Genomic DNA, 72089 nt, shown 5'->3' with positions numbered 1-72089 from the left:
CATCATGAACACAAATGAATTGGGTGTTTGAGACCTGTTAATGCCCCATATATGTACACCATGAGCTGAGACCAAACACCAAGGAATGTACCTTAAGAACATAAAACAAGGTCAATGTCTATATAGTGGAAGTTAAGAGCTTCAAGGAACCGTGGATCACTGCGCTGATCCGTTATTTCTCTCCGGTGGTCAGTTTTAATTCTACAGCCTGTAGTTGGGGTTCCTTTGGGACAGAGCTCCTGAAGTCCCAGGGGTTTTGGATATGGAAAGTAGGGTTAGGAACCCCAGTTACCATGGTGCAGGATATGGTAATTGCCAGATGGTAATACACAATGCATAACAACCAGAGGCACATACAGGCAAACTAAAGTAAGGAAGAAAGAAACAATATCAACAGAAAATGTCAATAACATTAAAGTTCATGATCATCTACACAAATACATTCTGTGTTTGAGGCCTGTTAATGCCCTATATATGTGCACCATGAGCTGAGACCAAAAATAAATGAAAGTACCTTAAGAACATAAAACAAGGTAAGTGTCTGTATATAGGAAGTTAGGAGCTTCAAGGGACCATGGATCACTGTGCTGATCTGTTATTTCTCTCCGGTGGTCAGTTTTAATTCCTGCAGCCTGTAGTTGTGGTGCCTTTGGGACAGTGCTCCTGAAGTCCCAGGGGTTTAGGATATGGAAAGTATGGTAACCAGGGTTCCTAAACCTACTTTTAATGTTTATATGTAGCACCTTTTGAACATTTAAATTCTCTCTGTCACTGAACAAAACCATGTGGTCTAGATACGTTAGTGAAAAAAAAACAACAAGCGGCCCAGATATGTGATGTCATCAGTGATGTCATCAATGGCATTTGTGATGTTATCTTTGATGTCATGGTTGTTAGTCTTAGCAGTGCACGGTGGTGATACAATTATGGTGGCTTAATTTAGCATAACTGGTGAATTTATGGGGTTTTTTTGGTTTTACTTGTAACCATAAAGTCACTTTAACCCCTTAAGTGCCAAGGACGAGCTATCTCATCCTTTTTGGCACTTCACTTAGTGTGACCCCTGCAAAGCAGGGCTTGCACAAAAGTGAAATCCAACCCCTGGGCTATGTGAGGAGGAGGTTCCTCCACACAGCCCGGGGGTTGGATTTCCTTCAGTTTCTCATTTTTGTGTTGTATTTATAGTTTTATTTAGTTTAAAATTGAAACTTTTAAAACATTTAGGTATAATGCAAAGATATATATCATCCCAAGAATACAATCATACATCATATTGTCTCATGGGAGCTTGAAAGAAAGAAATGCACATTCATAGGAACAATGTGTAAATTATTTTTTTAGAACCCATCTAAAAACTTGGTCCTAGTAAAAAGATAGTCCGCATAAAAACAAAAAAACTAGACATGATTACATAGAAGATCACACAGTATATATGTTATTGTGCAAATAGCAAAATATTTTACAAACAACAGAACATAATAAAATAAAGGCAAGTTATCTTTGCTGCGATTGTTAAAAATAGTCCACATACGCGTATATGTTTTAAAACAAAGACCGAAATACAGCATTAATACAAACAGAAGAATGTGCATTCTACCTTTTACATATGTACTGGGATGTTGATGAAAAGAAGCATGACACTTTAGAAAACACACAGGTCTATTATTAGCGGGTGAAATGAGAATTCTTAAAGCGCATCTAATATTTTATCATACTTTAACATTTCCATAATTTGTTTCCAGGAAAAGACTCTAATGTACCTTAAATAAAGGTATGCATAAGGCGTGCTGATGTGAAACTGAAAGTAAATTTCGTTGTGGCAGCATTTTCGGCTGCCACAGTGAAATGAAAAGGTGAGTCTTCACCTTTATCTCCCTTGATCTGTGGCATTATTTTTCCGTTCAGATCGAGGGAGGTGTTGTTGGAAAGGGGAGACTCTGGCCTTTCCAACAATACCTTTTTTAAAGCATTGTGCGGCGCGGATCGGGTACAGATTGCTGGATCCGCACCAAGCAATGTCACTAGACCACCAAGGATCTGTTTGTGAAGTTAGGGGGTTAGGGGGCTGCTTACTATATACGTAACCCTCTCCCCAGCCCAAAAAGGATGAGGCAGCATGTCCCCCTCCTGGGGGCGGATGGGCATAGTAATGTACCCATCTCCCGCAAGGGAAGGGGCAACATATACAAATAAAATACAAAATGGGGAATGAGGGGCACCATCAACCACCAGAGATCAGAGATATAGGTAATGCAAATGGGGGTGGCTCTCTCCCCCCTACCCCAAGTGGATGGTGAGGCACCTCATGTAGCCCTCCCTGGGGGCAGATTTATACTCCTAAGAAGGGATACATGAGATGCCCCCCATCCATTTATGGTGAGAGTAATGTGCCCATATGCCTCAAGGGAAGGGGCAAAAGATTAAAATAAAATTTTAAAAAAGATGGGGATTTTGCTGGGGGTTGCAGGCCCTCTCTCATGGACTCAAAATGGAAGGGGGCTCTCAAGTAGCACTCCCTTCAGGGAGGCTTTGGCACACTGCCAGTGTTCCATGGTGGGGAAAAGCTGTAACGCAGCCCAGCCAGCTCTCCAGGATGTTCGGGGGTGATGTCCCTGCCCTGGGAAGCTGTCTCCCATGTGGTTTGACTGTCCCCAAGCCCAGCAATGGCTCCAGGGAGCCCTGTCAGGGTTCCTGACATTTCCTGGAGGGAGGAGCTGTAATGTAGGCCAGCCAGAGCACAGCGACAGCTCCAGTGAGCCCCGACATGGTCCCCTTCCCTCCCCCAAGGTAAATTCTGTAACACAGCCCAGCCAGCGCTCCACGAAGATCGGGGGTGATGTCCCTGGGCTTGGGCGGCTGGTTCCCATGTGGTTTGACTGTCCCCAAGCCCAGCAGAGGGTCCAGGGAGCCCCAGCAGGGTCTGCAACCTTCCCGAGTGAGAATCTGTAACGCAGGCCAGTCAGAGCTCCAGGATAGTCATGGGTAATGTGCCTGGCCTTGGGCGGTTGTCCCTCATGTGTGCTGACCATCCACAAGCCCAGCAGTGGCTCCAGGGAGTATCAGCAGGGCCCCTGTGCTTTCCAAGTGGGAGAAGCTGTAAAGCAATCAAGCCAGAGCTCCAAGGTGGTAGAGGATCATATTCCTGGCTCCCATATGGGTTGCACGTTCCCAAGCCCAGCGTTCGTTCCAGGGAGATCTGGGACGTTCCCCATCCTTTCCCAGAGGGAGAAGCTGTAATGCAGGCCAGCCCGAGCTCCAGGAATGACGGGGGCACTATCCCTGGGCTTGGGCGGCTGTCTCCCATTTGTGTTGACTATCCCCAAGTGCAGCAGCAGTCCCATTGAGCCCTAGCAGGGTCCCTCTGCCTTCCCTGAGGTAAATTATGTAACGCATCCCATTCAGACCTCCATGATGGTCAGCAGTGATGTCCCTGGCCTTGGGCACCTGTCTCCCATGTGGGTCTACCATCCCCAAGCCCAGCAGTGGTTTCAGGTAGCCCTGGCGGTGTCCACAACCTTTCCCGGAGGAGAGAAGCTGTAACGCAGCTCATCTAGAGATCCAGGCTGGGCTTGGGGATGGTCAACCTACATGAGGGACAACCCCCCAAGGTCAGGGACATCACCCCAAACCATCCTGGAGCTCTGGCTAGGCAGAATTACAGAATTCCCCTGGAGTAATGTATGGGAACCCTACCGGGGCTCCCTGGGTCTGCCGTTGGACTTGTGGATGGTCGCCACTTTTTCTTTTCAGCCCAGGTAGATGCACCCACACATGTGAGATACATTTTCATCAGGACACCTGTGGGAACACAGGAAGGTAGCCGTGTGTTGTTGCCGTCATGTTTCAGTGGGTTGCCAGAAGGAAATGTCTGAAAGTTGAGGTTTTTTCATCCAATTTTGGACTTTTCCAGGGTTTTTGGGTAATAAATTCAGGGGCGATTCACACAAGTCAGAGCTCTGTGGATTACCACAGATGTCTTCTTTTCGGAAATGCATGGGGTTCCCTGTTTTCCTTGGTGGCTTTGACACCCTAGGCCCAATATCTGTAGGTTCTCCAGAAGAGCAAAATCCCACATAATCTTCTCTGCTGAAAGACTTGGGGTTACCAGGGGTTTAGCCTTTTCCCTTTGCACCCAGGTATGTGCATCCACACATATGAGGTACCATTTTCATCAGGATACCTCTGGGAATGCGGGAAAGTAGGACAAGTGTTGTTGACAGCATGTTTCGGTGGGTTGGCAGAGGGAAATGTGTGAACATTATGGGTTTTTTTGACAAATTTTGCACTTTGCCGAGGATTGTGGGTAATACATTCTGGTGTGATTTCAACATACTAGGCCCAAATCTGTAGGCCGGCGTGTTTCGGTGGGTTGGCTGTTGGAAATGTCTGAAAATTGTGTTGGTTTCACCAAATTTCGGACTTTGCTGGGTATTGTGGGCAGTAAATTCTGGGGCGATTTGCACAAGTCAGACCTCTGTGGATTCCCACAGATGTCTTCATTTTGGAAATGCATGGGGTTCCCTGTTTTCCTTGGTGGCTGTGAAACCCCAGGCCCAAATCTGAAGGTTGTCCACAACAGCAAAATCTGCTGTGCCGAAAGACTTGGGGTTACCTGCGGTTTAACTGTTTCCCTTTGCTCTCAGGTAGGTGCACCCACATATGTGAGGCACCGTTTCCCTCGGGACACATGTGGAAACACAGGAAGGTAGGACATGTGTTGTTGGCATGTTTCGGTGGGTTGGCGGTTGGAAATGTCTGAAAATGGTGTTATTTTTGCCAAATTTCAGACTTTGCCAGGCATTGTGGCTAATGAATTCTGGCGTGTTTCGTGCAAGTCAGACCTCTGTGGATTCCCACTGATTTCTTCTTTTTGGAAATGCATGGGGTTCCCTGTTTTCCTTGGTGGCTGCAAAACTCCAGGCCCAAATTTGAAGGTTGTCCACAACAGCAAAATCTGCTGTGCTGAATGCCTTGGGGTTACCAGCGGTTTAGCCATTTCCCTTTGCTCTCAGGTAGGTGCACCCACACATGTGAGGCACCATTTTCCTCAGGACGCATGTTGCAACCCGGGAAGGTTGGGACATGTGTTGTTGTTGGCGTGTTTCGGTGGGTTGGCGGTTGGAAATGTCTGAAAATGGTGTTGATTTCACCAAATTTCACACTATGCCAGGCATTGTGGGTAATACATTCTGGAGTGTTTCGCGCAATCAGACCTCTGTGGATTCCCATTGATGTCTTCTTTTCGGAAATGCATGGGGTTCCCTGTTTTCCTTGGTGCCTGCAACACCCCAGGCCCAAATCTGTAGGTTGTCCACAAGAGCAAAATCCCTCAAAATCTGCTGTGCCGAAAGATATTTGGTTACCAGTGGTTTAGCCTTTTTCTTTTGCGCCCAGGTAGGTTCACCCACACGTGTGTGGTACCGTTGTCATTGGGACACCTGTGGCAATGCGGAAGGTAGGAAATGTGTTGTGTTCACTTGGTGTTTTCATAACCTTTTCATACATTTGCTGCTGCACTTTGTCACACAACCCTTTCATTTCCCATATGTGACCTACATTTAGTCGCTGCTTTAGGCACTATACGCTTTTGTAACATGCACAATTCACCTAACCTTCAAAAAGTTTGCCTGTGCTCTTTAAAAAAATGTATAATTGCCCTTCCTCACAACATTTGTTTTCCTTATTTACACATGCTAAGTATGTCTGTTTAGGCTGTAAGCATTAAATCCTGTGTATCATGGCTCCGTTTTTGGCTTGTGGTATTGCTTATCATGTGAAACATTACGGAAAATGTGTGATTTCCTAACTGAAAGAGTCAGGGCAATGTAGCGGGGAATTGATTTTCTCAAAATGCACAGAAGCCATTGCCTCACAGGGCCAAACATGTCCACCACATATCTTTTTTCTATAATGTTTCCAATTTTTCCCCAAACTATGGAATTTTTCCTAAAGAGTTGTTGCCTGACCAGCGCAAATCACCACTTCATTAACTTGGAATTTTGGTCTACTTTTCAGAAATGTATGCCTTTCTAACTTCCCATTCAGCTTTCCTAAAGTCCTCGTCCATTCTGTCCACGCTTGGCCTTTTAGAAAAAAGGCCAAAATAGCCTACCTCTCACAAAACGGCGTGGAACCTTATCAAAATAGGTTTTTTTGGTTTCCACTCACCCTGTTCTTGAAAGCCTGGACAATGTCAAATTCACCACAGCAAACCATTTGTTACTAGCTCTGACAAGGAAAAAATCACATTCTTCTTTGTACATCAGTGTATTGGCATTTTCTGAAAAAACACCAAATGTTCTCCCTTTTTGGTTATTTTCTCTCACCCCCATAAAGCAAACTAGGATTATGACTGCCTACATGTGGGAGGAAAAGGGGCAAAATGTGTCTGAGATATCTCATGTAACAAAAAAGTTACAAGCAATTGAATGGCAACATACCAAAATCACCAAAAAAGGCCTTGGGACTGGGGAGGGGGGAAACACTTGGCAGTTAAGGAGTTAAGAAAGTTGTTTTTCTGAATTCCATAAGTTTTTAACAGTGGGTCCTTAATTATTTGCTAATGGTCATATTCTACTCACCCCCAGTGTAGCAGATCTAGAGTCCACGGCAAAACAAAAGTACAAAGACAGCAGGTAGTATCAACAGAACCCAGAATCACAGGTGGCAACAATTCTGTACCCTTCAACCAACATAAACATATACATATAAATAAAACAATAGTACTTTTATTTTCTACACGCAAATATACCTTTTTGTACAATTCAACATTTCAAAAACAATTTTTTTAATTTAGCACACAATATTATGGAATGCACCAAGCACAAATCATAACTGCACACCTCAAATTATCAGTTCAGTACAACTCTTTATTCAGACTGAAATACTCCAGAAGCTCACTGCAAAACAACCTCTCACCAAATAGTAAGTAGAGTGTATTTATTTCTCTGTTATTACCATTCATTATATAAACATTTCTCATAGGCATATATCACTAAAAATATCACAGCACCTTTTGCAGCCAGCTTAGTCTGCGGACAGTACAAATGTCGGCGGACAACTGGGAAATTCCAGGCATGGAATGGGGAAATGAAAATCAATTAACTTGTTTTTCGTTAAAAAAATGTGGCTTTTTTATTGTCTTTCTGGCTTTTATATTTTTTGGGGATTATTTGGTTTTATATACTGAACTAACACATGTTGTACTGAACTTAATTCTTTTTTCTAACTTTCACAAAAAGTGGCCCTAATGTTGGTATCTGTTTTTCTTTTTCGTTTACTTCAACTATTAAAAAATACTTCAATGCATATTTTATACATTCACAGAAAATGTTTTCAATGCATTTTGAACATTTCCAAGATAAATCAGTTTGCCAGTCAAATGAAATTGCCAGTTAAATGAAATCCATCTCTATGAAAAATTTTGACGATTTCAAATTTGATATGTTCATTGTGAAAAGATGCCAACATTCTGCAAAAAAGCACATACAGCTTTGTTTAAATTGCAAAAACAAAGTTACACAGTCATTCTGCAGGAAGACAAAGTATTTAATTGCACAAATAATCAAAACGATGTGTAGCCGATATGTGTTTCGACCCAACGGTCTTCTTCCAGGCTACAAATGGTAATACAAGAATATCAAACAAACATTTAAAAGCCAATAGTTTGATTTCAGGAACAAAACAATAGTTGATAAGGTGTAGGGCGATTCAAGAGCAACATCCATGCATGAAAATTATAAATCCACATTGATTAATGTGAATTCTATTAGTACAATGTAATAATGCACAAGGACAAGTAATTCACCATGGGGCATGCAAACAAATTACAAACATAATTGTACATATGTAATTAGAAAATATTACAGCGTGACACACACAATATCATCCCGTTTGTTGAGGGATTCAAACAAATTGAAATATATAGAACAAATAGAGAAAACTACACATCTTGGTGTTAAAAAGAAATGCCAAGCATAGTTCAATATTACCACAAATCATGTGCTTGCTGGTTTCAATTCTAGCCAGATTCTGTTATGTGCGTGGATCGTCCGACCATACCAACAACCAAAAGCTATCCAGTTTTTTGTTGGTACACCATTAACTAGTACAATCAAAGATTGTTCTATTGGCCGTCCTACCCCTCAATTTTTTTATTTTATTAAGATCTAATTGCAAATATACTACTTTGCAACAAATTACTTTCAGTAACTCAGATGGAGGCAATTTGCCAGTTTTGGGTTGATGTCATATTATAACTTGAAATGGGTGTGCTGTTTGAATTATGATTCTCAAATGCAAGTTAGGCTGTTGTGGTTTTGCAAGTGGGAAGATTTCTATGTCATTAGTGATAGCCAGTGATGGCATTTGGATATTATCAAGTTTTGTATTGCAGTAGGTGCAGAACTTTGCAGAATCAGTTAGTTTATATTTATTTTCTGGAATTAGATATAAGGCTAATTGGAACAGTTGGGATTTCCCATTTTCTTGTATTTTGTAGCCCATGCTAACTGTTTTTGTACTCTTTTCATGAAAAAGTCCTGCGACAACAGGCACATTCATTGTCTGGTAGTTCAGCAGATATCTTCTGAAACATTGCTATTTCTTTCTATTATGCGTTTCTAAGAAGGTTGTTGTTGGTGTTGGTGAGGTGTTAGCTAAAGTTTTATAACATAATATAATTTTCTAAGTCTAATTCACTTCCAAAATATTTAGTTTGTAATTGATATATTTCTCAAAGGAGTTCTTCAGCTGTTCCATTTAGGAAATATTATAACATTTGGTGTTCTAGAGCAGCAGGACTTTTTGCAAAGTACAATCTACGGACAAGGTTTTGCAAAGCAGAATGGTGTGTTGCTAACATTACAAGCAGTTTCAGAAAGGCAGGCTAATGAATGTCCTTGTAGTCTAGTGTGGATGTGCACTGAGCAGGAGCCTGTGGTTTGTAAAGTTTTAATTCTACTTTTGTCTTCTAGTTTGACATAGTGATTGAGGAATTGTCATAAACATTTGAACAACTGTTGGCAAATATTACAAATTGAGCTGCATATCCATTTGTAGACTGGAAGAATTGCTTGGACAAAAGGAACATTTGGTTGAATGTTTGTTGGGGAAGTTTTATCTATAAGGGTTTCTTCTGCCATAATGATGTCTGCTACCACTTCATAACCTCACCCATTATTGTCTATGGCAATTGGATTTGCTTGTGTTTGTATATATGCATCTTCATAGAAGTATGGTTCTGTGCTTCTGGTGTGAAACCATTCACCTGCACAGATGTATGAAAGGGTATCTATATTGACATTATGCCTGTTTACAGGTAGATTTTGTAGTTGTTTGATTAGTTTAGTTCATAGTTTCATTCTGCTTAAAATCAATATGAAGAATTGTGTCTTTAGTTTAAATGCACGGTTAATCAGAACAGTTTTCTGTGGTAGTTTTTCAGCATAGAACATGACTACTCAGATTTCTTTCTTAGATTGCTAAGAACGCTTCGCTGGAATTTGTTTTGTAAAATTGACTTTTTAGACTGTAGTACTGTGGATACATTAACATTGCTAGATATATCGCGTGAGGTTAATCTTCAGGTGCAATTTCCTTTCTACTTATTTTTTTTAGTTTTATTTATGAAAGAGGGAGCTCACTTCTTTTAGTGCTGACTGTTTTGGTTTGGTTGAGCTGGGTTATTAGCTCTTCTGTTTGAGTGTTTTCTATACATTGTTTAAGTGGTGGCTGAGTATATGGCTTGTCTTTATTTTTATCTGCTATATATTCATTTTTTTATACAGAGTTGTTTTTTAGTAGGCATTCTGTTGTGTCATTTGGAAAAAAGAATGTGTGTGTCTTAAAGTTGTTGAATGTTTATGCATGTGTTATTGTATAAAGATGATGGGTGCGTAGGTGTAATTGTAGAGGGTTGAAAAAATACTGTTGTAGTGGGATAACAGGTGCATTTTTGAAGGTTATAAGAGTGACATGTTGTATAGGTGTGGTCGGTTTGGGTAAACATGACATTGAAATCGGGAAGTGTTGTGCGGAATAAGTGTGTGTATGTGATGGGGAATGTGTGATAAAGTATTTATAGTACTATGTGTTGCAGAGTAGTGGTGTTAATGAATACGTGAGTACTGGTAATAATGAAAATGAGAGAATATTGTGCTGTGATGAGGAATCCAGCGTTTGCTGAATTGGTGTGATTTACTGTACAGGTATGAGGATTGCGTGCATTGGCATTTGTAAAGGTGTGAGGAAGAGTGTTTGGTATATGTGGTAATGTACTTTCAGTAGCATACGTTGATATGTATTGTGGTAGCATCAGTTATTAGAAAATTAAGTGAATATAGGTTTGTTATGTGTGGGGTAATGAAGTATGCTAACTAAATTGTCAGTATAAGTATCTTATAGTAGTGGTTGGAAAAGACTAGTCCTTTATATGTAAGGAAAGGTATTGACTTTAGGATTGCCATTTTAGTAGGAATTTATTGAAAGACAAATAATGCATACACAGATGAGGACGTCCACCATCTCCCTGTAATTTTTAATTAAGGAACATAGATGTTCAAAATATTCTGGCAACTGTTTTAAGTGGCACTGGTTGTAATGAGGTGTAATATTGTGCCACTATTTCAAATGTGTTATTACTGGGTTTATTACTGGGTTTAAAACAATGGAACGTTATATGTAAGGAAAGCTGATATGTTTTAGTAATGGCTACTGTTAATTGTATTTCATTAAGAAACAAACACTGTATAGGTACAGCAGCAGCACAAACATGTGTATATGTCTCTAAAGGAAAGGAAATGCAGTTACAAAACACTGGCATTGTTCTATTAAGGGGTACTTGATGTGAGCAGGTGGTGAATGGTGGCACTATAAGGTATCTAATAGCAATGGTTGGAAAAAATACATTTATATGTAAGGGAAGCTGCTGTTCTTTTAAAAATGTATCTTTTTAGCTGCATTTTATTGAAGATTAACAAATGCATAGGTGCATTAGGAGCTCCATCATTTGTAACCTTGTTTTAAAAGTAAGGAAATGCATTTGCAAAAGATTTCTGCAATAGGGTTAACTGTCACTTAGTGTGAGCAGATGCAATATTTTGGAATCATTGTTCTTGATAAAGTATGTTCTGTACTAGGGAATTGTGAGGTGATTCAATAGAATTGCCTCAAACAGAGGATCACGAAAGATCTCTGAAAAATAACACAGTGTACAGGCTAGCCCTGCCTCAAATTACCCCACATACACATGTCTACGCTAAGGAGATATCTGGCCAACCCAACACCAAGAAATCTAGATCAATGGCAGAAAACAACATCCTTAACTACAAAGAGGAAACGACCTTAGAAATTCTCAGTTGGCCCTCCCTTTTTAATCCAACTGGGACAAATTCATTTGGAAGGAGTCTTGGGGGATGATCTGGTAAATTTAAAGAAGACGTGCTTTAGAACAGAGGTACACAGACACTTCCTCAGAGAATATCTAAAAGCAAACATAATCCCAGAGGATTGGTTGTCAGAAATGAATCAGTGTTGTTCTTGGATGGCCTAGACTATCGAACACATTTCAGCCAAATTGCTAAACAATGCAGCCAGGACCTGATGGTTCTAACCATCACCACATCCCTTAAGAACAGTGACACAATTCAAAAGGAGCTGGATACAGAAGAGAACACTTTTTGTGATAACACAGCATTTATTAATGCAAGAGAAACGTTGTGAGATATAAATGCTTAAATAGATACATTTAAAACCACTACATTAAACAAACAATTGAAGGAATTGGCAAGGGACATTAAATAATTAAAGCTAGAAACAGTGACCCCCTACCTTGCAGATGACTGTTTAGAGAACAGGACCACTGAGTGAGCACAACCACAGTATTATGCACCAACATCTTGCAAACCGTGGGTCACATGTTCAGGACCCTCCATTTCAGACTCTCCAGGTGAGTACCCATGGGAATATAGTGACTATAGTCACACCTCAAACAGAGGATCACACAGACCTTTTTTATACAGAAGGGACTCCAGAGGGTGACAATGAGGTCCCCAACAAACTAAATCATACTGGAACAAGGAACCCAGAATGTTCCACACACAGACATCGGGCGAGATGGTAGATCCCTGTCTAGAACTAAAGGTGTTTGTCAGGTTCTGAGCTGTCAGAGGATGAAATCTTGGTACTAGTAAAAGGGATATAATTTGTCCCAAGAAAACCAACAAATTGGTATGTTACTAAATCCGAAATTACACATTTCTTTACAACAATCTGATTGAGGGTATTCTTTAAGAACCATGAAGACCCAAAGCATATGGAAGACACAGGCTTACGCCTAAAGTCTACATTTAACCAAATGGAAAATCAAATGCCGAAGGTGGTGGTAACATTTGAAAGGTGTGTCCTAAAGGAAATTCAGTATTTTTAATGTTTTATTTGTGTATCGTACAGTTAAACAAGTAACTTTTGACACATAGCAAGTACAAAAAGCACTCAAGAAACTGAGCTACAATCAGGAGCTCACAATGAAAGTTGAAGACAACGGGGGAGAACTTGTGGTCGAGTCCACAGACCAGTACCAACAATGGTAATGGAACTCCTTAGACATAGTAACACCTACCAACCCCTAAATAGGGTTCCCACACTGAATATCAAGCAGGCAATATTGGAAAGCACAGAGCTTGGCCAAATTAGAAAGTGGATCACACAACATGAATTTGATTTTCTAAACAGCCCGGAGGGCTGCACACTACTGTTTAAATTGATTCCAAAAATACACAAGGACCCTGAAATCCACCAGGTCACCCCATAGTTTTGGGATATGGGTCAATATTGGAACATGTCAGCAAGTTCATAAACTACTTTCTAAAATCTATAAGTACCCTGGCACAATCCTACTTGCAGGACACAATGGCTACAATCAGCTACTTCGAGGATGAACCCTTCGAGCCCCTTCAGGAACTACTTTTGACCATGGACATTACTCTGCTATTTACCAGCATTCCGCAGGAACAAGCTGTAGAATGTATCCTTAGCCAGTTGGCACTATATGGTTTACAACAAATGGTGCCAGCAGAATTCATTGTGGTCCTTCTCTACATAGCGCTGACAAAAAACCTCTTCAAATTTTACAATATGTTTGTCCAGCAGATCAACTGGACAGCAACAGGAGCAACATTTGCCCTGAGTCTCACCATAATTTACATGGCATGTTTCAAAAAAATACATATTTACTCAGTCAATAATCTGTATGTACAAAATATTTGCAAATGGAAGAGATTCATAGACAATGTGATCTTTATTTGGAGAGGCAACAGAGACTGAACTAGAAGAGTTCTGGAAATTGATTAATCAACACAATAGCAATATTACGTTCACACAAAGCTTGAGGGAGCAAGAGATCCATTTTTGGGAGCTCAGCATTGGGGTGAGAGTGGCAGACTGAAATGTACATTATTCAAAAAAGCCCACCGATAGAAACACTTTATTGCAATACAGGAGTTACCACTCAGTACCCCTGAAACAAAACCTTCCCTTCGGGCAGTTTCTTAGAGTTTTCCAAACCTGCACCTCCCTCAATGATTATCAACTACATGCAGGCAATCTTACAGATAGATTAAAAGCAGGGGGCTACCCTAAAAAATGACTTGTTCAGTGATGGTAAACAGCGAGATGCACTCCTCGGGAATCTACCCTGATGCCCAAATAAAGACCAGTGGAACAGGAACAGCAAGAAACCACATAATGCCAAAGTACCCCCAAAGTACCCCCCAATAAAGAGCTCACATTAAAAATGTCTGGCATTGATTAACTGGTACTTCTGGGGAAACCGCCACCAAGGATGGCCTTGAAGTGGTCAAAAAACCTAAAGGAATACCTTGTGCATCCACAGTTCCAGAAGAAAGCTGCAAAAACAACACTGTTTAACCATAGACAAATCACTAGCCACCATCACTGTGGTCATGCACAGCATGCAGGTTCACCAGAAATATTACTTTGTTCAAAGTAGGAGGAAGACTGTGGGAACTTAAACATTTCACCAACTGCAAAACAACAAATGTCATCTACTGTTTACAATGCCCATGTGGCAAGAAATACATTGGTCAGAACTCCAGACCCATACATAAAAGAATAGGAGAGAAACACTCTAGATAAAGATTCAGAACTCACACGGCTCCCCAAGTGGCACAATTCATAGCCCAACAACACACACCAGATGATCTGGACTGGTGGGTTATTGATACAGTTAAGAACAACTCTTCCAACAGCACCAGGTGGCTCCTACATAGAGTCCCAGTGGATTCAAAGACTGGTGTCCCATATCACAGGCCTGAAGGAGGAATTATTGTTCCCATAGCTGAGGCAAATGCACACAAACATCACCGTACCCATAGCTGTGGATATGCCACAAAGACAAACATCCCCACCTGTGCCTTCTAGCACCATTAATTAGCATTGCGTCCGGCATCAACTGACATTGAAAGATTCAGTCAGCCCATCTGACAGGACATTAAGAACAGGGCAACTGGGTTGAACCATTGAGTATAAAAGTAAACACATAGAGCTAAATGTTTTCTTGAACCATTGCACAGTACACATGCATTTCTAAATATAGAGATGTGATTTTGCACTGTGCCACACACATTGCTTGACTTATCAGAATGGCATATAGGTACATACAATACACAACCTCCAACATGGAGACACACGGATAGACCGCAAAAAACAGCATATTGAAGATGCAAACCAAAGCGCTGAGTTTGCGCTGGTTACTTAGCAACAATATGCTGCGCTCCACAGCAAAAAGCCCATGCGCAGATCCGAACAGCAAGCCTAGCAACAAGTCACTATGGACACAGTGGCTGCCTGGTGAATTGGACAGCAACTAGCTACAGCAGGACATGTTTGGATCGAGAATAAGAATCCACTTTCGGTAACTAGCGAGATTTATGCGGGCACAACAAGCACAATCTAGAGTGGCCAGCATGATTTGACCTAATGATGAACTAATGAGTCAAAATAATCATTTACAGTGGCCCAGATAACAGATACACAATAGAAAAGAAATGGGGAAACACACGAGTAATTACCAGTAATGTAGAAAACCAACACGAACCAGCATCATACAGGTCAGTCAGCAGGGGAAGCACTGTGAAATGTTTGACTACTTTAAGGGAGCACCTATAAAATTGATATCCAATTAAAGCAATGGCATAGATTGTGGGTTATAATACCAACAGATTACCGAAAGAAGGGCCATAGCCCAATTAATCCACCACGGGAGGGTGAGTCCTGGACTGATCTCACAAACTCTTTCATTTACAAGTTAAGCAGTGAGCCCAACACAGGGTAAGAGATCCAGCCATGTATTCACTCTAATGCAAAGGGACTTGCACATTTGCAAGCCAGCTAAAGGTCACAACACTTTTTAATTTACGGTCACTTTAAACAGGCAAACTCCATATGATACAAACTGCATGTAAAATAGAATGCTATGAGTTGGAGAGAAGGAGGACATAAGTGCAATGCACAGTTAGTAACCTATGATTAGTTCACATTTAAATAAGGATGACAGATAATTGACCATTTTAGTACTAGAACCTTTGTTAAACAATACCACTGATAGATTCTACACACTTGTGGTTCTCTTCCAGGGTCCCAAGGTAGTATACGTTCATGAAGAAGGTGGTGGAATTACAAAGTCGCTGGTGTGACAAATCAACCAGCGGGGCACCAGTGGTACAGGGATGAATATCGGTCTCTTTTTTTTTTTTAATTTCTTTTTTCATTAAGCATATTTTTAGTTTACAATTTACACATTTTTATGCTATATAAAATTTTCCATGTACAAGATAAAGGTTCAAAAGGTTTAAGAAGAAAAACAAAAATAAAAAATAAAAAAAGAAACAAACCAATCAACTCAGTTAAAAAACAAAAACACAAAGTATACTTCAACAAATAAAAAAACACTGTTTAAAAGAAATAGTAGCAAATAGCTTAGTCCAGAGTTACTTCATCGTTATCTTTTGCTCACCTGCTGTAGAAAAATAAGTAATTCTCTACTTGGCAAGTTTATCAAGAATGTCCCTTGAAAATGCTAATAATGCCAGTGTCACAGAAATTCTTTTTCCTTGAATCAGGATTTCCCATACTTCTTTGGGTGTCCTACTGGCTAAATCATTTAGGAATTTCCACAGATTTTTCGATCTTTGTTCACTCAATGCCTGGCATTGTGTCATGAGATGAAACAATGAGTCAAATGGCTCAGAGCACAGTCTACATGAATAATTGTGCTCCCTATTGGTAATCCATCTCTCTCTTACTTCCTTTGTGAGAAACTGTTTTAAACAAAGTCTCATAAATTGATGCGTAAGCGCAGCTGCTGGAAACGTCTGTATGTAGTCGGGGGTCTTACCTCTTTTTCCACATGCAGTACCTAGTGCCCCTCCTACTTTGGAGGAGATGATCCAGTCTTCTGTGGTGATCCAGTTGAGGTATTTTCGTTTTTTCTTGACATGACCTGGGTTCACTAACAGGTCTGAGAGTGCCAGGTTCTGAGGTAAAGCTGTACATATGCTTCTCCAATCAAACATGAGCTTTACTTGATTTTTCTTCAAGGATCTGTTCAATACTTTAAAACCTCCTTCTCCGGGGGGGGGGGGGGGCTCAAGCATTTCCTTAAGAAAGATATTGTTTTCCATTCCATGACTACATGGGGTGAAATCAATCTGAGCTCTCTCCTTATAATTTCAATGGGAAGGGAGTGAGGCATGTTGAAAAATTTCCTCCAGAAGATGCTCTCGACTTGTTTCCGTGCTGACCCCGCTAACATTAGTTGTGTATGTAAGTATTGGCATTACTTTGATTTTGTAAAACTCGATGACTGGAGATAAAGACAACTTACAGTACCTTTGCTTGATGATTTTGGCTTGGGTAGCTAAATTCCTAGCTTTAGATTTTAATGCTGTCAGGCCAAAAGAGTCATTAATACTGTTATTCAACCATAATCCAAGGTATGCCATGTCTGCCACTTCTTGTACTTTCACCCCTTTTAGGTACCAAGCTTTCTTAGCATAGTGCAATGCCCTGGTATTGCCTAACGTTAGAAGTTTAGATTTTTTGGGATTTATCATTAGCAAGTTAGCGTCAACATAAATGGCCAGTGCATCTAGCTGGCGTTGCAGGCTTATCTCTGTTTGGTCTAATAACAGGAGATCATCTGCGTAGAGGAGTCTACCCACAGCTAGTCCTGAAATCCACAGTGGGAAGCAACTCACATTAGTGAAGACCCCTTCTATGTCCGAAATGTAGAGGTTAAAGATTGCCGGGGCCAGTCGACAACCTTGATTTATGCTCTTGGATGGAGATATTTCGCCAGATAGGGTCCCCCTTTTATTAAGTCTAATTCTGATAATGGTCGAAGTGTGGAGCAGTTCCAAAGCCTCTCTCAGATGGACTGGGCATCTCCATTTTTGCCGTTTTAGCCAGAGTACTTTCCTGTCTACTGAATAACATGCATGTGCCAAGTCTATAGACGTGATATACATTTTCCTATTCTTGTTAGCTTTTACGCTGCATTTGAAAAGGTTTATCAGAAATAGATTTAGGGTGGTGCCTGTACCCTTTTTGAACCCCGACCACCAGGGATCCTGGTGTTTTGTGGCTGTGCTCCAGGTGTTCAGTTCTCTCAGGAGAATTGCGGAGAAAATTTTCCCCACTACATCAAGAAGGTCGACAGGCCTATAGTTGGTAGGGTCAGACCTATCGCCCTTCTTGTAGATGGGTACCACAATTGATTTAGTCCATGACCGAGTTATTGTTTTTTTGGCTTGAATTTTCTCAAATAATTCCATCATGAAGTCTGCCCAAAAGTCCACATATTTTTTAAGAGCGACATTGCTGAGGCCGTCTGGCCATGCGGCTCTGGAACGGCTAGATTTTTTTATCAGGTCAACTATTTCTTCCCTATCAATTCCAAAAGACCAAACACTGTTACCTTCTGTCACCGGCCTTGGAACAAGAGTACCCTCATTGTGAAACAATTTATCATAGTGGTTTTCCCATACCCTTGAGGGTACTGAGTTACTGATTAGGGCATCCTGAGGAGCTGTTGAGGTGTTCCACATTCCAGCTATGTTCCTTTTTGCTAGAAGCTTTAACATATTTTCGCCATCCAATTGAAATAATCTACCTGTGTGTAGTTTTAGCCAATTTTTAAGCGATTGCGTGCCCCGTCTAACTACCTCGGCTGATATAAGACTTTGAGATTTTTTATAAATTGGACGTAGTTTATTTACTGCCTTCTTCCTGTCAGCCACTTCTTGATTAAATACGAGTCTTGCTTTGTATCCTCTTCTATTTCCAAGTCTTCTTTTAACTTCAAATGATTTTAAGCCCAGTGGGTAATCCAAAACTGAGAGAGTTTCCTACTTCATCTTTGATGAGTCCTGTTGTTGAGAGTTTCATGAGGGTTTCCACGCCAGTGCTATTAATCCGTAGACGATTCTGCCCTGGAGTAAGTTCCAAATTCGGGAATATGTGCCGTTCATTCAAAGGGGGTTACCTTTACCCCACTTGTTTCCTTTTATCTTTATGAGGTTATGATTACTTTGAGTGGTTCTTATGAACTCCATTGTTCCCAGCTTTCCAAGAAGGTTTTCTGTGACAAATTTGTAATCCGAGATTTTAGCCTGTTCTCCTCTCTTCTATGTTGTTTTTGGCGGGATATCACCATTTAGGTGATCATTGACTATATGAATGTTTCTTTTTTTATTCTTTTCTCCAAATGAGGCCTCTTGTTATCTTTGGTGTGGAATTCTTTGGTAGGTTAGTTTTAGTTCTTTAACATCATTGATACATTCAACATTCAAGTATCCGCATATCAGTATATCTAATTGGTTGTGGACCACCCTTTCTTCATCAATGTGGGTCATCACTGTTTCCATAAAGTTGGTCACCAAAAGTGAGGCCGGGTTCCAATAAAGGTTACAGACCAAAAGTGATCTGCCAAGGCTCCCACTATTAAGTTTATTTTCTAATGTGATGAGTTGAATTAAAGGAGTTGGATTCCTTGTGGCACAAACCATCCAACCACAGGATTTATTGATAGCAGTTAACATACCAGCCACAGATCATCCGGCTACCCCTTTTGGGGCAGGTTTCAAGTACATTTCAAACCCCTCCAAAATGGGCACCTCCCTCAACCAGGTTTCCTGGAGGCATAAGACATAATATTCCTCAAAGGCCAAATCTCCTACCCCAAAAAGGTGCATTAATCCCCTGCTGTTCCAAGAGCCAAATGCCATTGCTTCATATGCTGTGGTGATGATATCTTGCTTGTCCTGTAAACATTGATTTTACAGCCAAAGTTGCTGCTAGCCAACTCAAATCCTCTCCATTCCAATCTTGATTCATTCTAAAAATATGGGTGGGGTTTTCTTTCATGCCCCTGGGTCTATCATTCATGACTTCTCCGAGGGACTGGGCTTTCTTCCCCCCTATAGCCCAGCCGGTGCCTTCCTTGAAACTGCTTCCTCCTGTTCCTTATCCCATCTGGATCGATCCAGTGTTCATCTCTTTCCTAAGTGCCCTCCCTTCCTATGCTGTTCCAGGGCCATGATCTTCGTTGTTGTGCTGCTCATCATCCAATCGATCCTCTCCATCAGGCATATCCATTGCACCAAAGCTTACCACCTCCACCACATCGGAATAGGTTGAAAGATCTATAGATTTCCCCTTCTTCTTGTAACACACGCCTATCGTCAACGATCTTGTCCCTTGTCAAATACTCCTGATCGAGAGGGGTATTTAATATCATATCATTATCAGAATTCACTGCGTGTCGCTTATCTGATCTTTCAAAAATTACCACTTTAGGTGGATTTGTATTATTACGAACGCTGGACACAACTTTCTTTTGTTGAGGCTTGGCCATTTCGGCTATCACCCCCGTTCCAGTCAGCTGGGCTTTAACTGCTGTATTTTTCACCACACCTTTTCTACTCAGCTTCAGTTTTTTCTTTAAAGAAATCCTTTTTGTTTGCTGTCAATCTTTTTCTCCAACTCCATCTGTTTCTTCCGCCCCTGCATATGTTGTAAGTCTTTGACAGTAGTTGGGCGGTGATTGTTTCTGTTTAGAGTCTGCTGTGTTACCCGATTGTGCACTTGTGTCTCATGTTTTATCATTCTCTCGGGTGATCCCGGGACGTGGTGGGATAGTTACCGAATCCTTGCTCCTTGGTAATTGATCTATACCTGACTATTCTTCCAGGAAGATTTTTTCTTCCGTGTTACTTCTATTTTGAAATTGGTTTTTCTCACCGATAGGTGAAGAATCATCAGCAATGGCCAATAGTCATTGTTCTAGTTGAGGACCATCTTTACTGAAGTCATCCACCAGTATCTGAGTTTTAGTGTGTATATTAGCGATATTAATAATTAATGTGATTTAGTTTAAAAGGATTCAACTCTACACATAATCATTTGAACAATATAAACCATAGAACCATAGAAAAAATAGCAACAATAAAACCATACAATATAATTACATTCATATGTTAAAATATAATACAATACCTCTTTGAACAGACTTCAATTTAAGCAGCATATATAAGTCATACTTATCTCTTGATCAAAAATGTATTTTATCACATATTTAACCTCCTTCGTAATGCCTCTTTCCATATATCATAAGCAGGGCCAGACATAGCGAGCCTCATATTCATATACCCAGTTTGACCTCCACCTTTAGCCAGATATTGTAAAGTGCAGTTAACAATCGCATACTTTCAGAATTAACACAATGGTTCCAAAACAACATCGCCCCTATAGTCTCCCAATTGTGTACATACTTTCCCAGATGTTGTTTTATGTCATGCATCATTATCTGGCATTCGTGAGAACATGCTTGGCTGTCTCAGGTAATTCCTGTTTCCTGCACAGGTGACAATAACGTTGTTCTTTGGGTATCTTATCTATCACCCCCGTAGTCATCCTAGTGGGAAGACGTTCTACTCTTAAGAGGAGTATAAATCTTCTTAGCATGTGGGATGGGCATAATAGCAAGTACTGTTGTGGTTTCTTAAATGTGTATGGTCTAGTTTGCACAAAGTGATGCTTTTTTAATTTGCGAAGATGATCATAATTTTCAAGACAGTCCCACAACTCTACCCGTCTGCCCATTAGTGCCTGCATTGCCTCCGTATAAGGCCCATTTCGGTGAGACCAACAAATGTCCTTGAGTAACAGCTCCATTTGATTTTTAAGTTCACAAGTGCCACTTTCTTTATTACTTTCAATAGCAACTGTCGTCAAGAAGCCATTTCCGGTACCATTCACAATTTTTAAGTAGATCCCTGCTCTCTTTTTCAATACCATCGCTTTTAATGATATAGGTCCCAGCTCAAGTCTTAATATAGCCATTGGGATACATGTCAGAAGTCCCAATATCTTCTTCTAATATTTGCCCTCTATAAGTTGTTACCAATTCAGCTCCATTTGTATCAATGATTCTAATCCATACACCATCACAGGAGAGAAAACTTGATTATATAGATGACGAGTTCCCCATAGGGTAAAACCTCCCTGCTTTATTGTAAAGCTCTTGAAAAGAGCAGTAATTTGTGCTGCTCTTATCATTCGGTTACGTTTGCATATGGAATAATCACCTTTGGGTTCAAATTCTATACAAAGGTATCTATATACCGGAACATATGTGATTTCAACACTATCTATGGGGAGCATAACCCCCAGAAGAAAGATCTTTTGCTTGTGTATCTTATCACATGTGTTTTGTCCTAATTAATAGTGAGCCCATTATTTTCAGAATATTCCCAGAGGGCTATAGCTGATCGGCGAAGGCCACTAATGGTGTGATCGAATATCACCAAATCGTCAGCATATGCAAGTACTAGACAAGGGATTTTGCCAATATTCGGAGGGCAGTTTTTTGCCATAGTAATTTTCAAGGGGATGTCATGTACATAAAGATTATATGCTAGGGGGGCAGTCACGTATCCCTGTTTGACCCCCTATTATGTTCTGGTGTAGTAACCTAAGATAATATAACAGATCTTCAGGGCAGCCTAGTTTTTGTAACTTCATCCAGAGTTTCTCTCGAGGGATACAATCAAATGCAGCTTTAAAATCCACATACAGTGCACATAGGGGTGGTTGCCCACTCTGTAGAGCCCTACTACGCATGTAATCCATAACCAAAAGGTTATGGGTAGTGGAATAGCCTTGTCTAAAGCCGCATTGGATCTTACATAAGATGTTAGTCTGATCGACCCATAGATGAAGTTTTTTCAATATTAGTGAGGCAAATATTGTACTAGTGGTATCCAACATTGAGAGTAGTCTATAGTTATTGGGATCCAGGCAACTTTCCTTTTTGAATATTGGTATTAAAATGGCTGATTTCCAAGAGCTCGGTATCTTTCCTGCTCTCAAAATATTTAAAAACAGGATATTCAGCAGAGTCACCCAGAAATCAGGATTGCTCTTTATTACTATATATGCCAACCCGTTTGGTCCAGGGGCCCTGGAGGATTTCAATAATTTGATCTCAGACAAAATTGAGTCATAGGAGATGTCTATGGTAGGGCCAGAGCGAATATTGCCCACCATAGTCATTTCCTCACCCTTAGGTGCTGCATTACGGTTCTCCAGAAACCTAATCCAGTCAGCACTAGCAATAGGATTAGCTAACTGCCGCGTCTTGTTGCCCCTAGCTTCATTAAGGAGTGCCCATATGCTACTTGCTTTCCTAGAGCAGATAGTATGCACTAGCTTTTGCCAAGTTTCATTTCTATCAAAGCTTCTTTTAGCCTTAATATCTGCCCGATATCTATTCTTTAGTTTTTTGGAAATGGAATTATACATCTCCCAAGACGTGCTAAACTTCTTAGCTCGTCTTAATTCCATCCTCAATGATCTTTTAGCATCTCGTATATATCTATCGTACATAGGGCGTTTCTCCTGCTAACTGATCATAGCTTTAGCTGAGGTAGCTGCTTGTTTGTCAGAGAACAGGTGAATCCAACCTTCCACTTCATCTTTCTAAATTCATCTAATTCAGGGTAACAATTTTCATTTAAAGCGTCCTCTGCTCGTTGCACATTCCTGTCAGACCATCGTATACAAGTACCAGCATGATTAACTTTTAGGTCTCCCCTGGTACACAACTGACTGTTGCCTACTGGTATGTCAAATGAACATGGCATGATCACTCCAGTTATTTAATGTTACGACCATGTCATCAACAAGAGAAAGCATACTTGAAGAGGTAAAGATATAATCCAAAGTACTAGCAAATGGTCCATTTTTCCATGTATGTTTACCTGGATGATCACTTTTAGTTCGTCCATTTATCATCTCAAAATCCCAATTGTTAAAGAAATGCATCCAGCCTAATCCTTGCCCCTCCACTTTCTGATGCACCATTACACATTTTGAGTGCAATTTCGGGTTAGTTATTCTCAGTTGCCCCCTGAGATATGGGTATTAAAGTCTCCAACCACACAAACATCAGTATTCTCTTAAGTAATTAGCCAATTAACCAGAAGCTCATGTAGGGCTTCCTGTAAAGACTCTCTCAACACTGCCCCCGGGGGATTGTATAAACAAACCGTTAATAATTTGCCATCATTATCCTTGCCTTTATATGCTATTTCAACAGCAACCATTTGTTCCTCCTGACTCACATTGATCCTCCTTGACCAAAACATATTGGACACCCCAATCCATAATCCCCCATATGGCCGGCCTTTTACACTTCTTTTTGCAAATGTCTGATGCCCCTGGTACCCGTCCAAAAATAGGGGGTTGTTCGCCAAAGTTTCCTGTAGAAGATACAGTTATATTGAGTTAATTGGGCAATCAGTCCTCCTGATTCTAATAGATGGGCGAAGCCCCTGCAATTCCATGACGCCAACAATAATTTTCATTTACCAGCAGTAACAATAGGTAGAGTTTCTGTTAGCCATTTCAAAACAGTTTGTATCTCTGTCAAGGCCACTTTCTTTCCAGTTGGTAAATTGGGGCAGGCAATTGCGTGGTCATCTATTGCACTTTTCGACACCTGGCAACTGGGCTCATTATACTTCAGGTCTGCATCTATCTCAATATCTACAATCCTCAGTTCTTTTTTATATGTCCTTAACAGATGAGCAGTATATATATACATTTAAAGTGTAGCGCTGACACCTTAGGATTGGTTCCTGATAAGGGCTCCAGAAATTGGAAATCCTCAGATTGTAATACTCTCAATTGTGGGACTGAAAACAATCTCCGCAAGAATTCAGAGCGTGGAAGCCATGTGCATTCATCAGTTTGATACAAGTTTTCAATAATACATGTGCGATTTCCCCAGACTTCATCTTTTATAGTTTCTGGTATAGAAAATGCAGAGTTTTGTGGACTGCCATGAATACTCGCTATCTTAGAGACATTTACAGGTGTAATAGCTTCTTCAGGTAAGAACTCAATCCTTGATGTTTCCCGTTCTTTGGTCTCATCAGGGACTTTAGCATTTTCAGCAATCAGCCAGCTAGTTAGTCCCCTGACACATTCCGTTTCTTAGCACGGGCAGCTCTCTTTTTAGCTTTTTTTGAGCGAAGTATGGGCTTCCCTGTCTCTGACATAGGAGGTGCATTGTTACTTGCTCTGGCCCCTTGAAGGGCTTGTTTGGCCATCCTACGTTGCTTGCGTGTGGGTGGTGCATCTAGGTGATCCGGTAAGGCTGCACCTGAGTCTTGAGGTTGTTGCTCATGTGTCTCATTCGCTATTATAATGGCTTCAGATAGATTGCATTCCACCTTATCGGCCAGATTCTGTCTTTGTACATTGTCATTAATCAGAGCATCCGTGTTTGCCAGTATGCGCCCAAATATCTGCAATAAAATTTTTAATGCAAACTGCAGTGATGCTACAGATGCTTGTAGTTCGACAATTTCTGAGGCACCCGGATAGCTGTTGCTTGCTTTCTCTGCTTCAATGTCAGCGGAGGTATCAATTATTAAGTTGGGTGAAGCAGATAATCGCCCCAGTGTCCCTACATGGGTAGATAGTTCACCATGGGATTTGCTCTGACTCTCCATCTTGGAGAGGTTCATACTCCCAGTGGGGACCGCTAACTGTGGGGTCACACCTCTCTGTATGTTCAAACATAGGTCCAATAAGGAATTGTTTTCAATGTCTTCAAAATTCAGCGAGCTGCCCATGTTAGAGTTGTTAACCACTCGCTCCAAGGGCGCTTCCAGGACTGTGGAATGAATTTCCACTGGCATGTTCAAAGGAAAGAATCCTGTAATCCTTCCTTGATCGGAAGGGATCCCATTCTTGGGTTTATTCTTCTTACTTTTGACTTAATCTATTATGGGCACCTTAGCTTGCTCCTGCTTCTTTTTCCTTAGGTTATATTTGGATGGATTAGATTTTTTATGGGGGGCATCCACTCTGGTCTTTACAGTCTATGCTCAAGCCAATTAAAAATGTTATTGATTATGCCGAATTTCATGATCAAAGGGAATATCTCCCCGCAGTCTCCTGATTTTATCGATATTCTAGGCCAATGGATAGTATCCCACAGTCTCCTGATCACAAGCTGTAGCTCAGCTCCTATTTGGGAAGGAGGTGTAAATAACAGCGTCTATGATTGGGCTACAGTTTTTACTAACAGACTAGCCACATCAGACACTCTTATTTTCTTTCTACCCCAATATATGCAAGATGCACTCCAGAAAACTGTGGGTACGTCAGCCAGAAAAAAAAAAAAAATGGTAATTTTATTTAAGCCATATAAATAAGGCCAAACTTGACAAGTGGCCCAATCTTAGCTCAATCCAGCACCCTCCAAAATAAAATATGTCTGCTGCCAATATCTGCAGGCTACAGACAGTATAATAGCACAGACAGTATCACCAGACCCCCCTCAGGGACCCGCGGTCTGCTACCGTCGTGGTTAGCAGCTGCGCCCCCACTCACCGTTCTGCCCTTACCGACCGGCACTGTTCTTGGCTCAGCTCGGCACGCTCCACAGAACAGCTCCGGCTCTTGACCTCCCCTAGGTCGCTGTAGTACCCATTCTGGGTAAGGAGGGAAGAGGAAAGGACCCTCGACTTCCGCGGATGGCGTGCCCCGATACGTCAATGCGTCGATGCCGGCTTCTGCAGTGCAGTGCTCAATGGGCGTCACCGAGAGAGCGTGTTTGTCCATGTCAAGCCGCACCTCAGTCTGCAATGATTCACAATGCGTTAGCAGTGCGTACGCTCGTACGCTCCACGCCGCTTCCGACACGTCGGTCATCAACACCAGCGATAAATCTTTCCGATCTTCTTCTTTCTTTATCCCGAATTATTGGGTCAAGCATACTTTTTAAGATGTCAGTAATTTGTTCCGTGTTTTTGTCCAAATTGTTTTGAAGGGCAATCATGAATCCTTCCACAAAAATATATTTGGAGTGAAGCATGGCAATCACAGTAATCTGATCTTTAAATTGATCATTTTCAATGAGCTTCATAAAGAGGGCCATTGTTATGGCAAAGGCTGTTATCATCTTTGCATCAATGTTATTGTTAGAGGTATTTTCTCACTTTCTTTGTTCCATCTGAGAAGCTACTAAGTCCATTAACAGATCTTTGTCTGTTGGGAGGGAACATGAGTCAATAGGTGACAGCCTTTGATGTTTACTTGTTGAAGAGTAAGTGTTTATTGTCGCATTCAAGGTTTTCTTTCCCTGTGTTTTGTACATTTTTCTCTGGAAATAATGTTTTCCCCCCAAATTCTAAGAACTGTGTCTATGTTTATTATTTGCCTTGAAGATATGAATTAGGTGTCCTCGAGTTGCTTTCCAGAATTGGCCCCCTTCCTGCCCCTGTTTCCTAACGGGACATGTGTAAGGTCCGTAGATGCAGCATTTGGTCGTGATCCCTTCGGAACCCGACTCACTGTGTCTGTTAATGTCATTATTCAATAATACTTATCAGGCTCAATATCGGTTTCTAAACCATCAATCAACCGCACACCTCTAGTACACCAGAAGGGATCTGAACAGATTGGAATACAAGTGAATTATAAGACCTCCTTGTCCAATTTTTGCTAACGTGGGTGGCACGGCAGGCTTATCTCTGAAAGATTGTGGATCGTTGGTTAGTTGCAACACAGCGAAAATACAATTATTACCCAATGATAAAAGGTACTGTCCAGTCAAGATATTACAACAATATCTACCTTATTATTACTACAACAGACAGTTCTAGCACACTACAAATACAACCCACCTTGTAGAAGGAACACAGAGGACAGACAGTTTCACAAAGGAAATGGATGCACTCTGGATACAGACAGGAGAGTAGATGGTAAAGTAATCAGTCGTACAGTTCAAAGTTATTTGGTCCCAGCACCAAGAGGTTGAAGGGTCGTAACTGTCTTTAGGGGCCTTCAGAGAAGGACCAGCATCGCTGAATCACAATGTACCTGGTGCTGAGCAAGTAATTGGTGCTCAACATCATTAAGGTGTTTCCAGGGTGATTTGCAGACCTTGAGACAGAGTAAGTGGATGGAGACAGTGATATTTAAATTAGGCTGCTCATGGCTGGACAAAGGCGTGCCTTCCCTCTTCTTGAAATGCTTTGATGTAACCGGGGCTGTCACATTCCAGCTGAATATGACAGGGGAAGACAGCGCCTTGATGTGTGCAGGAGGAAAATGTTGCCAATACATGGCATTTGATAGCAGTGGTTGAAAAACAGCATATCCTTAGGGAGCTGTTTATTAAAGAGACTGCAGTAGAGACCCTGTATATATACATATATATATTAAAAAGGTGGTAAAAAATACTTTAAAAATAGAAGTGTTAAACCGTAATTATATAGTGCCTCCTTATTATTTATATTGGCCTAAGCCAATTAGCATTACACGGAAAACCATGTTGCAAAGTTCCGATTTTTGGGTTAACTTCGTCGCCATTTTAAGATTAATCCGCCATTTTGATTTTCACTTGTGTTCTACGTTCTAAAATGGTGGACTATGTTTTCGACTTGTAGCCAAGCCTTCCGACCTTTGAGTTCTGTTAATGTTTGGGTTGTCTGAGAGCCGACTGTTTAAACTGAGCAAAGAAACCTTGTGCTTCATATGAACTGTTATTCAAGTATTGTCTGCTCACACAAGCCTCATCCTTGTATGAACATTGGGACAATGAAGAACAAACCCTGAGCGTATGCTTTAACTGAACTATATTGTGAAGACTCTTGGAATAAGGCTTACCGCGGGGTCCAAGAACATAGATCAATATTGAGTCTTCATGGAAGTACAAACTCATGTGATCCTTTGCACAATATTGTAAAATCTGTATGTGAACTAGGCATGAACTCTAGACCACAAAATATTAACGTGAAGAGAGGCTGGACAATATTGTAGGAAATGTATAAAAATGCTAGTGTTTAGATATCCAGCACTCTCTCTCCTCACTGTGCCGGCTGGTACACACTGCCAGGTGTTGGGAGCCAGATAGCTATCTGTTTTGCTTTGTAAACTGTACAGTAATAAAATATACTTGTAACTTTTCAGGCTGTGATTGGTGTATTTCATTTGTGGTACTTAGACTTGATATTTCTTTGTTCTTTCAGATGGCGCCCGAATAGGCACCCTCAGGATTGATGCCACCTTGTTAAAGAGTAGACAAGGCTATCGGACCGGGATCGGACGGTTAGAAAAAGGGGGTCCCTTTTGGATGAGACGCGAAACGTCAACAGTACTGCACAATCCGATCCCTGGATGGTGAGCATGCAATCCGAGATGGCATCTTGACGAGGGTTTATATATCGAGGCGGGCAGTCTTGCTGAAATCACCAACCACGAGGGTCCTTTGTCCTTTGTAATTCGATCAGGCCTCCTTAGCCCTTTAAATCAGGTTAGTTGTGCCCCGATTCCTAAGTATCCTGATATTTGGTTGTAGATTTGTACTCATGAGCACAAACAACGCCAGGTAACACCAGTAATCTAAGATGCCTGGGAAATTGTCTGCCTGTATCAGGGGATTATTCCGCAGAGACAGACAATCTTTGGAATTTGGCCAACCGGCGCTACAGGAGGGGTCGCCGGCATGTACTATGAACTGTAAGTATGGCATTGGTAGTATAGCATTCAACGATTTTTGGCACAGACAAACTAGACATGCTTACAAATTTCAGTGGCCTGTCAATGGCAGCTTTGAGATTGCCAGAATAGAGTATTTAGAGTCCATATTGTTAAAGAAAAAAGCTTGACCTGCAGCATTTGATGTCATTCAAAAAATTCAAAATTGGAAAAAATAAGCTATGCAGCAACTTAAGAGTAAAGAGAAGGATGCACATTGTCATATGTCAAATTACGAAAAGGCCTTATTGTATGATCAACAAAAACAGTCAGAGTCTGTTAGAAACATGGAACAGACTTTTCAACTTGCTATAGAGAAAATATATCTGTCTAAAGATATTCATGTCTCAGATGAACTAATTGATAAACTTTTAAATGAACATAGTCCTGGTGCCACTCCACCACCTCCTTATGTACCTATTGCTGCTGTCTTACCTCTTCCCGCTGTCGCACCTCCTCCTGCAGCAATTCATGTTTTTCCCGTTGCTCCTCCGCTGCCAGCTATTGCTCTTCTTCCTATTGTTGTTCCTCCACCTGTACCTCCACCTTTACCAATTGTTACTGTTCTAGTAAATCTGTCTTTGTTACCGCTGTAGTGTCTCCACTACCTGTTGTACAGGATTTGTCTACTCTCTCTTTCCCAAGCGGTTCTGCTCTGCTTATAGCTGATGAAGGGGCGAGTGGTGAATCAAAAGTAGTGACTCGGAGCACAGTTTCAAAGGATAAGAGGGAAGATTTGTATGCATGGGCTAAGCAATGCATAGAGAAAGGTAACACACATCTACTGTCTTAGCTACACTGCTTAGTCTAGAAAGTATTCCTGAACAGAATGTGTTTATTGAGGGGATGGGGATACATTTGGCTGTAATGTGGAATTATTTGACGGACACAGATGTCCCACAAGGGTTGAGGGATTTGAATGTTTTAGCATATTCATGGGATACTGTGGAGAACATATATGTGCATGATGAGAAGGTTTTTGAGTTAAGAAGGGAGTTAGAATGGTTACAAAATGATGAAACAGATGGAGATAGCCTAGACGCCTTGAACATGCAGAAACGGTCCCTTCCTCCTTGTAAGTCAACGAGTGAAGAGACGCAAATTTGCACGAGGGATGCGCTTAGATGGATTTCAGATATGTCAATATCTCCCATGGAAGTATATAATACGTATAGTCAGTATACTCCAGAAATGTAGAGGAAAGTGTTACAGGTAATGATAGAATACCTGCAGCATGAGTGTATAAAGAGAAAGATTTGTTGTCCAGCAGCACTCATGATTATTTATAAGAGAGCCTTTGCGCCTGATACTGCTTCCACCACTTTAGTGCTCGATTTGGCTCTGTTGCTTAACAAATGTTTGGAGTTGCCTACTTCTCAGTTGCCTATGAGAGAGGTTCCTCCGACATTCATTCCTAAAGTTGAGATTCCGGCTAATGTCGCAACAGGTGCAGCAGCCGTCGATATTGAAGCTCACTATGTATCGCAATTTGTTCACGTCCTGTTCTCCAGACAGTCAGTGAATATTATTAGACAGTCAATTCCAGACATTAGGAAAAATCCAACAGGGTTTTACAAAGAAATAGAATCTGTCCTGCATTCGTCAGTTTTCACTTTGGGTGATATACATTTGTTGTTTCCCGTAATCCTACCTGCTGATTTATGGAAACAAATTAGGACTGTAGATGATCCAGCAGGGTTAGGTGACACGTGGGTTAACTTGGTGAGGATAGACGGAGAAAGGAAAGCTGGTGAAAGACCACCCCAAGTAATACTGACTTTGCCAGACAGAATAGTAACACAATTAAAAACTTTGGTTCCTGCGAGAAGAGTTGTTTGGGATAAACTCACTGCTTTTACCCAAGGAAAATCTGAAGGTGCTACCAAATTCTTTAATCGGTTCGAACAAGTAGTCTCAGATTTTAGCAGCCAGGATTTAAGCGCTGAGTCATGGAAAAGATTGTTTGTGGATATGTTTGTGCGTGGGTTGTTGCCTGATATCCAGTCACAAATCATGACTTCCGAGAGTGCTTCGCAAATTAAATCACAGTCCGAAGTATTGCATATGGCTCAGTATTACGAAAATAGAGTCAATAGTGAAAAAGAGAGGATAGAAAAGAAAAGGGGAGATCTCATAACCAAAGTATTATTGCAACAGATGGTTAGAGGACCTAAAGGTGGGAGTACACAGTTTCAAGGTCAATTCGTTCCACAAAGTAATCCGCCATTGGGTCCTCTACACGCGAACAAATGTGCTTATTGAGACAAGAAGGTAATTAGCGAGCACAATGCCCGATCCTTCAGCAAAGGTCGAATAACACATATGGTGTCATGGGTAGATGATCCAGAAGCCGCTCTGGGGTAGGGGGTCCAAGTAGAAGCCAGATCGCTCAAAATCCACAGTCATTCTAGCAAGATAATCAGCAACCTAGTGTACATAGCAGAAATATTTTCGATAATCCTTCAACTGCCTATCTTTCTGATTATCTTGTCTTCGATGATATATTGTTTCGTTAGGACAGCCCGAAGCAAGGTCTGGAACCGACGCCTATTCAGAAAAGGCTCTACCTTGAGATGATGGTGGGGAATAGGAAGCATCTACCTTTGATACATACAGGAGCACAGAAGTGTTCCATTGATCATTTGCGGGTTCCAGACATCCCACTTTCAGGGCAGAATAAAGTTTCTGTAGGGTTTTCTGGCATGCCAGTGGTTAGTCCGGTTTCTCGGCCGGTACCGATTTCACTGGGGCCATTCACGGATCACTGTCCAGTTTTTTCTGATGACGAACTGTGGAGAGAATTTGTTGGGGTTGAATCTGTTGAAGGAATTAAATGCAGTAATTCATTGTTCTTCGGGTGGAGTATGTTTCACAATTTCACCCCAGCAATCTTCTGCCTCACAGTTTTTGACTAGACCTTTGCCGCCTGAATATAGTGAAGTTCCGGCATGTTTATGGGCGGTTGACGATAATGATGTTGGTATTTTACAAATTGAGCCTGTTAAATTGTTTTGAAACTAGGAGTTAAGTTGCCACGTATTCCACATATATAAGATTACAGTTGATGGTGAACAAGCTTTGAAGAGTATAGTTTCCGATTTTGTACAACGTGGAGTAATTGAAGAAATTGCAGGAAGTTTGTGCAATAGCACGATTTTACCAGTGTACAAGAAAGGGGATTATGTGATTCCTTTCCGTTTCATTATCGATGTGCACGCTATCACAAAGATTGTTGCTCCACAATTTCCAATTGTGCCTGATGTAACTACAATATTAAGAATGATCTCTGCTTCTGCTACTCATTTTAGTGTGGTGGATCTTAAGAATGCTTTCTTTAGCATTCTCATACACGTGGATAGTAGATATGTGTTCACGTTCACCCTAGGGGGATGCCCATTTACATTCACCCGTGCACCACAAGGGTACACAGAGAGTCCGAGCATTTATAATAGGGCTTTGAAATGGCAGGTCGATACACTTGAGTTGACTTCCACTTGTACATTGTTGCAGTACGTTGACAACCTTCTCTTTGCTGCAGACTCAGAGATTGCTTGCAAAAAGGGTATTGTGTTATTGCTTATTCATGTAACAAAGCATGGGCATAAAGCTTCATTAAAAAAGTTTCAGTATTGTCGACAGGAGGTCACCTATTTATCTCCTGTCAAAGAAGGGAAGAAGATTGACACCTGAATGGATAAAACGCATTTCTAGCATGTCGGTAATAAATACACAGAAGGAAGTCAGAGCCTTGTGAGGAATGGCTTCTTACTGTAGACAGTGGATCCCAAACTTTTCACTAGTGATAAAACCAAAGTTGGCATTGACAAAGAAGGGTATTTCCTTGCCATTACCGTGGAACTTGGAACACCAGAACGCTTTTGATCTGCTCAAGACTGCATTGTGTTCAGCACCGATTTTGGGCACATCAAATTATGATAAGACCTTTGTGTTGTATGTGCATGAAGTGATGGATGTGCTTTGGCTTTGTTAATGCAGGAACATGGAAAGAAGAATAGACCATGCGGTTATTTTTCCTCCACATTTCATCCTGTTGCATGCGCTTTGCTGAGATGTTTGAGAGCTGTAGCTGCTGCTGCTGTAAAACAAAGTGAGGGTATGGTTTTAGGTCACACTTTAACCATGATGGTACCCCACTCTGTAGACGTTCTATTAAACGGAATGCAAACGCAACACCTTACTTCCGCACGATTAACAAGATACAAACTGATTCTATTTGCACCACATATCCAAATTAAGAGGTGTTACGTATTGAATCCGGCTGAATTGTTACCTCTTCCGCAAGAAATTGCTTGCAGTGGCGAAGTGTCCCATGACTGCCTCTATACTACAGAGCAAGAAACTAAAGGCAGGATTGATTTAAATGATACACCTCTGAAAGATCCACAAGGGGAGCTATTTTGCGATGGCCCCTGCTTCAAACTTCTAGATGGTACATCCACTGCTGCTTACGCCATCACTACACTAAGCACGATTGTGGAAACCAAGAGAACTTCACATAACTCCGTGCAGGCCGCAGGGATTATCGCACTGACTCGAGCTTGTGAACTTTCCGAAGGGCTTAGAGTAAATATATTCACAAATAGCCAGTATGCCTTTGGGATGGTTCACAATTTTGGTAGATTATGGCCAGAACGAGGTTTGTTGATGACACACAGAACAAAAATCCAATATGGCACCTTGATAGTTCAGCTACTCTCAGCACTTGCGCTTCCTACTCAACTAACAATTATGAAGTGCGCTGCACATCAGAAGGTAGTAGATGATGTAGGGAGAGGAAACACTTTTGCTGACAGGATAGCTAAACAGACTGCTACTGATTTATACTCTGAAATGTATGTCACGACAGAAACCATAAATACCTGTGCAGTAGATGAAGGGATTGACTCGATAAAGAATATTCAAGCTGATGCCACTCCAAAAGAACTTAAACACTGGGCTTAGGGTTTAGCAAGTTTGGATGAGGAAGGTTGTTGGGTAGACAACAAAAGGAAAAGATGGATGCTACCCGATGCATATTTCACCACCATGGTTACAATGGCTCATGGTCCCACTCACATATGTGCTAGAAAAACTGCTAGAACATGTCTGGATAAATGTCAACATCTCAAAACGTGCTGAGAGTTTTGTCCAGAATTGTATGGTGGGTCTACAGCATTATGCGGGGAAGGGTACAACGACACTGAGGGGTAGTTTTGGTCTCCCCTACATGCCTTTTGAAGTGATTCATTTCAACTTCATCGAGATGGAGGGCTGCTATAACTATAAATATGTCTTGGTAGTCATTTGTGCAAGTGGGTTGAAGCCTTCCCTGTGAAAGATGCCACAGCAATGACAACGGCGAAAACCATGCTTATGGAATATTTTCCTAGGTTTGGTTTGCTGAGGGTCATCTGGTCGGATAATGGTCCACATTTAATTGCTGCTGTCATCTTGCAAGTATGCGCAGGATTACAGATCGATAAACGGTTCCATTCGGCTAGACACGCTCAGAGTGCTGGATTGTAGAATGCCATAACAGTATTTTGAAGAATAAGCTTGCAAAAGTTTGCGCCAGCAGTCATTTGAAATGGCCTGACGGCTTACCTATAGCTCTACTGTCCATGCGGACGACCCCACAGACTAGAACTGGACTCTCCCCATATGAAATAGTAATGGGGAGGCCAGCTAACATTTGGAACCTGCCAAAATCCTAAGCACTGAAAGATGTGGAACATTTGCTTCTTGCTGAATACTGTGACCAGTTAACTCAAAACTTGTATTTGATTTATCAACAGGTGCGAGAAGCCCGCCCAGTTAAATACAAGGGTCCAGGTCAAAGAATTCGACTAGCCGACTGGGTGCTGATGAAATCATTTGAAAGACCATCCAGTATTGCACCGCACTGGAGAGGACCGTTCCAGGTCCTGTTGGCCACACAGACAGCCGTACGAGTAGCTGGCAGGAGACAATGGATTCACGTGAAACACATCAAGAAAATACCTTTTCCTTTGCCACTCGACAAAGAAGAAAAGAAGGAAACTACTTGCTCTGCTCCTGGTGATCAATCTGTTTTGAAAAACATCAAGGGTGTTTTGGAGATTCTCGCTGAGCCTGTGGAGCCTGGGGAGACTGCTGCTTTGTCTTTGATTTTTTCTTTGGAACTTTCTGCACCATTGAGCAATCTTGCCTCTGTTTCACCACTTCCATCAGGAAGCAACAAAACTCTGTTCGCAGATCATGCTGTACCTGGAGTCTTAAGGTACGATCTGCGTCCACAGCACTAGACTTACAGCACAGCACGGCTGTGCCCACAGGAAACGACTGTTGAGCTAGTCCTTTGCCACTCTCTCGCTGAAACATAAGGAAGTGGCCGGGAGCGGCAAAGCTCTCTTCAAAGCTCTCTTCAATCAAGATAAATCACATGGTCAGGAGATGACAAACAAACAAACTTAAGGAGTCTGTCGCAGAAACTTCTGAACGAACTTTGAGGAACAATGCCTGTCTCTATCTCTACTCGTACGGAGCGACCAATCGATTATGTGGCTAACAAAGACATTGGGTAGAACAATTCATTGTCCGTGAGGACGTACTGATTCCACTTGAAACTTTGATACCCACTGACAGTGTTCCCACCAGGTATTCTCCTTTCGTGCATCTGCACACTCTATCCTCTAGGGATTCCCAACACAGACAGAGTTACCACAACAATGCACTTTTGTTAATCATGAATGCGACCCATGCAATTTTAAATATAACTAATTGCTGGATATGTTTGCATTAGCCACTGAACGGAGAAAATGGGTTGGGCTGGTATATTCATCCTTTGCCTTTAACTACTGCATGCTATGCCTCTCTAAGGGCACTATTCTTTGGTCGTTGAAATGACAGCATCACAGGGAACTTCGATGGGACTCATTTGAATGAGTTTGAAAGGTGAGTCGAGACGCCTCTGGGATGTTCCTTTTTTGCAAATAGAAGCAAACTTAATGTTGCTTCTATTAGGCCTTCCAATAGGCTTTCTAGACCTTTCCAATCGTTAATTTCTTTCAAGATGGCTCCCATAGGCAACCGGGATGCCACGCCTCCTTCTTACACTATTAATCACAGCCCTGACTCTATTTCCTTCTGCATACAAAGGAATGGTTCTCAGTCAATAGGTACTTTTGAGGGTTGTACCATTATTGCAAATTTGACTAGTGAGGACAGACCTTTGTATGTAGGTGACCCTGTTTATATTGTTTGTGGCAATGAAGCTTATTCTTGGCTACCCAGAGATTGGCAGGGTACATGTTGTTTAGGTATCTTGCTACCACAGGTATTTGTAGCTAGCACCTCTGAGGTCTCTAGAGCTTGTCCAAGGTAGAACGAGAATGATGATAATCCTTCGCAGGTCATGGGTGATGGAGTAAAATTCTTTGTGCCATTTTGGGGACATATCATGAATTCTGAGGATATTAGGAGACTGGCAAGAGTATTGGAGAAAACCATCAACCGGACCACCAACATATTCTACAATATGATGCTAGAACAGAAAGCAATTAGATTAGTGGCTCTATAGAACCGGATGGTGTTTGACATCATCCTGGCTGAGCGTGGTGGAGTATGTAAATTGGTGGGATCTTCTTGTTGTGTTTTCGTACCTGACTCCTCCCCTACCATATTCAAGGCAATACAAAATCTGTACATCCTAAGTATAAAAGTACATGTTCCCGAGGGAAATTGGGATCTCAGTGTTTAGTTTGGCACTTTTTACGGTCTTGGGGTTGGAATCTCTTTTCAGCCTTAGTGGTAATCATTGGTATTCTATTGTTCTGTTGTTGTTGCTTACAACATATTTTTGCCATATGTTCGATGTTAGGGGGATGTTGTGTGCAAACTGTAGGAATGTTAGGACCAAAAATACACACACCTGAGAAGATGACTAATGTTTTTGTAATGAAGGATATTACTGTCAAGGATTTAATGGCGATTGATATTTCTGATGAATATGATTCAGGATTTACGGACAATGAAATGTGGAGTTACGAGTAAAGCAAATATTTTTAATAAATCTCTTGGCTTGGGTGAAAAGTAGGGTTTGTTAAACCATAATTATATAGTGCCTCCTTATTATTTATATTGGCCTAAACCCATTCGTGTTACACGGAAAACTGCATTGCAAAGTTCCGATTTTTGGGTTAACTTCGCCGCCATTTTAATATTCATCCACCATTTTGATTTTCACTTGTGTTCTACATTCTAAAATGGTGCACTATGTTTTCGACTTGTAGCCAAGCCTTCCGACCTTTGAGTTCTGTTAATGTTTAGGTTGTCCAAGAGCCGACTGTTTAAACTGAGCAAAGAAACCTTGTGCTTCATATGAACTGTTATGCAAGTGTTGTCTGCGCTCACAAGCCTCATCCTTGTATAAACATTGGGACAACGAAGAACACACCCTGAGCGTATGCTTTAGCTGAACTATATTGTGAAGACTCTTGGAATAAGGATTATCGTGGGATCCGAGAACATACATCACTATTGTGTCTTCATGGAAGTACACAATCATGTGATCCTTTGCATAATATTGTAAAATCTGTATGTGAAGTAGGCACAAACTCTAGACCACAAATTATTAACGTGAAGAGAGGCTGGACAATATTGTAGAAAATGTATAAAAATGCTAGTGTTTAGATGTCCAGCACTCTCACTCCTCACTTGTTTTTTTTTGTAAACTGTACAATAATAAAAGATACTTGTTTCTTGTCAGCCTGTGATTGGTGTATTTTATTAGTGGTACTCATCATCGATATTTCTTTGTTCTTTCAGAAGCATGCCTTTATTTTACTAGCATAGGCAGCACTAGAATCACGTGATCGCTGCGCTTCAATGTTGTATTGGAGCATGCCTTGCCATGTGTGGTTGTGGTCTAATAAGGACAGTGCTCCATCTTTGCTGAAAGTGTGAGTGAGAAGAGGTTTGAGACCATATATTCATGCTATGTACTTGTACTTGGATTTGAGAGTATGTTTCTATAATAATGTTTCTGATGTCTTGTTTTGGAGACTGTAACATGTGTTTATTGATTTTTCAGACATGTATTGCAACCTTCAGAGGTCTTTTTTTATGGCAATTGGGTTATAAAAGACTTGTTGATGTGTCTTGTTGTTACTGGGGAGGATCCCCTACAGTTGATTGTGTGGGTAATCCACAGTCCTCAGTGGCTGAAGAGCCTGCTCTGACTCTGTCACGTATGCATATGACATGATGGAGTGAAATTGTTTTAAAGAGGTGGAGTACATTTAACAGATGTTGGAAATTAGATTTGTCTTTCCAATGTTCAGAATGCTTTGAAACAGATTTTGAAAAAAGAATCAAAAAGAAAGAAGACTATTTAAAAAAAAAACATGGGGTAGTAGTGGAAATAAAAAAAAAACATAAAACATAAATCAGGCTGTAAAAGAACAGAAAAATGCTCTTTTAAGAGCCACCACTATATTAATGAAAAAGGTATTAAAGTGACGTTAAAATAACTCATTTTTTAATACTGTGTAGTCCGCAGAATATTATACCATCTGCAGACTAGATAGAAAAGAAAGCGAAGTTATGGTTTTGGGTGTTGTAATCTGTATGGAAGTGTAAAAGACTTGAGTATGGCTGAAACACTTAGCATGCATTTTACACTTCATGTTTGTTTTATTGTATGATAGAGAAAAGTATTGGGGGGCAGAAAATGATTCTGTCACGTTTTCTTTATCTCTACTATACAAAAGTTCCATTATTTCCATTATTGCAATTAGAATAGAACATAATGCTGAAGAAAATGTTATAGAATCGTATAGAGTCTAACTACTTCACACAAACATTTATTTTTTGGTTTTCCTTTGGAGTTAGAGAGAGGCAAGGTGGAAAGGTGGTGGAGGGAAGGGAGGGCAGAGGCACCAAACACTGATAGGGAGGAACAGTTTGACAGAGGAAGATGTTTGGCCTGATCTTAAATCTAAGGTAGGGGCAGCGCTTCTCATGCTACTTGAGTGCAGCCCTCTGCAGAGTAGTGTGTCACAGTACAAACAGAGAACTGTTTTCCTTGAAAGGAAGGGATCAACAGCCCCTTGTATGGCCTCTGCCACACCAGTAGGTTGTGTGGTGGGAGGAGCAGTCGAGGAAGATGGGGTAGAAGAGGTGAGCCTACTATGTGAGAAAGGAACAGCCTTTGTCATAGCACCCGGGTGGAATGTGCAGGTGTGGCAGTGCACAGAGCTAAAAGCAAAGGGATATTGCCCATGTTGTCTGTGACTGGGTGTGTCTCTAATGCATTTCACATGGACTATAAGAGCCGTTGGCACCCCTCCAACAGTGTAAAATATCTCCCCACCAATGATTCCTTGTGACTGCTCATTGTAGGCGTCTTCTCTACCTTATCTTCCTTTTGCTCCTCCTCTACTCCAGTGCTCTTGGTCCCCTGTCCAGGACCATCAGGTGGTGGTGCCCACTAGGGAGTAGGGATGGCAACGGCCATAACAGATGCCATTTTGCAAGTGTTTGCTTCAAAGAAGGTCCTCTCAGGATATCTGCCAGATTGAGAATGACTAAAAGTAATGGGTGGGTCCCCTCAGAGGAACCGTCAGCATTCCTTTTACCTGTCTGTGGACTCTGGAGTTTTAAATAGGATTTGGAAATCTGTGAAAAGTTGAGACATAACTAGAAATGGCACTGTGGGGTGTGGAAGGGTAAACTTTCAACTTCAAACTTCCTTTATTAGTCAAAAATGTGGTTTCAAGATGTCGACTGAGCACGGACAGTGGTCACAGACACATCATCATGCCGCAAGGGCGCGGTCACGTGGTAACGCTTGTGAGAATCTGCTCCTGGGGGTGAACCAGTGTGATAGGATCCCCTGGATGGGGAGTGGAAGTGGTATACCGAAGTGCGAGATGCTGTATCCCCTTCCTTATGACACCTTTTCCCCATCCTACCAGGCTGTATATCTATAAACTCAATGCCCCATTTTCTGACACAAACACTTTGTCACAAGCAGTTCATTGTGAGCAACAACAGACTAGCAAAAGAGTCATTTTCCATGACATATCCGAACACAAGGGCCAGGCACAGTCAGGCAATTACTGATAATTACACACACCTGACTTCCATCACACTTCCCCACACGGATACAAGGCGGAGCATGAAAGCACACTCGGAGCAAGACCAAACGCACGAGGAAGCAGCTATTCTGGGATGGCCGTTTACAATGAGTAGAAAGAATGCAAGATCAGGGAGGACAACAAGGAGTGAGTTACCCTTGCCCTTTTCAAGAAAGGATTGAGACTGTCAAGAAGCCTCAAAGAAAAGAAACATAAGACAAGGAATTACAGCTTCCAAATGGTGTAGTGTGTTTCAAAGGTACACTGGCCATCCCAGATTGCTAGCCACGGCAGGGAGAAGTGATTGCCAATGTGGTACTGTCCTTGACTCTGGCAGCAAAGCAACACCAACGAGTTCAGCACAGCCAGTGAGTAGGGAGAAACTGATAGCAGACCGGACGGTATTATGCTCAAGGTTGCAAGCAGCAAAATTGGATGAACAAAGAACTTGTGTGCAATCAAACTTTATGAAACCAAAATAGCTATCCGATACAGAGTGGTCTGGTACCACGTGGATGCTCACTCGAAGGTCTCTGTTGGTACCCCCAGAGTGTGTAAATACTGAATGGTAAAATCGAAGTGATCCTGCAGTGGAATAAGTTGAATCCTGTGCACATTTGAGGAGGATCTGGGGTGAACTGTAAAAATCACCCATGAAGATGTTGTTGTGGCAAATGTGAACCCGACGAGGAGTGCCTACAAAGTGAAATTTGTATTAGCCTGGAAGAGAGGGACTAATTGTTTAAAAGGTGTCTGAGCCCTGCTGAGCGGGATCTGGGCTGAACAGTCAAACTCACCTGTAAAGATATTGTTGTGGCAAATGGGAAACCAGCTGAAGGATGCCGGCAAATTAAAGTTCGTCCGAACCTGACTGAGGGAGGCTAAATGTAAAAGAAGGATCTGAGCCCGGTTGAGGGGGATCCTGGGCAAAGCGAAAACCCCCCGACTTGAATATTTGGAAAGGAACTTTGTTGTTTCTGTTACAACAGACCCTCTGAAGCAAGATACTTTGAACGAAAGAGACTTGGGTGCTGAAGGCCCTGATTTTGGTAAAAGAAACTGTGACCTTGTGCCGAAGAAGCCCAAGACTGTGCTGTGCTGGAGGTACATGCCTTGCCCTGTGCTGAAAACATGGTGAAGGGAGGCAAATGCCCTAAACATCCAGACTTATCATTTTTGTGAACATTATCCCACACGATTTTGAAGTATAGCAGTAAGGATTGGCAATAGTTTTTGTTTTTAGTATAGGTCTTTTTTATTTGACTAGACTCCACAATTGTATTATTATTATTTGATGGTTGCAGCTTGCTCCCATCTTAGATTTAGATTTAGATAGGTGTTTTTCAAAGCCTGATAATGTTCAATTAACACCCTTGAACTGTTATCACTTATGTCTGTCTTACTTTGATACCACACCTTCCGTACACAATTGAAAATAGATATAAGGATGTTCTATGAAGTCAGGGTGCATTGGTAAAAACCTATGAAATCCAGTGAAAAAACATTGGGCCTCATTACGATGATAAGCAGACTGTAATGGAGGCACCAGCACTATTATTTATGGTGCCGATACCTGCATGTTCCCCATTCTCATTGAGCCCTAGGGGACTCAAATGGGAATGGGGAATTACGTTTACCGGCGCCTGACTTCCCAGAATGCTGGGGTCGTAATCCCCTGGTGAATCCGGCAAGCCAGGCGCCAGTAAACATTGCAAGTCTGGCTGTCACCTTCCGGTTTTACGGCACAGTTACCGCCAGACTTGTAATGAGGCCCATTGTAAATGTGATGTTATAATTATGTTGTACAAATGAAAACCTATAAAATTCAGAGAAAATACTTGGTAAAAGACACCTTATGGTTAGAAGTAAAATCAGAAAGCCCAAGAAAATCAGCAGTTATGGTAAACTAGGCAACCATAACGTGCACCACCACCATGCACTGTGTAGACCCAGCAAACACCCAGGACATCAACAATGACATCAGTCCGTGATCTCCTGATGATCTTCCTCTCCAATGCCTTGGCTAAGTGGTACTCCGGCAAGTGGTTGGCATGCTGGTAGGGGTTGACACATATGAAGGGGTCCCATTCTCCTGCAGGGCCCTTTCCACATTGTGGGTCTCCTCCTCTCCATGTTGTGGTTTGTCATTGATTCTGTTAGTATGCCCATCAGTCCCATGTTCACATCACAGTTACAAACACCGCAATCTCTTTTTGCTTTCGGCTCCCTGTCTCCTTCATGTTGTCCAGATTTTGAGCCACTCCGTTGATCTCACACTGCATGAAGTGCCCTACTTTAGGGCATTCCCTGCCCAAATCAACCACTGCTTGGATCGTCTGCCATTGCTGCTCAAGGAAGACGTTGAATCAATCTTCCGGGACCATCCTTCATGACTGCAGCAGTGGTTTTCTTGCCTGAGGTTGGGTGCTGCCAGCAACATAGGCCTGGCCCGAGGTCCTAGGGCTCTCCACAGGTGAAGCATTCAGTGCATTTTTTTGTGTATGTGGGGACATAAGGTGGGGTGAGCAAGTTGAAGGCCCACACACCTGTGTCCATATGACGTATCACATGGACCGCCCTCCTGTGTTTGAGATATGACTTTTTCCTCATCCTCCCTCTCCTTCGGCTCCCCGTTCAAAACGCTCCAGACAGGCAGGTTTGGCTGTTATTCTTGCCCATCCTCACTGCTGTTGGCGCATTCTTCTGGGACCTCTTCCTCCATCACTACGGCTGGGAAGTGGAGAGAAAGGGAGCCAATTCAGTCTGACACAAGCAATGGAAGTGTACACATGGCTCATATAAGTTTTCAGACATGTAGCAGTATATCGGCATGACTCTTGCCTTCGCACATATTCCAATTCAATTGTCACCCCACTGTTGTCATACATGTGCGATTTTACCTCAAATGCCATTTGAGTATTTATGCAGCAAATTGCAATGAGTGTTGAAGGTGTAGGGTCTGTCAGTATGTGCTTTGAGGGTTTGTGTGTCTGTGTGGCACCTGTACCATGATCCATTGCCTTCCTATGAATGTGTGGTAAGGTATGATTAATGTTGGGGTTGGGTCCCTTGTGTCATTTCATCTAGATGGTAAAAGGTTGCTGAGCATGTCTTGGTGAGTGAAGTTTGTGTACAGAGTTCATGTGTTGGTCTTGCCTTGAGGAAATTGATGTTGTGAATGTTTTGCAGCAGAAATTGGATGGTCTTTGGTTGGCATAACTTCCGGAAGCCCAGACCCCATTGTGTACACCGTACCTGGGTTTCTTTGGAGATGATGTTGAGGTTCTTCAGTATGCATGCCTTGATAGCTGGATGTGATTCTATTGTCAATATAGGGGTTAATTATTATTGATGCTTTGTTGGAAGTGTGCTGCTTTCCCAAGTGGTGCAACAGAATGTGCATTTTTTGTGTTGTGAGGGTCGAGATGTGCATGATATGTTTTGTGGCTGGACTGGTCTTGAGTGGATAATGCTTGTTCCTGTGTCAGTGGGCCTCATTACGACTTTGGCGGTAGCCATGCCGCTATTGGGAATTGGGTCCAGATCCGGGTCTGGGTTCCCAGAATGGGGAATTACCGGGCCATTCTGAGTTCGGAGGGCCCGGTAATTCCTCCCTCCAGGAACCCGGGCTTGGACTTTCCCCATTCCCATCTGAGCCCCCATAGGGCTCAATGGGAATGGGAGAGGGAGCAAACAACGGGCCGATTACGAGCGGCCTGTTGTTTGCTCCCTCTTCCCCTTGCGGGACCCGGTAAGGAACGCCTGGTTTGACCAGGCGTTACTTACCGGGTCCCGCGAGGGGAGCTTGTAATGAGGCAGAACGTGTTTAATCGCTCTGCCTCCTTTAGCGGAGCCCGTTAACCCATTCCGCCTCAGTCGTAATGAGGCACAGTGTGTTTTTCCATGAGAAATGTCGATCTGTGTGGAATGGGGAAATGTGTTCTGTGCCAATCTGCATATGAAAGCATATGAGACGTTTGATATTTTTCAGTGTCTTTCTCTCTTTTGGATGATGTGGCCTACGTTCTTACTGTGTGTGGTTCATTGCATATGTGTTTTGTGATTGGCATGTGGACTGGTTGACGTATATCGTTCAAGTGAAGCCCTTGCTGATGTCTTTAGTTGGCAGTTTTCCTCAGTGTCTCTGCATGCTGGAGGTAGAACTCTGTCTTCGGCTGGGGCCTCCCTCTGGAATAGCCTCCTTGCCACTCTGAAACTTCTCTGGTATAGCCTCCCTGCCACTCTGAAACTTGAGGAGAACCATCTCCAGTTCCGAAAGTATCTCAAGACCTTCCTCTTTGCTTCTGCCTTCTCTCCTCCTCTCACCTGCTGATCTGTTCTGCTTAGGCATCGTGCACCTGTTTACCCTCTGATTTCGGGCATAGGTACTTTCCCACCCTGCCACACACATGCACTGCCTCCGGGTAATCCTTGCACTTTGGGGTCTGTATCTGTAACCCTACCGCCACCCCATTTTCCCTGAACTTAACAGACACCCCTGGTCTGTACCTTTAAACCTAGCACCTACCACTTGGTGGCTTCTCTACCATTTGTTGTTTGTTGTTGTTTTTCATTCATATGCTTGGAACTTTCCACTTCCCCCTTTTCCCCCTGCACTTACCCCCCCTATTCCCTGCACTTGCACATTCTCTATGTCACTTGGCCTAGTAAGACAGTTGTTTTTGTTCTCCCTTGTTCACCTCCCTTGCCTCGTCACGCTCTGAAACACATGTGTATGAGCGCGATACAAATAAAATAAAATATAAATATCAATATCAATTTCTCTTGCTCTGCTGCATATGCTCATGTGTTGTATGGCTTGCAATTCTCCTATGATCCGTTCCTCTCTTGCCAAATTTAAATGTGCCCAGTTATGTTGGTGTGTGCTGCATTGTTTTGCAAATGGTGTGGGCTAACAATGCATAAATTGTTCATGGTCCTAAGGGACATGATTGGTGCTATTGGTGTCAGGGATATGTCTGTTATTGTGTCTGTGCCATTTGCTAGCAGTTTGCATCCCTTTGGACAATGTGGAAGGGTGGGTATTTGGAATGTGTGTCTTGTGTGATGGCATGTAATAATATGGTTTGTTGCTTTTCACATCCCATGTTGTGCTGTCTTTTGAGTAGGACATGTGTTGCCATGGGCAGTGGTGTATGTGCGAGTTTTGCCTGTACTATTTGTTTCTCCTGGGCAATTTCAGGTCAGGGAGCGTTCATGTTGAATTCCATTTCATAGTCATGCATTCACTGATCAAGGGTACAGTGGGAGGGCCAACATGTGGTTTTGTGTTGTGAAGCAAATATAGTATGCGTACTTCTGTAGTCCATGCTTCCTGCATTGCCTTGTATACCTGTGCCGACCTCTTCAGGGATCAGTGGCAGTCACCTATTCCCAGTGAGTGCACCTCTCCCAGCATCCTGATGATTATTGTCCAATAGCTGTGCCACTGACTCTGCATGGTGGGGTGTTCAGGGGCAGCAAATAATCGAGCCTCTTGGGTGGAAGATTGTATTGGTTGTTGTTAGGGAGAATTCTCAAAATGTGCTAATTCCTCTCTACCTTAGAGACCCCCAGCTCTTTTGCTGAACTTTGGGACTCTACTTTTTAATTCTGTTAGTTTTCTGTGTTTATTTATTTTGATTTTGGAGTTTTAAGATAACTCCATGGGCATCTTTTCATGTGTGTTAAACAGCACTTTCAGTGCAGTGACACAGGGATGTCTTTGTTAGACTTCCCAAAGGTTTAAATACCTTCTCTGGCATAAATGGCTGTTTCCCAGAGAATGTAAGGTTACATTGACTTAACTGTTTTTCAAGATGGCGCCTTAAGCCCCTTTGTTTAAATGGGTCTCGGTCTTCTTTTTTCATCATTTCTTTTTTAAAAGGTCTTTCTAGTGTTAGTCTCTGCGCACCAAACCAAGTTTTGTCTGTTTGTTTCCATGCCTTTGGGGGGCTTCAGGACTGAAGTCCACCTCTGGCGTCTGAGTGTCTGGGGTGGGCAGGAAGTGAGGGAGGTGCCCAAAACTCCATGTACTTAGTCCCCTATGAGACACAAATGCACTCTTGCGTGATTGGCTGACTGACTGTCCGGCAAGGACAGCCACCCTGCTGGGTGAGTGGCAGCTAGGCTGGAATGAATGGGAGAAAACTGTTGAAAAGGCGAGTCTCTTGGACTGGAAAGCTGAGTAGACCACTGGAGCGAAAGAACCGAAGACAAGCTGGAAAAGGAGGGCTGCTGCAACTCCAGGTCTGAATCGCCAAAGCTCCTTTCAACAGAGAAGCCCCTTCAAGGACGACTTCTTCCTTTGAGTTGGTGGGACCAATCAACTCGTAAGCCACCTGGATACCATTCTCGAAGCTGGTTAGGATTAACCAGAGGGAAGGACACCAGCTTGTGTGCTTGATGGACAGCTATTCGAACTGAAGTGACTCCATTTTGTCCGCATTTTCTGACAAACCCGTGCAGTGCAGGAGTCCCCCGACGTCCTCCCTCTTGTCCCCACGACTGAGTCTCAGGAAAAGTGAGATATGCAGGAACTGCCAGGAACCAACGTCTTCAGCTGCATCTTTTGCTTCATACTAAGGTACTGTGCCAACCCGATTGAGAAAATGCTTCTCTCGCGGTGAAAGTTCATGGAACTTTCCTAACTTTCAAGCCTAATCAGCTTGTAACCCAATAAATGATTATTTTTCATACAAAGAAATTGTGAACATTAACCAGTGAACATTAGTCTGCGTCACCTCCAGATAGGACTGTGAACGTTGGCATGAGCCACACTTGGATTGAATTTGAATGTTAGCATATCCAACACTTAGATGGAATTTGTGAGCACTGACCTGCACCACATCTGGACAGGATTGTGAATGTTGGCATGTGCCACACATGGATGGAATTATGAGGGTTGGCAAGTGCCATACTTAGAATTGTGAACATTTGCCTGTGTCACGTCTGGATAGGATTGTGAATGTTAGCATGTGCCACACATGGATGGAATTGTGAATGTTGGCATGCTGCCACACTTATATGGAATTGTGAAGATTGCCAAGTGCAACACTTGGATGGATTTGGAAATGTTAGCATGTCCCACACTTGGACGGAATTTGGAACGTTAGCCTGAGTCACTTCATGATGGGATTGTGAAGGTTTGCAAATGCCGCACTTGGACAGAATTGTGAATTTTAGCATGTTAAATATCATATAAGCCACTAACCAAAAAAACTCAACATTTCTGCATACCTATCTCACTCAAAAACTCACACAACCATCTCCCGCACAACAACCAGCACTCACTCCATTACACCGCAACAACACATAAAATGCACCAGCAGCACACGAGGATTGAAATCGATCCGATATGAGCACCAAAGCTCAGCACCCGGTGTACACCAAGTTGAAGCTGCCAACAGAACACCACTCCTCTCACTATCCTACTCCCTCTACACCTTACTAACCCATCCCACCTTATCATTTGCAGATCCGCCAGAGCGCCTGGGGACCAACTCTGTTGGTGGCAGTACAAATACCTTTAACATTTAACATTTAACATTTAAAAAACTATTTGTGAGAACTTTCGCAAAGACTTGACCGTTTACTTCAAGAACTGTTCTTTCCCATCCAAAACACTAGTCCATTGACTTTGGTGTAGGCTTAATGAACTGAATCGAGTCCTCTAGTGAACTATAACTATTTGCACTGCCTAAGAAAGTAATTGGGATCTTGAGATAAGCCTGGCTGCTCAGCTCACTACCACAAAACTGTGTAGTACAGACATACCAAAGGTTGGTTTTGCTTACACCTGTGGTCTTAATTGTATGTGGTGGTCCCAGAGGGTACTCCATGCAATTCTGCCTAACAGTTGTTACTGGTGGAGGTGTTTGGTGCCAATTGCGATGGGTATATCTTTCTGATGAGCTGTGGCAGTCAGAGGAGTTCTGTTGCTTACGTGAGTTGCCAGGTGTTCAAGTCAACAAGTAGTCTGATGCCTTGCTTGTTCCCTTGTTCGCAGATTGTAGGTCAACAGTTTATTGATGAGTCAGCTGTCAGGGGTCATGTTGGTTTGTGCTGTGCAGCATTTGTGACTTTGCATGTGCTGGGTAGTGTCTATGGGTGTGGTGTGTTGTATGTGTTGCCGGTGTTGTGGTTGTTGTGGTCTTCTTAGGGACTATTTCCCTTAAATGAGTTGACATGTCTTTGAATATGCATTTTGCAGGAATTATGCCAATCTACGGCATTGTCTGTTTTTGAGTCTCCGCTGTGGAATTTGCATGTGTCAGTGGCATGCTTTGTGTAGCGTATCTGGGTCTTGTGAACACATGCACTAGTAATTTATTTAGCTGTGTCCTGGAAATGATGGCTATGTTCATGAGCATGTGAGTATTTTTGGTGAGTGTGTCTGGTGGAGTGGCACGACTTTTATGTGCACGTCCGGAGGTATGTGCCAGTTCTGATGAGTGTGTAAGTTTGTTGGTATTTACTAATAGAGCATGGGTTTGGGGAGGTACTTGTCAAGCGGTGCAAGTTGCACCATGAGATTGATGGTGGAAGTGTGGTGCATGATGTATGAAAGTGGTTGGTTGTGTGCAATGAGGGCAGGGATGGAATGCAAAGGTTTTTGGGTGTATGGGAAAAAAGAATTCTTGGGTGAAGTGCTAGTCCCATTCATTTTCCCATTGTGGAAAAAGTGCATTGATTAAAACCCCATAGCGCGAAAAAGATAGATTTGTACCAAATGAGAAACTTCTTGGACAGAAATCCTCTGCTTGATGAAAAACCTGTTCAGTAGTTTTTAAAAAAGTAAACAGAGTACAGTATTGCATGTTTTTTTTTTTTTTTTTTTTTTTTGATCGATGCGCCGATTTCCTGCAGTAAAACCCGGGGAAGTCAAAAATGACAGTGCTCAAATGCTATTTGGAGGATGAAGTGGGGTGTATTGACATCAGGCTAGAAGTAGGGAGGCAGAAGGAGGAAAACATATGAAGTTGGACTTTGGGAAGGGCTGTGGAGCATGTTTGTGGTAGAACAACTTCTGCTTATCAGGGAAATCTCACAATATCCACACGCCAACGGCAGAAGATGTGCTCTGAAAAACACATGTGTCACACAAACTGAAGTGTGAAAGGGGGTAATGGGAGAGTGTCTGGAAGGTAAAACATAATTGAGGGAAGTGGAGGGAACAAGAAAATAATAGATGGCACATGGTGAGTGCCAGTGAGAATGATGAAGACTTTTTAATTTTCAAGCGCTTTCCGTTACCGCAGCAATAATTAAGTGCTACGTTATTGCGAGAATCAGCATATTATGCCATCATTAGGAATAGGAAAATGGGGGAAAAATCACAATGTTTTAAACCAGAACAGATCACAATTACTAGGCAAGAGGGAATGGATCTTTAGAACGAATTGGATTAACATGTACAAACATGGCTAGTGAACTAGGAGACATGACACTTGCAAAGTTTCCGCTGCTCTTTCAAACTGCATATAATACATCATAAATCTGGTCTAGCATGCTTTTAATACATTGGGCCTCATTCCGAGTACGGCGCTAACCAATGGCGCTATTAACGCCTTGGTTGACGCCTTACCCGGACCGGCAGCGCCTTGGTGGATGGCGGAATTACCGCCCCATTCCAAGGTTGGCGGGGCGGTAATTCCCCATTCACCAAGGCTCTTCCCCATTCCCAAATGAGCCCCAATAGGGCTCAATGGGAATGGGGAAGATGCAAATAACGGTGACCGTTCATTACGGTCACCGTTATTGGCTTGGAGGCCCCTTTGCGCCCTCGACTTTAACACCTGCTCAAAGCAGGCGTTAAGGGCGAGGGCGCAAAGGGAACTCGGAGTATGGCAGTAAGGGATCACCGCCACCGGTCTCGTTACCGGTGGCCGCTATCCCTTACCGCCATACTCGGAATGAGGCCCTTTGTTACAGTTGCCTTCACCATTTGAATAATGGTCGTAGTCGACCTTGTCAGAATCTCTTATTGACCCAAACCGACTTGTTTTAGTATGAGGTCAGGATGAATCCGGTGCTCTTACAGAGCAGCAGCAGCAGCCTTACTGCATGTATTGAAACCAAGTAGCCCTGATTACTGCATATGAGCATCAGCAGTTAAGCAATTCATAAAGGTATATGTATTCTCTTTGACATTTCGAAAGTTGGCTTTGGTGTTTTGTTTTATTCTATTTGGTTAAATTCAATTTTAAGTTTGAAAAGAAGTGTTGTTTTCAAGTTAAAATGAAGGCGTTCTTCTTGGTCGACCACATATATAGGCATCTGCTTTTCAAAGCGTAGCCTGTGCAAGAAATATTGGTTTGGATATGACTGAAACCTCTCTGTGATGAGATCTGAACTTCGGCTTCAAGCTTCTTTTGCGTTTGAAATGATCCTGCTTTGAGTCCAACAACAGAGATTCAAACACCAAATAATGTATTAGTTTGTCAACTATATTCACGTCTGTGCCCAGCTAGAAATGTGGAAGCAATCGCCATGTGACAACATCAATAATATTAGTCATCATCCAATGCCGCCTCAATTTTAAAATTCCGTGACCCCTCTTGAAAAAGCAGCGTGTCCCGCTTACCATAATCCGAGGCAGAAAATAATAAACCCTGTCATGATATGAACAATAGGAGTGCTGCCTGCCAGACATGCAACGCCAATTGTAAATGGTTCATGAATAATATATATATGTAGCGCAATTATCCTGCAACATTTCCAGAAGGTAATGTGAATCACCATGATGAACTCTGCCTCTGTGATTGCTAACATGCACAGACAGACATGAAGGCTGGTGTAATGGGCGATGGCAGCCGTGGTAGGATTGAGGGCACCATTAGCAATGCATGTTCAGCTGCACTAAAAAGCTATTCTCCTAAATAATCAAGGAGACACACATACACATATATCCTGTAAAAAACACGTAATTAAAGAGACATTGAGGTGAAAATGTAACGCAACAAACCCCTTGAAATTCCGCAGACATTTCAAGCAAAGCCACCTTAACTACACACACCCTGGTACGCTGTGTATGACCACAATAATGACATCAAATATGACATCACTGGGGACATCACTAGTTGCATCACATATGGTATCACTGATTACATCACTGATGGAGTGACTGATGACATCAGACATAACATCACTCACAATGTTATTAGAATATGTGTCGGTCACTCTCTTGGTACATATGCTATTTAAATATACTTAATAATAAGACCATGACATAGAAGAATGGACTGATACATGTGTACTTTGGGTAGCATTCATTTCTGATATGTATTAAAGTGTGACATTTAAAATATAAATATCTAATATTATAGAAATACCTTTACTTGAATAGCAAGCAATACAAATAGTCCATCGAATAGAATGTACCTGATTGTGGCAAATGTACTTTATATGTTTACAAGATAATAGCATCTGTATGTAGTAGTAGAAAATCAAATAAATATAGGAATAGATAGAAATAGAAACATGTTTAATCCTGATTGTTACGACCAAGTCAAATATACAGTTGTACATGAGAAGTGTTAAAAAATGAATGTTAAATAAATCCATGCTCTTATGGATTGCGATTTATATATATATATATATATATATATATATATATATATATATATATATATATATGTATATATATATTCAGTAAAAAAACTTTGTTAAAGGGACGTTATGGTTAAGTTGCGCTACTAAAAACCTATGAAATTGAGTGAAAAAACGTTGTTAAAGGGACGTTATGGTTCAAAGTAAAACCGAAAAAACCCTGAAATTCGGCAGTTATGGTAACATAAGCAACCATAACTCACGCCACCGTGCACTGCTAACACTAACACCCAGGACATCAAAGATGACATCACAAATGTCATTTGATGATATCACTGATGACATCACATGTGCATTTACTTTTCATAAAAACTCTGTACAAGGGATTCTTATAATGCTGACCAAAAACTGTCAAGGATCATTGGGATAAATATCATGAGCTAATTAGTGCATTAAGCAATGCATTGATATAAATAGCATTCTATTATGAAGTTCTATCCAGTATACTAAGCTACTCATGCAGAAACATAGGCAGTGTGTGTAGCATACATGATGAAGGTGCCATATTCATAATCTTTCCATGTTGAATACTGAAATGATAACTGCTTTCTTATTAGAGTTTTGCGTACTGTGAAACATGTAATAAGTAGATAATAAAACCCACTTAATACATAATTATTACAGACAAAACACAAAGAGACAACAACACATACACATATGAGTATATACAGGGACAGTGAAGTAAACAAAAAAGCAGAAGTAGTAGCAGAAAGAGTTCATAACCTAACTGATTGTCTTTATGCAGAGAAACTATTGCTCTGTTTCAAAGCTGCTACTTACCATATGTATGTGTATCACATGATGTGACTGCACCCAAAGGAAAGGAGAGTGAGTATAATGTATACAAATATGAGCATATACAGGGAAGGTAGAGTAATAAAAATAAAACTATGAGAAAGTGCTGATAACCCTAATGATTATCTTCATGCACAGAAAGGATTGCTCTCTTTGAAGCCTGTGTCTTCCGCTATGTATATGTTTAATATGATGTGACTTGACCCTAAGTCTACAAATATAGTACCTTTTCAATTTTTACTTCCTGACTGTTACTGAAGAAAACTATGTGGCTTTCATATGTCAGTAAAGGATAAAAAGGGAGAGCCAGCCATGTGATGTCATCAGTGATGTCATCAATGACATTTGTTAGTGTCATCTTTGATGTCCTGGGTGTTAGTGTTAGCAGTGCACGGTGGCACGAGTTATGGTTGCTTATGTTACCATAACTGCCGAATTTCAGAGGTTTTTCGGTTTTACTTTGAAACATAACGTCCCTTTAACAAAGTTTTTTCACTGAATTTCAAAGGTTTTTAGTAGCGCAACTTAACCATAATGTCCCTTTAACAAAGTTTTTTTACTGAATTTCATAGGTTTTTAGTAGCGCAACTTAACCATAACATCCCTTTAACAAAGTTTTTTCACTGAATTTCATAGGTATTTAGTAGCACAACTTAACCATAATATCCCTGACTTCATATACATGCAGCATAAAACATACTAACCCCCTCGTAGTGATTTTCATGTCCGCGGACTACCGCCATGTCCGCGCACATATCGAAAATCTGAGCGTGGTGAATGTAAATTTAAATAGTGTGCCCCATTTCCCCTTTGAAGTTGGCTCTGAAAAGAGCCGTTTTTTTTTTTTACAGATGCTTGACAGACACCTGTTATTTTGTATTTTTTTTCTTGTTTTTTTTCTTACTTTACTCCTAAAATCTTCACATAACCTTCTCCAAAGCAACCCTTACATTCCAAACTAGAAAGGCATTTCCCGTAAAAGATAAAGAAATGCCATCTTCTTTAAAATTAACAGCATTACTGGCATCAATATTCTCATTGTTACAGAAGAACATACCAGCTCTAAGCATGAATGCATACATGCCTCGGTTGATGACACACGTAGCAATGTTTTGCTGAGGACAAAAAACTGAACTATTGTCCCATATTGCCCTAGGTAGTAATCCAGAAAAAATTACTTTCGCATTTGGAAGGATCTTCATTACGGCTTGAGCCAAGCGTTCCAAATCAGCCAACAAAGTAGGGGCACTGACGTTGCCCAAATGGAAAGCACCATAGTGCAAAACTACCACATGTGGACTGTTCATCGTGGCCATATCCTCACAGACTTGTACAATTCCCTGTACATTGCAATAAGGCACAGTGCTCCACACCACCTCCACTCCTTTCACATCAAAGTTCTTTGCAACATGCCTGCATTGAGTGGACTGTTGTAAACCATACACAAACATATCTCCAAGCACCAACACCCTGACTTTCTCTACTTTTGCCATCTTCACCACACACAGCCTCTTTCAACACAAATCCACAACCTCGACATCTGATTGACTGATCCGTACAGTCTTCTTTCCATGTTGTATTTCCTGGAAAAACCCGGATGTAGCACGCCCTGTCCACGAACAGCCGCGGTGTCCGCGGACGGCGTCCACTTTACTCTCTGTGCCATTCCCTCATTGCATACAGCTAAGCAATCACACAATAAGAATAACGTCCTCAGAACACTCCCATTTCGTGAATTTTCTAACATTTCAAGACAATTATCATTTCATTATTCAACATATTAACATTACAAATATTATACTTTCATCTTGTACTCTGCACACAATGCTATGTTTCTCCATTAGTAGCTCAGTATACTAGATAGAATACCATAATACAATGCTATTTATATCAATGCATCGTTCAAAGCACTAATAACGGTATCATATTTATTGCAATATCCTTGACACTTTTTTTGCAACATTATAATAAAAATCCCTAGTACACAAATTCCATGAAAAGTGCATACACATGTGATGTCATCAGTGATTTCATCAATGACATTTGCGATGTCATCTTTGATGTCCTGGGTGTTAGTCTTAGCAGTGCACGCTGGTGGCGCGAGTTATTTTTCATAGCTTACCGTAACTTGCTATTTTCAGGGGTCTTTCGGTTGTACTTAGAACCATAACGTCCCTTAAACAAACTTTTTTTAATATCACGCAAACAATATACAAACATGGCGTGCAAAAACCAACTTCTCACAGATGGCTTTACACAGAATGTTGCAAAGTAAGAATGTATGCTCGTTCACAGTGAAGGTCAGCTGCTTCCATTTTTTTCTCGGGCCCCGGAGAGGCTCACGAAGCGGACTATAAGGTTGTATTGTGTTTTGACCTTGACAGACAGAGATTGTGATGAAAGACTTCTCTTGAAGGAGTGTAGCTAAAACGTAAAAGAAGATAAGGATGACATTTCTGAAACAAAACCACTTTTATATATTATATCACTATGCGAAAGATCGTTTGCACACGCAGAGTCGTATTTTGGGACTGCACTACTCGTAGACAATGGAAATTGCAATTGTAGTGTAAGTAACCCTTTAGATTATTTTATACCAAATATAATTACAATAGCGTAGCATTAAAGACCGCTCAAGTTGAACTTGTTCATTGATAGTGGCATAATGTTTTCTACCACGCACTATCACCGCCGAATTGATCCCCTGTCGTTTAGAGGGCTCTGAAAAAGGCAGACGACAGAAATAATTTAACCGGTCTATAGGCGGTCAAGCGCTCTACTCGCTGTGCCACTTCACAGTAGCCTGTCAAGTGGCACAGCGAGTACAACGCTAGCTTTGACATCCGTGCACAGCTTGCTAACGCAAGTTCAAATCCCAGCAAGGCCAAACTCAGCCTTTCATCCTTCCGTGGTTGATAAATGAGCACCACACACCGTGGTTAATAATAAGCACCGCTTAGATACCTCACGGTTCTTAGCACTATATGAATGGGAAAATATTATTATTTTATTATTAACATACTCTGTTGCACTATCTTCGATAGCAAATAGTTTCACGCCCTAATAAATAAAATGATGATTTTTAATGAAGATCGGCTGGTGAGACTAATTTATATTTTTTAAAACAGATATGTGGCCCCATTTTGCCTATGTCACGATTTACAGACTCCAGCGGATGGGGTTTTCAACTGCCAGGTGCAGGTCCAAATATGCAACTTCATGACCCTCACCATTTTATGGGACAATCGCCAAGGACCAATATGCCCTTACGCAGTACTAGTGGCTACAAACAACATACCAACCAATAGGGTGGTCTAATGGCTCGTTGTTGGAACAACATTCCAATTATCAGAGCGACAATTTGCTACTTTTATCATAAACCAACAGCCTATCTACCGCAAAGGAACAACGCATGGCTCAAAATAAACTTTTGCTGATCGACAGCAGAGACAATAGCAAATCGCTGAATATTCACTAAACAGTTCATGTGAAATAAATCTACTTTACCAAATGTACAATCCTGCTGTTTACTTTTAAACCACAGTTTCATATTCCGAATTGTGGCACACTGAGTTGTAAGCTGATCTAACACCCTCTGTACCGCAAAGGAACATCGCGTGCCTCAACATGAACTTTTGCGGACCGACAACAAAGACAAATACCAATTGCTGAATATTCTCTAAACATTTGATGTCAAATAAATGTACTTTACAAAATTTACAATCTTGCTGTTTGTTTTTAAATCACTGTTTCATATTCCGAATTGTGGCGCGCTGTGTTGTGACATAATATGTGTTGTCTTCCGGGTTCTGTGTAAAGTCACTTAGGACTGCAGAGGACTGGGCGCATTTGATGACGCACCCTGTAACGTCACGGAGAGAGGCGGGGAATATGAATGCTTTGATAATATCAGGCTTAGGGGCGGGAGATATGATTTAGCGTCGCAAAAGCAAGTCAGCCAGGTCAATAGCGCCAGTCATAGGATTATCACATAATGTCGGCGCACACCAGCCGAATTTATCGTTTCTTTAGTGGACAAAAAGTCGGTTGACGCCCATAGGAAATTGTAATATTAGCAGACAAAAGGAGTGGTCTTAAAACACTTTCACCCTGACAATGAACAATACAAACAACGTTCTCAGAACATCCCCATTTTGTGTAATTGCCACCATTTCGTGACACCGAGAGTGTTCTTAGAACACATTCAACTAGACAGATTACAATACGGACAGCGTCCTGAGGACACCCCCAGTTTGTGTATTTATGAACAATTAAGTACACCGCGAGTGTTCATAGCTCATTTTTACCTTCCTTGCGAACAAAAATGACACATACTCTGTCCTCTAAACACCCCACCATTTAGGTTATTTACAAAATGTCAGAACAGCCGTGTTCTCCGCGGACAAATCGAACGCAACAAAAACGTCTAGCACATAAAAAAACAAAACATTGAACCTATCTCATACACCCCCACCCTCCCCAAACACTCTTACACACCAACACACGGCACTAAATACAATTTTTTATCCACGTTTCACCGCGCTGTACGCGGTCGATGGCGAATACAAGATGGCGGGAGCCACAGAAAATCTGACGCGCTCCACGCCCCTCGCCGTCCAATCAGCGAACACGTCGCATGTCCGCAGACATGACGCAAGGCCATGGGCCAATCGGGGTGCTGTCCGCGGAGCGAACAGGGAAGTCCGTCCGCTAAGCGAACACAGATATCACAAATTTGTTTGCCTTACGTTTTGGTCATTTTATAAAAAACTACTGGACGGATTTACACCAAATTTGCAAAAGCACGCTTTCGGGACCAAGCCCCCGCTCCTGCCGCAAATTTGGTGTAAATCCGTCCAGCGGTTTGGCCTGTGGCCATGCGCAAAGTTTTTTCCCATTATCTCTATAGGAAAAAACACAAGTTTTGGAACCCCCCCTATAACTGTTCCCCCCCTGGACGAATCCTCACCAAACTTTGCAAAAAAATTCAGAGTGGGCCATATACTTTTTGGAAACACCAAATTAACCATAACTACATGGACGCTACCGCGTCCATGTAATATATATATATGTATATATATATATATATATATTGCACAGCCATGGTAGTGGCTGTATAGTTATGGTTAAGTTGCTAATCCCATAGGAAGAGCCCTTTTTGGATGGCTTATAACTTTGCTCCCCCTGGATGAATCCTCACCAAACTTTGCAAAAAAAAGTATATGGCCCACTCTGATTTTTTTGCAAATTTTAGTGAGGTTTGGTTCAGGGGGGGCAAAGTTATAGAGGGGGTCACAACATTTGTTTTCCCCATAGACATAATGGGAGAAATATTTGCGCACACCTATAGCTTAAACCGCTGGACAGATTTACACCAAATGTGCGGCAGGAACGGCGGCTTAATCCCGAAAGCGTGCTTTTGTTAATTTGGTGTAAATCCATCAAGTCGTTTTCTTTTTAAATGGCCAAAACGTAAAGGCAACAAAATTAGTGATATCTATGTCCGCTCCGTGGACCCACTTTTTCTGTTCGCTCCGCGGACAGGACACCGTTTGGCTAGTCGGCTTGCCTCATGTCTGCTGAGATACATGGTTGCCGATTGGCTTGGGTGATGCTTGAGGCGCGTCACATTGTTTCAGTGCGCCCGCCATCTTGGATCCACCGACAGCGCAGCGGTGAACAGAGGCAAAATGCAATTTTGGGGAGTGTGTTGGTGTGCAGGAGTGATTGGGGAGGGTTGAGGAGTAAGAGATCGGTCAAATGCTGTATTTGTTTAGGTGGCAGGTGCCCTTGATGTGTTAACCATGCCAGCGGTTGTAGCAGCTATCCGCGGACATAATCAATGCACTACTGGCTAATTTACTTTAGTAGGATGTTGGTTTTGAGTTGTTAGTACAGCATTGATTATTATTAATATGATCTATAAGCAGCCCACATACCACAGTCAAAATATATATTTAGTACTTTACAAGTAGTGTAGTTTAAACCAGTGTACCGCGTAATTTGCTCAGTTTCTGTGTTTGTTTTCTAAATCATTGGGTCTGTGGGAAAAAAAAATCCATGCTGGATTGAAAAAAGACCTTCTATGTTGTGGTACAATATATTTCTTAGATTGTTTTACTGTTTATTTCTTGTTTCTTGCTAATATTTCTGTTGGCTTGTTGCAGATTTTTTGGGCGGTTAGATACCTGTTGATGTATTCTAACTGTATATTCCTTGTTTGATATTTATTTATGTGTTTGTTTGTTGCAGAATCTTGGGGCAGTTAGATACATGTTGGTGTACTCTAACAGTACACAGTTTAGAAGTTGAAGCTTTGCTTATGTTCATACACAGATTACGTATTAAATTTTGCTTTTAAGAATATTAAGTACGCATTTACAAGATTTGCTGGCAATCTCTGCTTTAGAGTAATGGTACTATCATTAGTTGTGGAACAGGATAGGTTTTCAGATGGGGGTGTGGAGTGAACGAAGCCTATTGTATTTGAGACTGCAAGGTATATCAACATTTACTTTACTTGCATCAAAGTTGATTAGAAATAGCCTGTCAAGTGTAAGTAAGTGTGATAGTGCTACGTAGCTCATGCCTTCTTTAAAGACTGTGCTACCAATATCTATTAATGCTTTATCTAGGGTAAAACCTTGTGATTTGTGAATGATCAATGCGTATGCTAGAGTAAGTGAAAATTGTTCTCTGCGTACATACATGTCTTTGAAAAGATGGGCTGTTGAGCATCCATAGTTTGTCAAAGAGAATACTGACAAATTGAATGTTGTCACGTGGGTATATCTGAAAGCCAGCAACTGTACCAAATGCTCCATTAACTAGTCCTTGTTCCACGTCAAAGTTACATTTAAGCATTACTCTACAGTTTAAAGATAATTTTAATATTTTCTCCAAGCCAGCTGTGTTTCTAGGGTATTTAGTCTTGTTGTGGCTTGTTGACAAATGGGTAGTGTCATACCATGTATGTCCAGTTTATCTGTGGAGCAAATTTCAATTATTGGTTGCATTTCTTTTTTCAAAATTGTTTCATTGAATTTGAAACAGCTTGCAAGAGTTGGCATCAAGGACATACAATTGACATTTTTCTGTGTGAATTGTTGCATGACATCAGTAGCACATGAGTTATGCCCATAGAGTGTATGAATGTGCCTGGTTTTTAATATTGATTGTGCTTCTTGAGTTAGTACACCAACTCTAATACTTTTTAAAATGTTGCTATATGTGAGGTCTGTTTTCAGTTAATTCTCTGTATTGGAAATGTTGCCAAAGGTTGACATTTCCTATGCTGCCAAGAGATTTACGGCACAGTTTGTGCCCTCAGGTTTTAAAAATAGGTTCAGCTTTCACTGGTGTCAATTGAAGAAGATCTCTGAAAAAAATGTGTTTTCCTCCAAAGAGATGGGGTAGTCTATTTTGAGGACCTCTTGTAATCTGAGGTGAATCAAAGCCAACATTAGGTTGGAGACCCTGCTCACCTCATCTATAAGCAGCATTTTCATTTGTTTGAAAACTCTGCATAGTTCCTTTGTAGCTTCTGTGGAAAGTTTGTAATAGTCTATTTTGTTTTGGTGTTCTACTGGAAGGAGTAGTAATCGGTGTAACGTGGCACTGCCTATGTTGTAGGCAGCTACACCTGTGGGGGCAGTTAAAACAGCTGACAGTTTGTTGTTTGTCAATTGTTGAAGGAAATTGCTGATGATTTTGATTAAGAATGTTTTGCCTGAACCAGCTTCACCACACACATATAGAAGTATAGGTTTGTAGTCTTGGCAGGTACAGTTTTTATTTTCATGTTCCACACCATGTTCAATTGGAAATATGCTATGCTGCTCATTGTTCACTTGTGATTTCAGTACAGCAAAGTCTTCTGTAGCTTGTTCATACTGACACATGGTGTTTTCTACCTCTGTCATGGCTAATTCTGCCTCATTTGCTATTAGTAGCTGTCCAAGTGGTTCTTGGCTTCCTGTTATAGAAGTTTGACTACTGTTGGGAGTGTCCACTTATAGTTGGGCATGGAGCTCTTCTTCGTGTTGCTGTTCATTGTGCAACATTGTTTTGATACTGTGTAAAGTATACGTCTGTTATAGTGCTTTAATTTGCTTTGAAAGCATCTTCATAGGAGTCATATGTATAAAGTAACTATTCTTCTTTTCTCCATGGTTTAAACAGTTGTAGCAGGGACATGTAATACAGTTCTTTATGTTGAGGAGTTTTTAATGACAATTTGATGTGATTAATTAAACTGTGTTTGGTAAGTTTCACTAAGCTGCCTTCACACTTTACCACTCTGTATCTACCTTTCTTTTCATCTGGTTTAACATTATTTTTCTATGTGAAGTTTTGGGCTACGTGGTAGAGACACATGGTTTCCAAAGTGGTACTCCTGTTTGGGTAGTATGTGCCTGGTAAATTGTTTTTCAAAATGTCTTGGCTGTTGGGATAATTGTTGGCTATTGTTTCTATGTCCTCATATGATTTGAGAACTCTTTTTATAGATTTAGCAGGACCAAAACTTAGCCATACTATATTGTCAGATTTTCCATACAAGGCAGTACCGGATAAACGGCCTGCAGCTTCATAGCAGCCACATTCTCTATGAGAGAGCATTTTTATGCCTAAACTGTACAATTTCTGTGATACTGTTTTGTCAGATGATATGTCATCCCAGAGGTCCTGAAGCTCTGTTTTCTCTACATTGGTTAAGTAGGCTATGACATATTATGCAACTACTGTGGAAATGTCTGCAATATACTGCACATCTATGTTTGCATTCCATAGGAGGGCAATAATTGCATTGTAATCATTGATGTATTTTGATTCTTCTGTTCTTTTTATGGAATATGTGTGCTTAGGTGATTTACCGTTCCACTATGTCTGACAAAAGACATGAAGTTGTTTACTTGACCTGTTGCTGAAACTGGTCTAGGGAAACCAAAGCGCCATTTGGTGTAGTATTTCCCTTTTTTAAATATTTGCGACAGCAATATTTCCCACATTTGTTTCTTTGAAATTGTAAAATGTGTGCATGAGGGTCACTATGTGTTGTTTGTGATGGGATTTCACAAGTGACACATTTTTGGATGAACTGCAAAACAGTGGCATCACTGTCCTGACCAAATTTAGGAGCATCTTTAATCCATAATAGCATGTGGATGTGTGGTGCACCTCTGACTTGGTATTCTTTTCTCCAAAAGAAGTGTTGAACTTCTCTGAGGGGAGGAACAGTCTTATTACAAATGAAGTGTAGCATAGCAATGAAGCGATGATGGAAATATCTTGATACATTTACAGGATCTAGAGAGCAGAGTTCTCCTGGTGTTTTTATATCTATGTTTGTTTTATTTTTGTTTGGTATGCGTAAGAAATTGTGTAAATCTTCCCATGCATATTCTGCACAACTTAATGTTACAAAACAAGTGGGTGGGCCAAGGTTTCTTATCAAACAGCGTACATCTCAGTGAAGATCGGAACCAGTATTCTTTTGTACCAACCATGTTTGCTAAAAGATTTGTAATACTTGACTGTAATACCTCATCTTTTTGTTGCACTTTCTGTAATAATTGCGTAGCTGACATATTTTGAAAATGGGTACCTGATTTTCATGTGTGTGCAACTCCGTAGCATAGAGTTGCTAGTTCATTATCAAAGAGAAGGTGAAATATGTATTCCACGTTTTGTCTGAATCTGGGGACGTCAGAATACATTCGTAGAGAGCGATATTCTGGTGCTGTTATCTGTGTGGGTCTATCATCGTACCTTCATACTTTTCCAGGAGGAAAGAGTAGCAGAAAGACCAGTGCTTGTATACTTTTTTCCCATATGCTAATTGGAGATCCTTGGGGTTGTCGCATTTGGTACGTTTCAAGTGCATCATCTATAGCGTCTGTAGAGTGTAAAGGATGAATTGTATATAAATATTGGATTCTGCAGTAGGATTTAGAAGTTCAAATTGACCACTTTCTGGGACTCTTGAATTATTTCAATGGTTTCTCTCAGGTTTTCTTCAATATTAATTTCTTTGTAGTATTCATTGTTGTTTTTTTAGATATTGCAGGGCTTGTCTAACTTTATGTAAATCCACGAGTTGTTGACAATTATTATTGTCTTTTGTAGGTACGCCATTTACTAAGACAATTAAAGATTGATCTATTGGCCGTTGCACTCCTAGAGTGTGTACATTTTCTGTGAGATATAATGGTAAATAAACTACTTTGCCACAAATGCCTTTCACTTATTCAGAGGTAGGTAATTTTGCTGTTTTTGGTTGGAGGCATAGTATTGCTTGAAATGGGTGCACTGTTTGAATTATGATGCTCTCATATAAATTTAGTTGTTGCAGGGGTTTTGGTAGTGGGAATAATTCCAAGTTATTTGTGATAGCACGTGAAGGTGTTTGGTTGTTGTCAAGTTTTGCATTGCAGTAATTGCAAAGCATTAAGGGGTCAGTAATGTCGTATTTATTTTCTACTATAAGGTAGAGAGCTAATTGGAACCATGTCAAATATTCATTGTCTTTTATTATGTACGTTATGTCTATATAGTTTTTGTGGTACTTTTATAAGAAGTCCTGCACCAAAACACATGCAGACATGGTTTGGTACTTCAGCAGAGGTACTTTTAAACTTTAGTATTTCTTTTTTGTATGTGTTTAATAGAAGCTTGCTATTTGTACAGTAGTTGCTAGTTTGTTGTACATCTATTCCATTTTGTAAGTGGCTTTCAATTCCAAAATATTTTCTCTGATATGGTCTATTTCTTCGAGTAGTTGTTTGGCTGCACCATGTAGAAGATTGTTATTTAAGTTGGCTAGTGCTAATGCAGGACTTTTTGCATTCTAGAGTTTTTGGACTAGATTTCTGATAGTTGAATGATGTGTTGATATCATTTTGATATGATGGGAGGTGCTTTTGCAAATAGGTCCTGAAATGCAGGCTAATGCATGTCCTTGTAATCCTGTGTATTTGCGCACTGGACAGGCATCCATATTTTGTAGTAGTTTCATTTTGATTTTGTCTTTGCTCTTTACATACTGATTGAGGAACTGGCATAAAGATTTGAAAGATATTTTGGCAATGTTACACATTGATGTGCACGGCCATTTGTAGACTGGACATTTTGGTTCAGTAGATTGGGGAGGTGATCCTGAGTTTTCTGGGGATATTTTTGTGAGCAGAGTTTCTTGTTCCATAATGGCGTTATTAAGTTTTTCATACCCTCGTCCACTGCTATGTATGGCAATTGGGTTTGTTTGATTTTGTTTATATGTTTCTTCATTAAAATATGGTTCTGTGGTCTTTGTGTGACTCCATTCACCTCCACAGATGTTTAAGAAGCTATTTTTGGTGACATTCTGGTTATTGAGAAGTATTTTTTGTAGTTTAGTAGTTTGTTTTGTTAGTGGTTGCATCCTGTTTAAAATTAAAATGAATAACTTCCTTTTGAGAAGGATTGCACTGTCTACGAGAGCGTCTAGGATTAATTTTCTAAGGGAGGTTTTAAGGGTTGTCCATGATTTATCTCCTGTTTTTAAAAGGTTCTGAAGGACTCAGTGGCAGAACATTTTTTGTAAACCATTTTTTTTTGGTAAGCTTACTTGCCACTACATCAAGATTTATAGGTCCAGTGTTAGCAGTAGTGGAAGTTGAATTCTTGTTAATCACTTTCTGTTTGGTTTTACATTTTGAAAGAGGGAAAGTTTCTGCACTGGAAGATTGTTTTGTTTCACTTAATGATTGTATTAGCTGTTTTGTGTGAACTTTTTGTACAAAATCTGGTACAGATAGATGCTTATTTTGGACACTTTTATTTTTATTTGCTCTACTTCTGCGTTGCTTTCTACGGAGTTGCTTTTTGGTAGGCATTCTTTGGGGTCTGTTGGAGAAAAAAAGAAAGTGTGGGTTGGGCTGTTGTGCAGTGTTTGCGTGATTTGTGCATGAGTGTCTAAGTATGATGGTAAGTATGATTGTGGAGGTGTGTGAATGTGCAATGGGCAGGTACATCACGTTGGGAAGGCTATTCTTGTATTTGAGTGTTACTATACTGGGCTTCAGATGACAATATCAAGTATGTAGCTGGCAAAGGGAAGCACTAATACTACATCTAATGGTAAAGGGTTAACATATTTGTTTCTTCTACAACACAAAAATGCTAGTGTGTTTGAGTAACAGTCAGAACATTATGCTGGTTTTGTACTTAATTTTTTGTATGGAAAGAGTAGGTTTCTTCTAAGTCCTTGTTCGTACTTCAGACGCTGCTGCTTTTCAGGAGACTGGTGTTCACTGAAAGTGTAAAAGAAAGAAGTTAGTGCATTTGTGTGTTTATAGCACTTTTGTTAATGTAGACATTGTTTTGCACTTTTCTTTGCCTATGTGCATCCTGTGCATTTTATTTAGAATCTGTTAGTTGAATATGTTTTTCGAATGGATATAATAGTAAACGTATAGAGCACACTTGTTTTTTTAGTGTTATGTTCATGGATGTTACGAGAAAGAAGACATATTTATATGCAATTTGAGCTTTTTTACAGGGTAAATGGCAGAGATTGTACATAAAAACATACAATGTATGCCTTTGTGAAGGTGTGGGTAATAAAGCAGAAGGATTTGATATAGAGGCAGTGGTGTTGTTTGATTTGGGAGCCTTTATAATGATATTGTCTGTGTGTGTGCTTGAATGAAGATGAATGTACTCATCTTGGCTGTGTGTAATTTTATAACACACTGGAGAGTCTTTTTCATAATTATATTGTTATTTTTCACATCTTATAATATTAAAAAATATTTTTAATAGATAGGTGTGTGTGTAAATAAATATTTGGAGAGCTGAAAGGTTTGGAAGTGACTCTGCATCATAGCAGATGAGAGAAATGACAATAAGTTAATTTTACAGTGTATACAGGGTCAGTGGCATTTACTCTGTTAATATTTGTATTTATTTTGTTTTACATTTTTAAAGCGCTTACACAGCCCACGGGCATCGAGGCACTGATAGAGGAATTGTTTGTTTTTTTAGTTGCATAATTATTTTGTCTTAGTTGCACGTTTATAACGTGCTTAAACACCCAGAGGTTTCTAAGCGCGGACTAGGGGATTGAATCTGTGTTGCTGTGTGTTGTCTTGCATTCAAGGCGCACATGTTGCTGCTGAGCTATGCTCCCGGGATGTATTGTATTTCTAGAAGAGGTGTACATGTATTGTGTAGAAAATATTCATACCTGTAGTCTGTGTTCTTGCATGTGGATGTGCTTGAATCTGCAAGTGGAAATCATGGGAAGTTTTATAGTAGTTGTTGTTGTAGGCCCTTTACAGTGACAGCCAAATTGTACTGAGAGTGATCAATAGTACATCTAAAGTACTGATCTGTGATGACAGAGTTAGATGTAGAGTTCTTGGATGCTATTGGTGGATGATTGTGTGACTGCTTAACAGTAGCCAATGAGGAAATGGTGCAGAGAGTGCAGTGGAAAGGGTAGAAGGGCTGCCCTTAGTGTTACTTACGCTCTCCGCAGACAGAGCATCTGTTCGCAGAAAGGACATGCTACATCCGGGGTTTCCAAGCATGAAGTGGGAGTGTACTTTGATGATTAGCCAATCAGGCGTTGAGCGTATTGAGAGAGGCTCTGTGTAGTGAAGATGGCAGAGGTGCAGAAAGTCAGGGTGTTGGTGGTTGGAGATATGTTTGATAATGGTTTGGAGAAGTATGCAAAATCTAGGAATGTGGCTAACATTTTGACACAAAAGGAGTGGATGTTTTGTGGAGCAATGTGCCTGATTTGAATTTGCAGGCAATTCTAGTAGTTTGTCAGGATGTGGCTAGGTTTCATAGTCCACATGTAGTTGTCCTACACTGTGGTGCGGTGCATTTGGGCTATGTTAGTGGCCCAACTTTGTTGATCTGCAACATTTCGTTCAGGCAATTATGAAAGTCCTTCCAAATGCCAAGGTTATTTTTTCTGGGTTGACACCTAGGGCAATATGGGACAATAGTTCTGTTATTTGTCCACAGCAAAATGTTGCTAGCTGCTTAGTGAACCAAGGAATGTTTGGTTTTATGACTAGATCGGGCATGTTGGTTTGCAACAATGACAAAATTGAGTCTGGTAATGTGGATTACTTTAAGGAAGGTGCAGTGCTCGAAGTGTACGAAAAAGAAGTAGTGGAAGGATGTTCCCTGCTGGCCTGCACACACTCCCCACAAACCCCATCAGCACGTCCCCTCCCACACACAATACACACACCCAAACACTTGCACCTGCTGTTAGGGGAACATTCAGTGCAGAGCACTGAAAGTGCAAGTTTCAACTTCTTTGCTGTCTTTTATTTTAAAATGAAACCGTTCCGGAACGGTTTCTTTTTAAAATAAAAGTATAGGAGCTGTAAAAGGTAATTTAAAAAAGTACAGGAGCTCCCACTCACTTAGACCACCTGTAAGATGACATTTCTTTATCTTTTATAGGAAATGCCGTGCTGTTTTGGAATGTAAGGGTTGCTCTGGAGAAAAAAAAGGCTCTTTTCAGAGCCAACCTCAAAGGGGAAATGGGGCACACTATTTAATTTTTCATCCCACACGCTCAGAATTTTCTATTTTGTCCGCAGACAGCGTGTATTACGTACAGGGAGTTTGGGGTTGAGTGGCATGCAAATGAAACTGAGCAGATCAAGAGATTGATCAATAAGGTTTACTGGGTGTGTTGTGTAAGGAGAGAGTTTGTCAGTAGGTCTTTTCCCTGATGGAAGAGCAGATAGCTATGGCTGTGTTTCAGAAAACAGATTGTTTGGATTTTGGGAGAATTGTGGATGTATGGTTGGAGGTGCTTGCAGATCGCTGTGGAGTGGCTGCACATCTTGGATTCTCTCATGTGGAAGTGCAATGACATGGAGTGAGTGGAATGAAGTGGGTGGATTTGGTACCTCTCTGTGCTTCTTTGGTGACACACCGTCATCCAGTCATTATTATTATTCATTGTTAAGGGAACAGTTTAGGACATGTGCCTTTTTGAGAGATGGTGGTATGTCCTCTTTTCAGAATAAAAACATTAAGTTTTGTAGCACACACATTTTTTCACAGACGTGGAGTACATCTTACCAATGCCGGCAATAACATTTTACTGCGAAATATGCAAAATGCATAGAGACCTTTTTTGGAATTAGAGCAATCCATTTTGCAGTAGGTGTTGACCATTTGAAGTTTTCGTAACAAAAAAAAACACCCAGAGAAAAGTGCAATGGTTGTGGTAGGGCAGCACTGCACAGATTTTAGATGTCCACGGATTTCTAAAAAATGCACAGGGCCCTGCACTATGTATTTGTCACCTCTATTTTTAAAATATGAAAGGTGGCTCTGAAAAGTGCCTTTGTTTTTTTTGTTTTTTGTTTTATATTTTTTTTTGTTTTTTTTAAAAACGACACACAAGGAAAGGAGAGGAAAGGAGGGTAAGGAAGGGACACCAACCACGGGGATAAGAAAGGATAGGTGGAGAGAGGAAGCTCTAGGGTGGGCCTTATTCAGGTAGGTCGCAGACCTTCTCATGCTCCGTGACCGCAGTCTCGAAAGCTGTCTGAAGGCTCTCCCCTCTGCAGGGTACTGTGTCGCAGTACATGCACAATATTGTGACCCTCAAAAGGTAAGGGTCAACAGCATCATGAATGGCCTGTGAGGCAGCTTGAGGGATGACCTTTCCAACAGGAGTATCTTTTTTGGTGACAGGAGTGGAAACGGAGGATGCTGCAGAGGAACTCAACCTACTACGTTTATCGCGAGGGACAACCTTATGAATAGCCCCACCGTGGGATACTTTACGTGTCACTTCATTGATGTAGTACCAAAGCTATACCAAGCAGGCTTGCCACGACTCAGCACCATGTGGCACTGAGTGCAGATCACCTTGTTCGCTTGAGCTTTTGACTTTCCATCAATGGTGGTAAATAACCGCCACACCCAAGACTCATGATGCGTGCTTGTAGTAGGGACTTCCACTACCTCATGCTCTTCATCCTCTTCATCCTCACGCCTGTTCCTCTCTGCAGGCCCTTGGGGACGTGGTGGTGGTGGAGGGGCTGGGGGTGCTGATGCCGAGGCAGTAGCAGCAGAAGCTATTTGGGATGCCATCTGGAAGGTTAATAACCAGGAACTAGGAACGAAGAACATCAACTTGCGCAATTGTCCTGTTGTAAATCTTGGAAATCCAAAAGCAGAATGAGAATCAGCTCTGGGGTGCGGCTTTTAATAGGGGTGCTGGGGCGCACTTCGCGGACACCCGCACCATCCCTGAACACTTCGAACACAAAGCACGGGCTCAAAAAGTTCCAAAAAGTATGTAGATCGGTTGGGACATTGTCTGGGACATGTGTGATGGTGAACTTTTACTGTAAAACACCTTGGATTGCACAAAAAACACTTTTATAAATGTCCGGGGACCCAGACAGTGTCCACAAATAAGGACACATGCTCAGCGTGGGTACGGTCACATGATGGCATCACGGACACGTTTGCAAATGGGACGGCTGTCCGCAGGACACCAAATGCACAGTGCTGGTTGTGCGCATGCACTGTTCGGGTCCCTGAACTAATTAAAAGTGTGACACAAGTGCGGAAGACAGTTGCAGAGAGGCGCGATGCTCATAGGACCCAAGTGTGTGATGCGCATGTGCGCGGGTGTTCTACAAACAATGTTGAACTCCCTGAATAAAATAAATGTGCATCAAAACATTGTGAACAGGCAGACGGGATATGTGTTCTATGGATATATTCATTCTGGTTGCTGACATTACGAACAGCGGGGGTGTTGTTAGGATTCCCCTATTTTGGGTGATTGTGGACAGGCAGACATCTTCTGTGTTCTAAGGACACCTCCATTTTAATTACGGACAGTAGGAACAGGTACTATGTCCTGGACCTAGGACACCCCCATGTTGGTTAATTGAGAGCAGCCCGTACAGCTGCACTCTCTGCGGACACCCTGACTGCCTTTTTAAAAAAAAATAAGACACGGGCAGTGCACCGTGGTGGAACGAGTTATGGTTGCTTAGCTTACCATAACTTGCGAATTTCAGGGGTTTTTCAGTTTTACTTTGAACCATAAAGTCCTTTTAACAAAGTTTTTTTTTAACTTATTTTCATAGGTTTTTAGTAGCGCAACCTAACCTTAATGTCCCTTTGACAACGTTTTTTTTTCACTGAATATATATACATATATATATATATATATATATAGACATTCAATTAGATTCATATTATTTTTAGTTATTTCGTTTGTAAATTAATTAGGACTTTTTATTCCAGATTCCAGATTATCTTCCAAATCATTACATGCTGTGTTATCTTTTGTAGTGCTAATTTTGTGTGTGTACATTTTATGTAAAAGAAAATACTTCTAAAAGTTTCAAATGCAATTAATGTAATCAATGCTTTTATCAATCAAGTCATATATGTTGTTATGTCTGATGGCACCAGTGACACCATCAGTGATATAATCTCTGAAGTCATCATTGTGGTCATACGCGTCGCAAAAGGAGGTACATAGTTAAGTTGTCTCTGCTTGAAACGTCTGCCAAATTATAAGGGTTCTGTTGCATTACATGTTCACTATAACTGCTATGTAACTACAATGTTTTCACTGTATTAAACACATTTTGTTGCTATGTATTATTCATGTTACATCTGTTCACTTTATATCTCTTAATTAAAAAGAAAAGCTGGGGAGCAGGTGTAAGTGGATCTAGGTCACCTGGCCTAAGCACCGCCCACCTGGTAACCTCCTGCTTGTCGCTCTTTTCCCTACTTAAGGAGTCCTCCAGCCTCTCTTCCTTTGCAGCTGGGGAGCAGGTGTAAGTGGATCTAGGTCACCCGGCCTAAGCCCCGCCCACCTGGTGCCTTGCTGCTTGCCACTCTTTTTCACCACTTAGCAAGCCCCGCCCACCTGGTGCCTTCCTGCTTGCCGCTCTTTTCCCTCCTTAAGGAGCCCTCCAGCCTCTTTTCCTTTGCAGCTGGGGAGCAGGTGTAAGTGGATCTAGGTCACCTGGCCTAAGCCCCGCCCACCTGGTGCCTTCCTGCTTGCCGCTCTTTTCCCTACTTAAGGAGCCCACCAGCCTCTTTTCCTTTGCAGCTGGGGAGAAGGTATAAGTGGATCTAGGTCACCTGGCCTAAGCCCCGCCCACCTTGTGCTTTCCTGCTTGCTGCTCTTTTCCCTACTTAAGGAGCCCTCCAGCCTCTTTTCCTTTGCAGCTGGGGAGCAGGTGTAAGTAGATCTAGGTCACCTGGCCTAAGCCCCGCCCACCTGGAGCCTTCCTGCTTGCCGCTCTTTTTCACCACTTAGCAAGCCCCGCCCACCTGGTGCCTTCCTGCTTGCCGCTCTTTTCCCTACTTAAGGAGCCCTCCAGCTTCTTTTCCTTTGCAACTGGGGAGAAGGTGTAAGTGAATCTAGGTCACCCAGCCTAAGCCCTGCCCACCTGGTGCCCTCCTGCTTGCAGCTCTTTTTCATCACTTAGCAAGCCCCGCCCACCTGGTGCCTTCCTGCTTGCCACTATTTTCCCTACTTAAGGAGCCCTCCAGCCTCTTTTCCTTTGCAACTGGGGAGAAGGTGTAAGTGAATCTAGGTCACCCAGCCTAAGCCCTGCCCACCTGGTGCCCTCCTGCTTGCGGCTCTTTTTCACCACTTAGAAAGCCCCGCCCACGTGGTGCCTTCCTGCTTGCCGCTATTTTCCCTACTTAAGGAGCCCTCCAGCCTCTTTTCCTTTGCAGCTGGGGAGCAGGTGTAAGTGGATCTAGGTCACCTGGCATAAGCCCCGCCCACCGGGTGCCTTCCTTCTTGCTGCTCTTTTCCCTACTTAAGGAGCCCTCCAGCCTCTTTTCCTTTGCAGCTGGGGAGCAGGTGTAAGTGGATCTAGGTCACCTGGCCTAAGCCCCGCCCCTGATGCCTTCCTGCTTGCCACTCTTTTTCCCACTTAGCAAGCCCCGCCCACCTGGTGCCATCCTGCTTGCCGCTCTTTTCCCTACTTAAGGAGCCCTCAGCCTCTTTTCCTTTGCAGCTGGGGAACAGGTGTAAGTGGATCGAGGTCACCTGGCCTAAGCACCACCCACCTTCTTAGCCCTTCCCCTTCCTTCCTGATCTTAACTCTTACATCAAGGGCGTCTCTCACCCGGGCGTCCAAATTGAAGGGCAGTCAAAGAAAAGGGCAATTCCTGTTTGGACCTGTTCGGACCAGGAGTATCCAGGACCCGAATCCCTGCTATGACAGCAGGTAAGCACGCACCAACATGTGTTTACACCTTCTGTCCGCACAGGCCATCCCCACCCTATCTGGTCCCCCTGTCTTGTTCCCTTGTGCCCCCCCTTCCCGCACACAGGAGTCTGTGCTGATACATTCTGGTTTCACCATCACCGTCTTGTGGCAAATGCTGGATTTTACTTTTATAGACTTCATT

The sequence above is a fragment of the Ambystoma mexicanum genome, chromosome 6q (genome assembly GCF_040938575.1).
Source record: "Ambystoma mexicanum isolate Mex_15411 chromosome 6q, UKY_AmexF1_1, whole genome shotgun sequence".
Lineage (NCBI taxonomy): Eukaryota > Metazoa > Chordata > Amphibia > Caudata > Ambystomatidae > Ambystoma > Ambystoma mexicanum.
This window is presented reverse-complemented; position numbering follows the sequence as displayed.